The 72,089-nt window shown below is 45.9% G+C and overlaps 1 protein-coding gene across 1 annotated transcript; it reads right to left on the reverse strand.

Moving 5' to 3' along the window:
- Positions 1-4,693: 4,693 nt before the first annotated feature.
- LOC136967453 (multiple PDZ domain protein-like) lies at positions 4,694-47,651 on the reverse strand. The gene is given in 48 exon segments (XM_067261233.1): positions 4,694-5,801; positions 6,252-6,375; positions 6,776-6,885; positions 7,210-7,314; positions 8,217-8,339; positions 8,430-8,470; positions 8,564-8,657; positions 8,927-9,013; positions 9,255-9,402; positions 10,838-11,031; positions 11,847-11,930; positions 13,587-13,732; positions 14,090-14,279; positions 14,428-14,502; positions 14,619-14,711; positions 15,620-15,700; positions 16,372-16,447; positions 17,287-17,378; positions 17,611-17,652; positions 17,654-17,808; positions 19,296-19,467; positions 20,642-20,704; positions 22,670-22,780; positions 23,583-23,760; positions 24,021-24,113; positions 24,373-24,468; positions 26,061-26,102; positions 26,744-26,942; positions 27,335-27,446; positions 27,854-28,195; positions 29,157-29,318; positions 30,938-31,147; positions 32,497-32,688; positions 33,242-33,412; positions 33,712-33,858; positions 34,077-34,156; positions 34,632-34,709; positions 35,336-35,630; positions 36,107-36,195; positions 37,125-37,227; positions 37,832-38,017; positions 38,937-39,065; positions 39,673-39,886; positions 40,321-40,460; positions 41,101-41,259; positions 43,368-43,534; positions 45,045-45,127; positions 47,593-47,651. Coding segments are annotated over 47 exon segments (6,153 nt in total). The 5' UTR covers positions 45,061-45,127; positions 47,593-47,651; the 3' UTR covers positions 4,694-5,654.
- Between the last annotated feature and the right edge of the window lie 24,438 nt (positions 47,652-72,089).

Here is a 72,089-nt window from a genome sequence, read left to right on the forward strand (position 1 = left end):
ATTTCCTACAGAAAGCAACCCTTCTTCCTCCCACCATTAGTAACCCATTTTCTACTCAATCTCCCCACTTCAATAAGGTCATTGTTGTACTAGACATTCCCAACCACCTCCGTATAGGGACATTTTATTAAGTAGCTAGTTTGTGTATGCATACATTTGAATGAACCCACGCTCAAGTCGAATGACCTTTAACCTTATGTTTTCCAAACGCGCAAGGTTGAAACCCGATCAACCTGTTTTCTAGACAGTCTAAGACAGTCTCCCTCGACCCACACTGAAGGGCCTTTCATGTAAACTAGAAGGCTGATCCATGCAAAGATAAAAGCCACGTTTTGCATGAGCGAATCGCTTTTGGAATTCCACAAGGGGGATTGTATGCTCTCGAGACCCGATGTTGAGACATTAGTTCACGCGTCTGTGCCCACTGTTAGCCCCCCAATGTACAAATATGTTCTGTTTGACAGTCTGGCGTGTCAGGGCTAGCCTAAGATCACACAGAACGACTTAGGCATGCTATTGGAATGTGAATACAAGTTATATACACTGGTGAGATTAGAGTGACATTTATTTACCATACATACTGCAAGGTTTGAGGAAAATGTGTTGTGTCTGAAGCAACCTTACTGACTAAAATATCATGGAGCAGATTTTCAGTTTGCAGTGGTAATGTCTGCCTTTTCAAGCCATCATGGTTAACCAGAGCAGGCTGTTATATGTTAGCATGGTACATTGCAGCAAAACAAGCATTAATCTTCCGTGAATGTCTTGACACATGCCTCTGATCCGGAATTAACATTGTTTCTCAGATAAACATTATGTTTAGTCTCTGTGATATGGTGATTTAGTGGAGGAGCCTAATGTACAACATAGAAGATCAAAACGCATTCATAACTGCAGAGCATATGAACAATTCCAAGTAGAATGAATAAACATTTCCAGCATTTACACTACCAAGGATTCTGTGTGTTGTTGTTCCACTCATTTGGCAGGACATTATGAATTAGAAACCCTTTGCCTTTTGGAAACTAACTCTAAAATGGAAAATATAGCTGCAAGCAGCAATGGCAGATTTCTCATCAAAATGGCAAAATATTGTAAAATTGACCTGTTAGAGTTAGATTTAACTGGCGGCAAACAAACCGTAAAAGTACATTTTAACCCGCAGAATTCTAAATCTCTAATGTAGGTACTGAGATTTGAACCGTATGCCTCAGGGTTACGGATGCTACACTCTAGCAAACTGAGCCACAGGCACTGTCATGTTGTAAAGTGTGCTTGCTTGACTGCTCTACGTGACTGATGTGAATGAGACTTTTAACAGTGTCCAACACAGTCTCACATTATCCTTCAAAATACAAGTACGAAATCCAATACGTTGGCTAGATGATCTTATCTACAAAACACAATAGTTCTGGCTCTTTTTGTGTAGTAATCCCCTCAGAGTGAAACATTAGCTACAGTTATGACGACAGTACAGCTAGACTACAGCAAGGTAGCTAGCTACTGTGGTGTACCTGACTTGCTTTGTAGCGGCTTACAGTCTCGCTAAAAAGACAAATAAAAAAGAATGGCCAGTGTCCAGAAGGATGACATTTTGTCCAGATATAGTATCAAATAAATGGCCAGTGTCCAGAAGGCTGACATTTTGTCCAGATGTAATATCAAATGAATGGCTAGTGTCCAAAAGGCTGACATTTTGTCCAGATTTAGTATCAAATGAATGCCCGTGTCCGGATATAGTATCAAATGAATGGCCGTGTCCAGAAGGCTGACATGTTGTCCAGATATGGTATCAAATGAACGTCCAGTGTCCAGAAGGCTGACATTTTGTCCAGATGTAATATCAAATGAATGGCCAGTGTCCAGAAGGCTGACATTTTGCCCAGATATAGTATCAAATAAATAGCCGTGTCCAGAAGGCTGACATTTTGTCCAGATATAGTATCAAATGAATGGCCAGTGTCCAGAACGCTGAAATGTTGTCCAGATATAGTATCAAATTAATGGCCAGTGTCCAGAAGGCTGACATTTTGTCCAGATATAACATCAAATTAATATCAATAGTCAAGATAGCTGACTTTTCTTGTCTAGATATAGCGTTATTGTATCTACAAAACACAATAGTTCTGGCGCTTTTTGAGTAGGCCTAGTATTCACCTAAAGTGAGCGTTTTACCACGGAGATCTTGACTTATTGGGCTATAGATTATTAGAAGAATAAGAATACCAACAAACATGCCTTAACTGAACTGAAGAATTATGTAGCTAAAAAAGTACCGCAGTTCCGCATTAAAATACACTGCAACAGTTTTTCTTCTACCATGCGGTGTCAAGCCTATGCAATAAAACCCACATTAACAGTCAACAGACTCAGGTGTCAATCCAAGGTGGTGTGACGCATCTCATCAGGCATGTACGCTGACTCACCGCGGCAAGCTCCACAGAACGCCTGGTTTCTGTTAGCTTAACCTCTCGATGGCCAACGTGTAGCCAAGCCGTGCTGTGATATCGGGATGTTTGAACAGCTTGGGACTACTACTCGCTTTTCTGTACAGACTAAAGCCACAGGGGTCTCCGCCATTAGTCACGGGTTGAGAATTGTGTCAAGAGGGATCTTTTTTCTTAGCAGGGCCTAGCATGTTTTATTTGTTAGTCATAACTTTTTGAACACAACTCCCAAATTAGGAGGAGAGGAAACTGAGTGAATTATTCATTTCCAAATCTACGTTAATTGGAAATTAACCCCTCTACACCCCTCTTTCTTTTTAGTTTAACATTATCACCTTTGAAATATGATACTTACCGCCCCTGTCAAGCAAAGCATGACCCGTTACATCCGATCTCACTTCTAAAAGAAATTTGTCCAACCCAGTCTTCCACAGTCAATCTGCAGGGCGGTTAGGTAACCCAAAATCCTTCGGGGCGATTAAAACAACAGGTGTTGGGGATATCTCAGCTGTGGCGCATGTGTCAGGGTGCTAGGATGTTGTCTAGTGTTAGCAGTTGCAGGCTAACAATGTTAGCAGCACCCTGAGTCATGAACTGTCCTAATTAGGATACATTTCCAGGTTGTAAATTCTCACATTGACACCATCATTGTTGCCAGGCAGACTTCTGTATGGTTTGATTAGTGTTTAATAACACTGTATTCAATGCAGTGTTGCTAGTTTGAGCCCTTTTTGGTCTACTGTAGTGGATATAAGCATCACCTGCAAAACAAGGCTCAGTTCATTGATGTCAGGACCTATGGCCTCTCACTAGTCATCTTTGAAATGGGTCTTAGAGGATTTCTCTAATGTTGAATGGGGTGAATGAACCTTTAGATTACACTTTGGTCTAAAGCACTGGTCATCAATCCTGGTCTTCAGGGCCCACTGTCCTGTATGTTCTAGATGTTTACCTGCGCCAACACTCCTGATTCAAATGAGTGGTCATTATCAACCTCAGCAGAAGCCTATCTTTCATTTGGGTCAGGTCCAGTTGGTGGGCAGTTTGGCCAATGAGGATGGAGGCTGGAACTAAGGAGAGACACCAGAAGAGGTTAGGGATAGGATTAGAGTTGGCCTGTGATCCTGACAAAACCCAAAGGAATTCCATTGGTCTACAGCCAAATCATTTATTCTCAAGCACAAAAAAAAGATGAGGATGTCTTCCTCTCCCTGGAACATCCTCACCTTCACACCCAGTGTCTCTGCTTGCTGTCAACCTGCTCCGTGCGTGGGACCTCACAAGCACCATGCAATAGGGCGAGAGACAGCTGGACCTGTCGGCATGGGAACAGCAGAGATCCCTCACGTTAACAGAGACCTCTTTATCTCTCTCTCTCTCTCTCTCTCTCTCTCTCTCTCTCTCTCTCTCTCTCTCTGCACCTAGTGGCATGAACACTTCATATTAAAAAGCACCCTTTGCCCTTGTAAAGGAGTTATGACTGCACAGACAAATTCATAAAGTATTACTTATCTATTAATGAACTGGCATGGCACCAGCATTCTCTCCATTGAGCGAGACTGAGTCATAGGCCATCTATAATATTACTTTTTATTCATTTAGAATATGCTTTAACCTAATGACAAAAAGTCAGATCTTGTGAACCACCCTAACCGTAACCCTGCAGTTCAAAGAAGACCTTTACGTGACTGCAGTCCAACAAGACTATACCCCACAGCTGTCTTCAACAATAGAACACAACAGCATGTACATTTTGTATCTCTCAAACCTATTATTTAAACTGCTGTTCACACGCTACGCCTTTCATCTACATCTGGCCTGCAGCAGAATACATCTGATTCATACTCTACTGTCAATCCATGTTACCTCATAAATCATCTATCAAGAGGATGTGTGGTACAGATGTGGAGAGTGTTGTGATGCCCTGGGCATTCTCACCTGTTTCCTAACCATCACAAGCAACCAATAAGATGGTTGTGGAGAAGAAATAAAATCAATAGATGTCTTTGGGGTAAACAACAAATCCATAATGTGCAGATAGTTCAGTGTTGAGGTGAATAATAATAATAGTTATAGAATAGATAAGCTCTTTGTGTGTTCTTCTGTGGCATTAGAGCAAGGTTTTTATTTATCCAGACCAGACCTTTCATGTTGTGAATGCTGAATCTATCACAACCAATACACACAGTGAAAAGGAATATATAACTCACGTTGAACAAAGACCAAGTCAATAGCTTTGAGTTTGAAGGTCACTTTTAATAATTCAGACAGTGAGCACCTCAATACCGTGTTGAACGCACTAGGTCCAGTACAATACTAAGCATGGTGTCTTTCCATTTTTGTGCAACTAGAAAGTATCTGCCTTTAACACATTATACAGTGGAGGGCTAGGTTTTCTTCCTGAACCAGTGACCAGATAAGGAAGTCCTCTAAACTGAAGTTAATGGCTTTTTACCATGGTCGGGAAGAATTCCCTGTCCTGTGAGAGACAGCTGGTGGGCTTTCTACGCCTCGACTGATAGACTACATTTTAAAGACAGGAAATCAAGACAAAAATAGGTAATACTTTTTTAGAATCCAAATACTGTTACATAATACCTCACGTCATCTGCCGCAGCAGCACTATATGTCAGTGGGCATCTCGTGCACACGTTCTCCTTTTATCTCTCAGTGAGCTCGAGCTCACAAACAGACTCACACAAGTCTCGCTCTCACATTCCTCAGACCAAGATATCGGTAATATCCAATGTTTTCCCTTCAGACGAGGTGTTCTGCATCACGGAATCGCATCGTTCCATACAAGAAAGGTCTACACTTCTACATTTACAAACGTCCATTGTATCTTGGCTTCTTTGTGTGTTTGTTAAAACAGCAGTTGCTTCACTATCCAAGTGATGTGACAGTAGTAACAGTAGCGTCAGGCTTAAAGATCGTATTTTATCTAGCGAGATTCTCTGGTGTTGCGCAAGAGGGCCGTTGAACCCCTTTCTTTTATAGTAGCAATAATACAGCTTGTACACCCGAGCATTTTGGCGTTCTGATGTGTTTGTGTGAACGTGTTTGTGTGTATGGTAACAGTCTACCTTCGATGTGTTTGCGCGAATATGTCTTTGTGTGTGTGCCAACAGTCTGCATTTTGTCATGTATGTGTGCGTAGATGCAAGGTGAGAATAGTGGAATGGTTTTATGGCTCGTGTGTGTGTGTGTCTACGAGAGCACAGTGAGGGTGACGGATCCTTTCGTCCTCTTCAGAATGCCCACGGCTTCCTCGTGGGTGACCCCGTCCAGACTCTGACCGTTGACAGCCATGATTTGATCTCCTCTCTTCAGACGGCCGTCCTCTGATGCTGCCCCCTGCACAGAACACACACGCCGCGCGCACACACACACACACACACTGCAGGTTACCTTCACGGCACAGAAAACACACAGCAAGCTACCTTTATAATAGACTACCTTCATCCTCAAAAGGAATAAGAAAAGATTAAAAGATGTGAAATACTGTCATTTTTTGGATGGGTAAAAGTATATACAATGAACATTTCCAGGAAATATGCAGTACTGTGCAAAAGTCTTAGGCACAATTAAATGTTTTTAAAAAGTAAAGCAACAAGGCTTCACAACTAAATGAAATGCAAAGACAAACATTGTCTTTTCGCTAAATTGCACTTTTATACTGGCTAAAAAACATAGGAGACAAACGATTTGACATATAAGACACTATTCATGTAACAAATCTTGGGTGCCTAAGACTGTACTGTATTTTCTTGGCCTTTGATGGTTTTTATTGTGTGTTCGACCAACCTTTCCAAACACGGTTTTCACATATATGGGCAGGTCTCCGTGAGGGCTTCCAAACCCTCCCACGATGCTGAACCCCAGACCATCTGGACCTCGCTCCAGGGTGATGCTCTTGTACTGGGGGGGACTGGGGGACACAGGAACAGAACTGTTACTAGAACCGTGGGGGTGTGTGGGTGTGTGTGAACCATTGTGGAAAATGACACTTTAGACAGAGGAAGAGAAACAGAGAATGTTTTGGTGTGCGTGTTTGCCATAGTGGAACATAGTACTATTGAGAGAGAGAGAGACAGAGAGAGAGAGAGAGATAGAGATAGAGAGAGATAATATGTGTGTGTGTGTGCCATTGTGGAACATGGTACTATAGAGAGTGAGAGAATGTGTATAATTGTCCCATTGTGAAACATGGTACTATAGGGAGAGTGAGAGAGAGAGAGAGTGTGTGTGTGTGCTATAGTGGAACATGGCACCATATAGAGAAAGACGCCACAGAGAGAAAGAGAGAGAATGTGTGTGTGCGTACATACCCTAAGTCATCCTGGAAGATGGTGCTTGGAGTGAGGCCAGGGACAGAGAGACCAGCAGCTGCATGCTCCTGTGGAGGTCCTGTCACGGAGGTATCCCCCCCTGCTACCACCTGGACACACACACACACACACAGACACACACACACAGACACACACACACACACACACACACACACACACACACAGGGGCACACTCACACAGGGACACACACACACACACACACACACAGACGCACACACACATACACAGGGGCACACTCACACAGACACACACAGACGCACACACACATACACAGGGGCACTATTAGGGACAGCTGAGCAGGGCTACTGAGACCTCTGCTGAAAGGAGGAAGTGTATGTTGGTGGACTGCGGTTGGTCTTTCTAATTGGATGTGTTGTTAAGGGCTCAAACGTGTGTATGTGTGTGTGCTGACCTGCAGCTCGATGGTTCCTGTGGCGTTCTTCAGCAGGGTCACTGCCTGCGTATGGCTGATGCCCTCAGCCGGAGTTCCACAGATACTCACGATCCTGTCCCCTATCTGGAAAGGGCAAAGGTCACAACGAGCTGATGGCTACGGTTCGTGTTGCGCAAACCAGTATCGTCTCGTTAGTTTTAGGTTAAAAAAGTCACTCAGGACAAAAACAAACAAAATACTGTCCATTGCGTCTTGTGAGAAAGTGAGCTATTCAGAGTATCCCACTTCTGACAACTGAGCTCTCCTTGCAGACAGCAGAAGGTTTTTTGACCCTTCTACAACATTTGTATGTCGCTTTGGATAAAAGCGTCTGCCACATGAAAATAAATGTAAACGTGAAATGTATGTTTTTGGTCGAAAAGCAAGAAATAACCAACCAACTCAAGATGGAGGACAGGACCAAACACAACTCAGGGGAAAAACTGCCTTGAATCTCTGTTCCATTGTTGTTTCCCACTCTATCACGAACCTGTTGTAAGACTTCTCTATGGTCTGGATGGTCCCGGGCTACCAACAGTACTTTACCATTCTCAACAGGGCTTTTGTCCCACCGGACTTTTATGTCGCCAGGGTAATAGAGGTTGATTTATTGTCACGGATGGCCTCTGCTCCTCTTTTGTCTGCCCCCGAGGGCCACAATGGTCAGCCTGTGTGTCCCCAGACAGTGGAACTATGCCTGGAGGAGGCTTGGCCTTCACGCACTCAGCCGAGAGCCCAGTCTCCAGTCTCACCGCTCCGCCGACGACTGCCACCTTGGAAAGGTCGCAGACGGTGGGATGGCACAGGAAGTGGAGCTTTTCTCTCCAAGTCAACTGGGGGTTTATTCGGGGGCTTTTCCGCGCCATTTCTGAGGTCTGACTGCACTTATTGTTATTTCTTTCTTTTTTTTAAGGAGTTTCTCAAGTAGAGGACAGGATGGCGACTCTGGACTGGAGAGGTGGTCGGGGGAAGGTCTCTGAGGGTACCTTGAGCTTCTGTGTCTGCGCGGCCAGGCCGGTGGGGTTCATCATGGCGATGAAGATGGGCACGTCGCCCAGAGGGCTGCCCACGCCGCCCGCTATACTGATGCCCAGAGAGTCAGTGGGGCCCTGGGGAGAGACACGCTGCGTTACCCCCGACACACACCCCCATCAACAGCGCTTCGGCCGATGTTCCTTCGAACACGCACACACACACACCTTGGTAAACTCCACCGCCCTGACGTCCTGACGATCCAGTGCTGCGGGACGTAACACACACACACCGTTTTAGAAAACAATCACACGTCGACGTTCAGTCATGACAACGTTCTTGCTGTCGCTGCATATCTTACAGTCCTGGCTCCTGCTACGGTTATCCAGATCTCCATGGAGGTTTCCGGAACCTGACAGGGAGGCATGGCTCGCCTTGTAGCTGCCTTCACTCATCTGGAACAAAATACAGCAAAATATCCACGCATTAAAGTAGTTCTCCTGTTTACAGTAGAGGACCACTTTATTTATATCCAGGACAGGGCAGGGGGGTATTTTGCACTGTTAAAGCAGTCACAATGTCCAGACAGATCAGTAAAGATACAAACAAAAAATCCTAAATACTGAAAAATATATCAATATCTAATATCCAAACTATCATTTGGAAGCTCCACACTTCCAGTACCAGGCAGGAAGAGAAGAGGGGAGTGAGGACGCATGCTCACCTGACTGCTCTGAGACATCCTCCTTTCAGAGTGGAAGGGCCCGGCTTTGAAGCGGCCCACATCCAGCTTTATGGGCCCCGCGCAGCACTGCAGGCACACACAACACGTCAACACGCAGAAAAACACACCACACACCTCATATCTCACCCCCTTTCCCAGTGAGGTTCGATGGCAACATTCGGCAAATATCCCGACAAAAAATTCTGCAACAATTATACATAGTGACCACCTCCCTCAGGTAAATAGTTTATAAATCAGCTCCTTAGTCCAATTTTGATGATATCTCCACACTAACAAAGTGTCTTTAGACGTTTGACCGCGCGCCGACCTTGAGCAGCGCGGCCACAGCCTCCTGGGTGGCGGAGCGGACGTCCTTGCCGTTGACCGCCAGGATCTGGTCTCCCTGCATCAGCCTGCCGTCCCTGTCCACCGCACCCCCCTTCACGATATCCGACACAAACACCCCCGTGTCGCTCCTGGGAGGCGATCAGAGGGATAGAATAAGCTGGGTTTTCTTACATGAAATTCACTTTGGTTACCGTACGCGCGCGCATGTGTGTGTGTGTATGTGTGTGAGAGGCAGAGAGTTTTGTCGTTTGTCTTAGACCATGTCGTTGAATTTTGCGTTCATGCAGACTTTTATGGGTTCAGAAATGAATCCTGCTCTAGCACTAAGCAGTGGTATTTTCCACTGTTGGGGGCTCTGTGAGGCCTCAGTGTCGGCTCCCAGTCTCTACAGTCAGACGAAGATGAGCACAAACTGTGATTATGCAACCTGATCACTCATTTCACGCGCCAAAGGAATCTTTGGCTGTCACGATTGCTAACCACTAAGTGGTAGCTTATAGGTTTTGTTTTCCATGATATGTACACAAGGACACACACACACACACACAAGGAAACTCACATAAAAATAGTATCCAAACTCTCCTATAGATGTTTCTCTGTTGTCTGTGTGACTCCAACCTTAGTTTGTGTGTGGCAGTTTGAGTTATTCTTTCTCTAGTAAGCAAGATAATCGACACTGTCAAAAAGACTGCGGGGAAGGTCAAATACTGCCCTTATCCTTTGTCAACCACGCACCCCACACCACACCACCCCACACCACACCCACCAACCACACTCAAACACACTTTAAACCCTAAAACCAACAAGCTGGAATCAGAAACAACTCTAAGGGAAAGCAGTACACACACACACACACACAGAGGGATACCAAAACACCACACATAGCACAGTCACGCATGGATACATGAACACTCGGAAAAACCCAGACACAAACAGCACACACACACACACACTCAGAAAGACAGTGTGGTGTGTGCCTGGGGCGTCCTAACTGAGGCTGACTCCAAGTCTGGCTGGTCAGGGGTAAGGTCAGGCTTGTCCTCTTGACACCAGAGGTGATTATGTCCTCAAGGCCCTGACAGTGACACAACAAACAGTGACTGATCTAACTGGCCAAACAATGTGGAGGGGAGAGGGCGCTCGTTCCGTATGACTGGGCAGCTCAGTGTGGCTCTGGGTGGACGTATCATCTTTACGAGTCACTGCACACACTGAAGAACACTAAAGTAGGGGAGTCAGGTGGCTGAGCGGTGAGGGAATCGGGCTAGTAATCTGAAGGTTGCCAGTTCAATTCCTGGCCGTGCCAAATGATGTTGTGTCCTTGGGCAAGGCACTTCACCCTACTTGCCTCGGGGAGAATGTCCCTGTACTTACTGTAAGTTGCTCTGGATAAGAGCGTCTGCTAAATGACTAAATGTAAATGTAAAGCAAGCCAGAGGCATCCATACCTGCATACTCTGAAAACCGAACTGCACTCCAAAAGTTTTGTGGTACAAATACCTGTGACCGCATGTGTGTGTACGTGTGTGATGTACGCGCGCGTGTGTGTGTGTGTTCCAGTACCTCCTCCCCACGATGCTGAGGCCCAGCCCCTGGCCAGGCTTCTTGTGGAGCTCCAGGGAAAAGGAGTCCCACATGTCCTCCTCCTTGTACTGCGCCTCGTCCCGGTACACAGACAGGCGCACCCGCGGGGGCGTCTGACGGAGCACGTTGATGGCCTCATCGTGGGTCGCCACGCGGAGGTCGATGCCGTTCACCTGGGGGGGGGGGGGGGGGGGGGGGGGTGGGGGGGGGGGGGGGTGAAAAGGTTTATGCGGGGGGGGGGGGGGTTCAACTGGTTAGAAGCTAGAATGGCTTTGATGTCTGGCCCCTGTGCGCTCTGGCGCTGCTGAACGTTGTGCTGCAGAACATTCTGGATTGGCTTCTCCCTCTAAACTGAGGTTTTCAGAGCTCCTAACAGTTGGTCTGAAGGGAAATAGCCCACATAGCTTTAGCGTAGACACGTAGCATAGGCCTGATCTCACAGCAGAGAGTTTTATCTTGCTCACGACGAATGGTTAGCAGGGACATTGAGGGACCCCCCACCCCTTCACCTCCCTGACCCTCCTGCTGAAGGCAACAGCTTGGCTAGGAGCCACAAGTCAATTACAGGGTACGATTAAGTCCCAGGCTGTGCGTGTGTGTGTGTGTGTGTGTGTGTCAGGGAGGCCTATTGACTGGGTTACTGTGACTAACCAGCCCTGTCCTTCCCCCAGTCCACCTCCTGCAGAAAAGCCAGGGTTCAGAGAGGGGTCAGCAAGCAGCCAGGCTGACTTCTTGAGAAGTCCCTTGGCATAAATCTGTCCCTACCACACACACACATCCCACCACACACACACACAAATACACACACGCCAGTTCCAGGCCAGTACGGTAGCTCTACGATCAAACCAGTCATACACACACACACACACACAAACACACACACACCAGTTCCATTCCAGCACGGTGCCTCTAGGATCAGACCAGTCACAAACGCACACACACATACACACACAAACACACACACGCCAGTTCCAGTCCGGTCCGGTACCTCCAGGATCTGATCTCCAGCCCATAGACGTCCATCCTTGGAGGCGGCTCCCTCCTCATACACCTCATGGATGATGATGGCACCCTGGAGAGACGAGCAGAGAGAGGGAAGCAACGACCGAGTGTGAGTCAGACTACAGAAGAGAGAGGGAGGGGTGGGGGTGGGGTGGCTAGGGAAAAAATGGAGGCCCCCCAAAAAACATAAATTGGTCATGACAGGAGTTGTAGACTGGTAGACCAGGAAGACAGGGCTACCAGGATGAGAGGAGAGGAAAAGAAAGTTGACACAGTGCTTTCTCTCTGTATGTGTGTGTGTGTCATTGCAGAATGTGTGTGTGTGTATATGTGTGTATGCCGTTTGAGTGTGCATTTTCTGTGCATAGCAGTGTGCGGTTTTTTTCAGGCGCTCGTCCCAGAAAGTGTGTACATTCACTGCGTGTGTGTGTGTGTCATCTAGAGGTCAGGGGTGACATTCCAGCCTGGCTATTGTCTCCTGCAGCCCCGACAGACAAAGAATAGCTCCTCAGGCCTCACTGAGCACACAGAATGGAGAGGAGGAGAGGAGGAGGAGAGAACAGAGCAGGAAGAGGAGAAGAGGAGGAAGGAGTGGAGAGGAGGAGAGGAGAGGAGGACGAGGAGGAGAGCAGAGGAGGGAGAGCAGAGGAGGAGAGGAGATGAGAGGAAGAGGAGGAGAGGGAGGAGGACGAGAGCAGAGGAGAGGAGGAGAAGAGGAGAAGACAGAAGAAGAGGAGGAGGAGAGGAGAAGAGGAGAGGAGGAGGAGAGGAGAAGAGGACAGGAGGAGAGGAGAATAGGAGGAGAGGAGAAGGAGAGCAGAGGAGAGGAGGAAGAGGAGGAGAGGATAGGAGGAGGGGAGAAGAGGAGGAGAGGAGAAAGAGGAGGAGAGGAGGAGAGGAAGGGGACGAGGAGAAGGAGATAAGGGGGTCCTGACAACATCATATCCTACATTCCTGTGTGTCTGGCTTTATTTCAGACCTCGTACACCACCTCTACTGCTGTGATGAACAGATCGACCACCAAGTGACTCAGTGGGTGGAACTGCATTCCAGCATCTCACATCCAGCTTATGTATGAGGTGGTATTCCAGGGCAAATATTCCCTTCCACATACTGTGTCATTCTTCCTGAAATATACTCTGGTACCAGACACTGCACAAGAACACTGTTGACAGTACAGCCTGTTCTTCAGAGAGGGAAGTGTTTACAGCAAGCGTCTGTTTGGAATCTTTTTGACATTGTAATGTGTACTTACTTGGCGGGTCCACACTTGAGCAAATCTCTTGGGAACTATCTAAGAAAACATTTGCATCTCTGTTCCTCCCGTGATTCCTCCTGACAGGAGAGGCTTTCAAAAGGCGACCAAAGCGACACCACAGTTTAACCAGGCGTCAACATTTCAGGCGTCAACATTTAATATAGGCTTTAGAAATCTGTTTTAGGTCCCTATGGTATCTCTCATATACTGGTTGACTTGTTTATGGTTTACATAGGATAAATATTGATTTATTTTATAAATGAAGATCCACAACCACCACATAGGGTTTCGGTCGGACCGCCATAAAACAACACTGGACAGACCAAGGAGCAAGACCAAGATTTCCAATGTTCTGGCAAATGGCCAAAATTTCAAACATGAAATCAAAACAGCATTTTTTTTTTATTGTGTTAAGTTATCCCCCCTACCCCCCCCCCCCCCCCCCCCCCCCCCCCCCCCCTTCCGTACCAGCAGAGTGTCACAGCCGCCCACGATGCTGAGCCCCAGGCCAGTGCGGCCCTTGGAGATGTCGATGGTGGTCTCGCAGCCGGGTATGATGGGACAGGTGACCGGGTCTGAGTCCAGTGTGTCGGGGGTGGATGGGCGGCTGGAGCCTGAGAGAGAGAGAGAGAGAGGGGGGGGGGGGGGGGGTTACCACCTCGTCCATGGAAGCCTACTTTGCTGAGGGTGCAACCACACCCACGCCTGCTGAACATTAAGTCACTGCTACTACCACAAATACAATTGTATACCGCAATAAAATCAGATGCGGCCTGAGCAATTATGTTCTTGGACTTTCAACGTGATAGTACATGAACTTAACAACCGAGTGACAGCTTGTGGGAGGTAAGGCAGTCATGTTTTAAGTAAAGGTTTGTGCTTGTTCACTGCGTGTTGTGAACAAGCTTCAATGTTCGCCGACATTGAAGCTGACACCCAACCACCTTAATGACACCGCACCGCTGACTCACTGCCGATTGGCTCTTCCTCAGGCTGCTCCGTCGCTGGGACCATGGCGATGCTAGGCATGATGGGTAGGCCGGCGGCGGGTATGTCTGAGGCGTGGCCGCCGGACATCGAGGGAGGGAGGGGGAGCGACAAGTCGTCCTCGCAGACTGTCAGCTTCACCCGGCCTTGGCTCTTCCTCAACAGGTAGTGGACCTAGCACGTCCACAAACATACGAGATGTTATGTTTTGGCATTTAGGGTCACCTGTTTTAGCCTTCACCAAACGACGTTTCCTTTTCTTCAGTAAACAAACTACGAATGGCATCGTGTCCAAAGAGATTTCCAGATTTTCAGATAGTACCATGTCTGTGGAGTAGCCCAGTATAGGTTCGTCGTCCACCGCAAGGAGTTTATCCCCTGCCTTTAAGCTGCCATCCTAAACAGAGTTACACAGCAGTTTGAATAAACGGCATGTTAGGTGACATGGAACAAACCGCCCCAAACACCAAAACCTTAAGAAGTCTGGAAAGGGTGTTTTGAAAAGGGCTTTACCTTCCCGACTGGTCCACTTTGAGAGATGCTCTGAATCACCAGTCCTCTACTAGAATCTTCCACACTGAAGGTGATGCCAAGTTCACCCTCCACCTATGGAAAACAGAAATGATTTGTGACGTTGATTTAAGCCGACGTCGTGGCTGGCTCTAAATACACCGCAGGTGAAGCTTTTTGGATGTTTAACATCCAGGCAGGAGTGAGAATCTTGCCTTTTCACAAATTTGGATCTTTCCTTGATCTTTTTTTTTGTCATAAATTCACTTTAAAAAGGGAAGTGGGGGGGGGGGGGGGTGTAGGGCAGATGTGTGTTTCAGCTGGTGGCTGGACCATATGCTGCCCTGTCATCATATATACTACATAATAAACCATGCAGGCAGGCAGGCAGACAGACAGACAGACAGACAGACAGACAGACAGACAGACAGACAGACGCCAGCATTCCCATCCAGGTGTTTTGGCTTTTCAACCACCTGTTCAAATAGGATGTGTTGCTGTCCTCCTCACGGTCTCTTCCTCAGTATTTATAACCGTCCCCTCTGCCTTTCCCTCTCTCCGTATCTATCACTCACATGCCTGGGAAGTTTGTCTCTCTCGTCACTTCCTTAGCGGTCTATCAGTGTCATTCTCTCTCTCTCTCTCTCTCTCTCTCTCTCTCTCTCTCTCTCTCTCTCTCTCTCTCTCTCTCTCTCTCTCTCTCTCTCTCTCTCTCTCTCTCTCTCTCTCGTTCACTGAAACCATAACACTAGAAGCAGTTCCTATCCTCCGCCTCTTCAACCCCTACATAATTAATAACAAATCCCTCTTTACAAAGTCACACACTCAGAGCTGCCAATCAGCTCTGACAGCCGTCGCCCTGTCTCGGTGGCTAATGAGCTCTCCTTTGTTCTCCGGGGCCCGGCGTCTCTGTTGTGGCGTCTCCTGGACGACGGAGCGCGTTCCCGGAGTGGGCGGGGCGTTACCTGGCGCGCTGAGGAGCCGCGCTGCGTGGCGTGCCTCACCTCGGACAGGACGACGTGCTGAACGTTTCTGAACGCGTCCGGGTCAAGTGCGGCGGGGGGATTGGAAGCACATGTTTCCAGCTGGGAGAAAACAAAGGGGGGGGGGGGGGGGGGGGGGGGGGTAGACACAGAGGACTGGTCTCACTTGTTGGGAAGCTTCTAGCATGACCAGCGACACAAACGAGACACAGGACAGTATGTGAGCAGTGCCATGTCACACATCCATCCAGTCTGGGTATGTGATCGCATGGTACATTAAGGGTCCGTGTGTGCATGTGGATTGACCTGCCACTGTAAACAAGGGTCCCTTATTTTGGATAGTGTGTGTGTGTGCAAGACAAGATCAATGTGTATGTGCATGTGGATTTTCACGTCAAACTGTGTTTGTGTGTGTCCTTATCGGTGTGTGTGTGTCTGTGTGCCTGTATCTGCATGTGTATCTGTCTGTGTATCTGTGTGTGTATCTGTGTGTGCATCTGTGGGGGGATTTACCTCTGTGTGTGTATGTGGGGGGTCAGATGGCTTAGCGGTTAGGGACTTGGGCTAGTAATCCAAAGGTTACCGGTTCGATTCCTGGCTGTGCCAAATGACGTTGTGTCCTTGGGCAAGGCACTTTCCCCTACTTGCCTCGGGGAATGTCCCTGTACTTACTGTAAGTCGCTCTGGATAAGAGCGTCTGCTAAATGACTAAATGTAAATGTGTGTGTGTGTGTATCTGTGTGTATCTGTGTGTGTGTGGGGGCGGGGTTTACCTCGGCGTGGGGCTCCTGCATGTCTCCATACTCCCTCATGGGTCCCACGGCCATCTGCTCCAGAGCATCCGTGTTCCTGCCAGGGGAGGGGAGGTCATAACTCAGGATGTAAATCACCTCCTGACACGCAGGGTCCCTGCTCAGAACCTCCAGCCTCTGGGGTCCACCACACTCTCACTCAGACCCTCACTTCAGAGGTCAGGAGAAGGGGAGGGTTTGGTTTGTTCCGGTACGGGCGTTCCAGGGTTCAAGGCAAAGTTCATGAGCTCGGGACTTGACCTCACAGATAAATCTATAGGGAATGAATAGGATTGCGTGACTAGAGTTTGATTTGTGTGTTTGTGTAGCTGGCTCCCTGGTTTTTTAAAGAGGGGATTCTTGTGAATCGCTGGGCTTGGTAGGTTGGAGAAGTGTTGTGAAGGGGAGGAGGAGGGGCCTAAGTGAACCACACAGATCTTCAGTAGATACGAGGTAATATGGTGTACAGAGCACTCGTTAAAGCCATGAGTTTTCCTGTTTGCATGTCTTCTGACATGCAACAGCCCCCTCTACTGGGCTTGGAGGGTAATGTAGTTTGGTCTCACTCATTCTCCTGAGATCATGAAGGTGTCCTCAGTACGGTGTTCATTTTAGGACATCGTCAGATCTCAGACTCAATTCTCAGACAGCGTTTTGTCTGAGAATGACAGGTTTTTCTGACGCTGTTTGGTTTGACGGCGTTTTGACTGAGAATGACATGTTTTTCTGAGACTGAAGCCGTTTCGCCTGAGTCTGACGACTTTTGGTCTGAGACCTGACGCCTTTTCGTTTGAGAATGAGAATTGAGTATGAGATCTGAGGATGTCCTAAAATAAACACCGTACCTCAGGGCATGCCGGGGGTGAGGAACTTATTGAGCTAGGTGGGGAACTGTACCTGATAAAGATGATTTTGACCTTCGACGGAACGCTTTTAATGATGGACGAGGCGTTTTGGTGGCTCCGCCCGTACAGGATCTGTCCATTGATCTGACGACGCACACAATGCACAAATACTCCATGTGAACAATTTGAATACAAAAACGTCCCTGGCAGTTTTCAACAGACGGCAAAACGAAACATTTTGCCGACATCTAAGCAGAACAGAACAGGCCAAGTGTCATTCACAACTCCCAACAGGGTGAACCTTCCGGTGGCGCCGTCGTCACGACGATACACCGTGGACCCCCACCCCCCCCCACCCCACCCCCCTCCCACTCACCTCCAGCAGCTCGTCACCGACCATCATGCGCCCGTCCCTCCCCCGCGGCCCCGCCCGGGTCGATCCCCACCACGAACACGCTCATGCGGGCGCGGTCGCGGTTGCCCGCCAGGCTGAGCCCCAGGCCGGCCCTGCCCTTCTCCAGCTCCATCACCTGGAGGGAGCCTGGGAGGCCTCCGTAGCGCTGGTGGATCTTCTCTGCAGCAGAGACAGGGAGACAGGGTGAGGATCAACACGGAGCTGGAGACACGTCGGTGTATGAGACACACTGGATGTCTAAACACCTCGCCTGGGCGCCACTGATGTTCGTCGTTTATTCTGCGACGCTAGTTGCTATTGTACTTTTGTTGTTTTTTATCGCCGGTGTTACTTTTATCGTTGTTTTTGCCCGTACTTTCAATCAACATTCGCTTGCATTTCCTTCTTATTTGCATTTTTATACCTACTGCGTGGCTGTTGCCTTGCCGTGTTCTAAGAATTAATTACCCAGAAGGACCTGCGTTCCATTGTGCATATGACAAACACATCACTTTGACGCAGATGATAATAATACTGCACCCGTACTCCCACACGGTGCTGTCACACAATCCTACCATATGCATGCCTCCTCTGAGGGCACAAATTAAGGACAAACGCAGTCAATGATGAAGTCTAAGCGCGTCTGTCTGACTCTCTCTCCCCTCTCTCCCGGGTGAGTCAGATGGCTGGTTTCGGTGCCAGTCCCTGGTGTTCTGGGCCTCCTGCCACCAGCGTGCCATCAGTCCTCTACTAATCTCCTCCGTACACCTCTCCGGTCCCCGCCTCATCAATCTTATCCCTGCAGGACACACACGCGCACGCGCGCGCACACACGCGAAAAGCAGCTCGCACGCATATGCGCGCAAGCACGCGCAAAGCAGCTCGCACACACAGACATGTACACACGCACCTACACAAAACAGTTGGCATTCACGCACACGCACACACGAGCAGACGTCCAACTTTCACACGGCACCTGGGGCCTTGACGGAACACTAATCCTGTCTAATTCAGAAGAGGATGGAGAATGTGTCCTTCCGTGCTAACCTGGGGCTAGGTGAATGTGACGTCCTCCTCTGGTTCAGCTTTCAGACAATGAAAGTGGAGTCTGTTTTTGCGCTAGTCCTAGAAGCAGGATTACTCATTTAACTGACCGAGCTTTGATCTGTTGACCCGAGGCAAGGTAACCTTTCTCATACAGTCAGTCAACTTTGGATCAAGGGTGTTTCTCTGACCCGCACTAGGTACATTGAAGACCAAGACTGCTTTGACCATTTCAAACACATTAAGAATGTGACATGGGCGCCCTCTGGTGGTGGTTTGGTGATAACACACTAAAGTGGGAAAGATTGAAACCACGCTCATGGCTTCCACGCATCATCTCATCATCACACTGAACACTTGAAGTGAATCTCAACTTGGCCCAGGGTGTCGATCGATCGGGTTTCTTTGGACGTTCGCATTTTCTAGCGTTCCATTCATTTGCACTAAATCTCCCCGTCACTAAATCTCCATGGAGCTCCATGGAGCTTATTCACTGTAAGTCGCTCTGGATAAGAGCGTCTACTAAATGTAAATGTAAGCTTATGAAGGTGACCCCGCAGGTGCCTCCAGACACTAGCTAATTGCTAACCTCAGACATCGATCGATTTTGACACGGTACTTACTCCAGCTGTAGCCAAACTCGTCCTCGTCCTCCTCCTCTTCCTCCTCCTCCCGGGGGACTCTGTCTGGGATCTCTGTCAGCGTGTCGGTGTCGGTCTCTCCCACGTGAGGAACCACAGGGAGGGAGAGGACAGGGGTGGGGGGGGACACCTTCCCATGCTCTCTGTTGGGGATCTGGCGGGCCGCGGACCAATCAAAGAGGCAGATCGAGACGAGGAAGTGAGGGGGGAAAGGCAATTTGGTTTCCCATAAAGTTAGATAAATAAAGTTAATAGAGTTGAATGAATGGCTGTTGCGGATGCACTCCTGAGCAGTTCAAACACTTAGTTTGGGCTGGGTACTATCTTATTTTAATATGGTACAACACTCTTTAGTAACACTCCTTTATAAGACATAGAAACAGCATGTCAATAATAAATAAAATAATAAAAACAAATTAACAACAAGTAAAGCACTACATTCAGGCTTTAGTTTAAGTCAAACAATTGTCCATCTGATAACATTCAAATGGACACTTACCTTTCATAACAAATGATCAAATAATAAATCAGGTATCATTAATTTGAACTGGCATCCTTTTAAACTGATTAAACTGCCTGTTGCATTCAACCCATTCACAGAAATCTGTCGCAAAACATTTGATGCGAGCGATTCTTGCAAAACATCGATTTCCATGCCGATCTCATTCGCATCTGCGATCGGAAAACAACATGACACAGAAAAGGAATTGGACACAGAGGGGGGGTTAGCATGAATCCGTGTACAGCATGTGAAATATACAGCACGTGTGTATATCGTGAGAACATACTGCGTGCATGGACCTACACGCTGTTCTCTTGGGCCAAGCCATACTGTACACGCAGACATGGGAACAAGAAAGGCTGGGAATAGAGCACGACACAAAGACCCACAAACCTTAAACGGAGTAGGGGTGAAGGGATTAGTTGGGGATTAGTTGGGGAGAGACGGAGGAAAAGTCTACTGTGACTCTCAACCTCCTACAGAGAACAGAGACAAAGTCAGCGGTCATGAAGGAGACACTGAGGACTCTACATCACACGAGGACATGACGACATGGAGACTAGACACGTCCAGCCATCTTGTCTGGAAGGCTGAGACACAAATGGGACCTCAATCAGGTTCTCTAAGTGTATTCACATTTACAACGTGTGGGGCAAACTCTATTCTTGAAGGGACACCTGCTTTTAGTCATTGGGGCAGCCCCGGAAACTGACCCGCAAACATGAATGCACCTTTCTATTTGCTACAGGTGTGCCCTCCAAGAATTCGGCTTGAATTGACTACCATGGCAAAAACGTGCAGATGTTGGAGAGTAGAACGTACAAACCTTTTCGCTATTGGCTTTGGCTGCTGCAGCAGCTCTCTCCTCATTGGTGTTCGTTGCTGATGACTGTCGTGGGAGAGAGGGGCGGAAACTTACAGGAGGAAGTTAAGGCAGAGTCTTTCGGGGTGAGTCATCAACATCAATACTCAACACTCCCAAGCTTCATCACTGGCTGCATATGAATTAGTTAACTGTTATTCTGCCTAACGGCTTGTAGCCACCTTGGCAGTAAACAGTGTGGTTTGTGGTTTATGGTGCCGGACGAAATTGCTTTTGTTTTTACTGTTTCTCTTCCTCTTTAGCTCTCTAGGAGATTAATTCGGTTGAGAGAGAGAGGCTTGAAGCCGTGTAGCGCTGTTCGGCACAAAAGGAAAACCTTGAGCGCTGAGGCGGGGATGAGCGAGAGCGGCAGGCACTACATAAAGCATCAGAGGTGAAGAGAGACAGGCACAGATACACACACACACACACACACACACCACACCACACGCACGCATACATACTGTATATATACATATATAAACAGACAAGACAGACACACAGCTATACAGACAGTACGTTCACACACCACACACGCACATATGTATATGTACAGTATATATGTATGCATGACTGACACAGCGCATACACAAACACACAGACGCGCAGACGCAGGGTGGAGGCAAGGGTCTAACCTGGGGCAGGGCAGGTAAGAGGCAGGCTGGGGAGTGATAAGGGGAATGAGGGCCGGACCCCAGCAGGGGCGCTGGTAGCGGGAAGGGCAGGGGCGGCTTCTAAACAGCAACACAGAGTATCAGCAGTAGACAACGGCGAAGGGTACTTAATGAGAGATGGGCGCCTGAGACAAAATTGAATCGGGGAGAGTGCGCCTGGGAAAGAAAAACTAAACAGGATGGAAAACGCCTCCGGAATCATTTAAAACGGCGACCGACAGTTAATTAAAGTCCTGGAGGAAGCCATCTTTTTTGAGGAATCAAAGAAAGAGCTCCGATTCTGAAGAAGTCCAACTAAATGTTTCAAAAGTGTCCTCCAGGCTAATTCTGGATTATTCCGAACACGCCAGAGAAGAGAGGGAAGTCATGAACAGCGAGGGCGTATCATTAGTCAGCAGGTAGGCCCCAGAGACTCCATATTAAAAGGCATTACAGATGCGCCCCAGGCACTTAACCTCTATAACAATAAGGGACTGTGACTGACTGTGAGGGGTGTCACAAAGAAACTACAGGCGGTGTCAAGAGGGACACAGACCGACACGGAGTCTGAGGAAATGTGTGAAGAGAGAGAGAAAAAGAGACAGAAAAAGAGAGTGAGGGAAAGAGAAAGAGAGAGGGATAGGGAAAGGGATGAAGAGGGTAAGAGAGAGAGAGAGAGAGAGAGAGAGAGAGAGAGAGAGAGAGAGAGAGAGAGAGAGAGAGAGAGAGAGGGGGTATAGAGAGATTACCTGGTGTGTGCGGGGTGACAAGCGTGTTAAAGCGGTGCTGTGCTTCTCTATGACTGGAGATGGAGCAGGGCTATAGAGCGAGTCAGGCTGCGAGGCAGAGGGAGGCAGATAGAGGCTGAGGAAGTTAGTGGAGGCCGGTGTGGGAAGGGTTAGGATGAAGATGACACAGCCATGCATGAAGATCGATCTGATGTGAGAATTTAAGAAGGTATTACGTGGCCAGAAGCTATTTCTCAAGGAAACTGGTTAGTCATGGTTCCTGGAAAGCAGAAGGGGCTTTCAAACATTTAAAAGCACAACCGATGCAATGCTTTTCAATGAGAGTTCTGCAGACAAATTCTTTGCTATGGACCATAACACACCTGAGAACCTTTGTTTGCTCTATATGAGGTGCGTGCAATTGGATTTGAAAGCTAACTCCAATCAAGCACTTGCTGGTGGGCATGCACTGGGTTTAGAAACAAGACACTCACAGACACACAAACCCAGTCTGGATATCCTACTTTACGGGAATCCTGAAGCTAAGTGTAATGCTACCACAGACAATTTCAGAGGAAGGATGAGTGTTAGTCTTCTCCTGGAGGTCTTACTCTGGCCCGGTGGATGATGCTCTGGACCAGGAACTCCACGGGGTTGGCCGCCCTGCGGATGGCCTCCACCGCCTGCTCGTGGCTGGCGTCCCTCAGGTCCACCCCGTCCACCTGACAGAACACCGCGTCCAAATCAGACATTTTCACATCTCACCTACTCCTGTTTGTGCGTCGCTTTGGATGAAAGTGAACCCGTTAATGAATTCAATGTCGTGTCGTGTCAAATGTTATAGGGTTGAAATGTGGCCTTTGGTTCGCTGCTGACTTTGTCCTTTCAGATGCATGGCATGTCTGCATTTGGGACTTGTGGCGGTCGGTGTCTACTGAATATTGTATGTGGTATCAGTTGAGCTATCAGACCTGTGGTGGCTCGCTGACAGTTACATGACCTGGTGCCGCAATGCTGTTCGTCAAATATTGTCTGCTCTCTGTGCTACAGCTGGGCCTCATTAAACAGGCTGTTTTGGATTCGCCTGATTAAAGTCGAGCTTAAACTGAATTTCGGGAGTATCTTAACTTCTGTATTGTGAAACTTCTGGGTGAAACAGGATAGATAGGCTAAACATAAAGTTGGGAGGAATACGAAAGAAAAAAAAACAGACCGCCGTATCATAGTGTTGCTAGCTAATTGCAGAATCTTAGCTGTATGCTGCTAGAAGTTGAAGATTGATTGATGGGGAGATGTCATGATAGTATTGGTTGAAATTGGTTGGTTCATAGTTACTTATGCACCCATCATATTCCGTATTTTAGAGTTTTTTTTAAGTTGGGGGGGAAATACAGCCAGAGGGTAATATGATGTTAAATAAGTGTACATTAAGACTGGGGATTTGATCTTAAATGATTTTCAGTTTGACTGCAAGAGGCTTCAACATGGCGGCATAATTTCTAGAACAGCTCGATGGCGCCGCACCTCCAAGATCCGGTCGCCGGTCTTCAGGGTTCCGTTCTGCCCGGCGGGGCTGTCCTCCAGGATGTGCTTGATGAAGATGCCCCTCATCACCTCTCCGTTGCTCAGGCGGCTGCCCATTCCCCGGCCGCCCACGATGCTGATGCCCAGAGACTTGCCCACCTCTCGCAGGAGCTCCACTCTGAGGAGGGCCAGAGAGAGGACACTTAGTACAAGTAGTCGGATGGTCTTCTAAGCTGTGCTATGCTTTACAATACAATAATCCAAATCAAATAATGTGCCTTTTTTTTTATCCAATATCGATGACTATCCAGGATATAGATAATACACTATTCAGATATTTTAACTAGAAGTGTAAAGACCAAGGGACAGTGAGTGAGTGTGCACTTCCTGTAAATGGATCACCAATTTCCTGTTTCCTGTTTCCTACTTCCTACTCACTTCCTGGGCTGGTTCCAGTTGGTGTAGGAGCTCTGGAGCTCACTCTCCTCTCCCTCTCCATCCTCTCTCTCTGGGAGCTCAGAGGCAGCTCTCCTGGAGATATCACAGCATGATTAAGCACCTCAACCTCAGTGAAACTAGTCATTTCATCTTATTTATCTTACTGTTATTACTATGATTCTGTTGTTTTAGCAATGGAAATGGGACACAAAAGATTACAGAAAGGAAACACGTCAAATTCAACTTGAATAACCATTGTTGTTCTTCCTTATTGACAATGGGGTTTGTGCACCACTTGACCTAAACCCAGCAGGTGTGTAACAGGAGAGGTTTATTCTCAGTGTAGACAGACCTTGAGGCCCGGGATGGGTCCAAAAACATATCCTCTTTAGGCTGCTCCAGGCTCGCTTTGTACTCCTCCAGATACTCAGCAGGAACGTAGGTAATGCTGGGAGATACACACACACACACGCAACTAATGAGTCAGAATGGCTTGCCTTTCCTGACAATTCTTTTCACCATGAACTGTGTCATCATCACTGCAAATATATTACCCCCCAAAAAATATCCTCTCACCAGCAATACGTGACATGAGAGTTCACCTTGAGTGCACGACCATGTCAGTGTTCATCATTAGGAATGACACTATTATTTACCAGAGCATTAGGCTTGAGGAGCGGAATTCACACGCAACCACATATGACAGCAACGGGCCTTTTTACAAAAGAGCGCTTTATTTATTCATGACTGTCTAGTTTGCATTCAGTACCTCTCCCGTTATCTTCCTCCCTGTCCAATTTAAATGTGCGTATAAGATTGCAGGAACTGCGTGTGTATTTCTCAGGGAATGCATTCTGTCTATCAAGAGCCCAAGGTGAGCTGTCAATGAATAATGGAGAGCCCTTTCTGGGTAAGGATTCAAAAACAGATGTTTGCCTCGTTTATAAACGTCTGGCCCAATAAAGTTTTCGTGAATCGAATGAGGGTTGAATAGCCCTGCTCCCAAAAGTACGTGTCATTGAATCTTGGAAAGGACACAGATTTGAGTAGAGTGTGTGGAGAAAATTAAGAATGTATTAAAAAAATATATGACAACAGCCAGGGTCACTTTTGTAGGAGGTCTCGTTTAGAGCAGTTATTCATTGGTAGTTGATTCTGCAGAGCACACCAAGTACTGCACATTTGAGTAAGGATGACAGATTTCAAGGTGATGAATTCATTCTCGTTGTACTGTAACACTGACATGCAAACAAAGGAGAAAGCTGGACTCAAAATGAACAGATTCAAATGATTGAAAACAGACAGGAGAGAAAAGGAGGGTTAGTAAGTGATGGAGATCATACAGGATAGACAAATTAATTGGTTAAGTCAGCCGTGATCAACATACATATGAACCTGCAAGCCTTCAAGCCACAGGAAAGAATGTTATGTAAAGCAATGTTAGAGGAGTGTCACCATAGGTTAGAGATAGCATCCAGTGGTAGGTTTATCCAGATTTGTTGAATGTTCATGAGGACTGAATTATACTGTAATACATATGACACATCTATGCACATGAAACCTAATGCGAGTTTTGCTGATGTAACAAATAAAACCTTATAAACATAAAAAACCATGAAGTATCTAGGCGCCCTGGTTTGAAGATGTTTTGAAAAAAAGCAGCAAGCTTTATTGCTGGGGTTTGAACTAACTGTATTTATCTGGATAAATCTTCCAACAGGAGACCGCTGATATGACGTTGTTGAATGAGAGTTAGTCGGAGAGACAGAGAAAGAGAGACACAAAGATGGGATGAGAGACAGAAAAGGAGAGGGAGAGAGAGAAATGGTGAGAGAGAGGATGAGAGAGAGACATAGGATGAGAAAGAGAGAGAGAGAGAGGTTGAGCGAGTCGGGGTCAGAGAGAAAGAGAGAGAGAGGATCAGAAAGAGAGCGAGAGGATGAGAGAGGGAATGAGAGAGAATGAGGGAGAGAAAGAGGGGAAATCATGGCTGGTTTTGGCTGCACACCTCCAGCGTGTGAGTTAGACCAGCATACTCACACATAAAACGGGCACAGATCGTCCTCGGGTGCACAGGTCGATCTAGAACGTGAAGAGTTTTTTTTATGGGCCATCGCTAACACACGAACACAAATAGCGTAGCAAGCAGTTCTCATATTGAAAGATTGGATTAAATTATGCCACAACCAGCCTGATAGGCTACCTCAGATTTACAAAGAGAAAGAAACAAAGGAAGTTAGAGGAATCGATGTCCATTGTTAGTTACTTAATTTTGTTTATACCCAGTTCGATGTAGCTAATGAATACAGCCTAAACTGTAAATAAACCCATTCTGCCTTTTTTTGATTTATCTCCTCCTTTCTTCTGTGACGATGAACGTGTTCAATAGGTGCTAAGTTACATCTAGCATGCAATTGAGGGCAAAACGCTGATTAAACATCATTAAAACGACACTCTACAATTAAAGATGGAAGGATGTTGTATTCACTCAGACAAACTGAGTGAATACAGTGCTCTGCAATATCATTCAAAAAATATTCGACTCTCAAGTATTCTTTGGAGGTCCAGGCTCATGAATTAACAATCCCCCTTAAAATGAACTCATTACATATAGAATCGCATGTGGCAAGGCATGTGTGCATGTGTGGGCGTGCACGTGTTTTTGCAGTGTCTCATTGCACGGACAGTAGACGAGATCACAGGGCGTTCTCCAGCAGCCTTACCCCAGGTCTGGCCCGATGAGGGAGTGTCTTCGCAGCATGGCGCGAGCCTGGGCATTGGTCATGTGAGCAGTGGGCTCCCCGTTGATGGCCAGGATGAGGTCTCCCACCCCCAGGCGGCCATCGCGGCTGATGGAGCCCCCGTGGATGATGCTTCGGATGAGCATCCCCATACCGTCCTTCAAGGCACTTACCGTCATCCCTGAAGAAGACCAAATATCAAGACCCTTATTCCCGTTAAGGACTGATTCGATATTCTCATTTTGTGAAGAGAATCAAACTTTGCTTAAAATTGGGATAATCATTAGTGGGATACGCATTGGGATACTAAAAGTTAAATTAAATTGTAAATTACTTGACATGGTACATTTAAAATAGCAGTGGTCGTGATAAGTAAGATCACCAATAAAGTCTGAAGGTTCTGAGAAATAAATCTTCAAATAAAACATCTAATCAGTTTTTAAATTACATTACTTTCCTCATGGTCCATTAGGATAAGAGCATGAATCAAGGCCAATTCTTTCTGTGAAAACTTTTCCCATGAAGGATGAGTTGGAATTGGTAAAAAAGATTGCAAATCAAAATGATACAAACCAAGACTGGAGTTGCCCTTGACAACAGTGATAGTCCTTTCAAAATTGCTCCCAGAGGTTGGCTCTTCTTTGTCAGCATCCTCCGTAGACTCTTTAGCACAAGGCCCTTCTCCCTTAAAGGGTTATTAAATTATAAATGATTAAAGATAGCAAAATAATAACATTAATTAGAAAATTCTAAAGTATGACAGGAAGTTGGAGGGTTTCTAAAAGCAAGTTGGGCTCAGAGGAGAGGGGAGGGACAGGAACTAAAAACGATAACAAATTAATTTGTAAGAGTGTTGCCATTACTTTAGTGGGGGATTTTGATTAAGCATTTATCAATGTGTTGAATGGTTCAGATTGATTAACCGATTTGTTTGCAATTCAATCTGGATGATTGTTCCTGTATGCATTTGGATGTCGGGCTTGTTTTGCCATCTTCGCCACTAAACCTTGATTGAATTAGACCTGCTATTTTTAAACACACTTCTCCAAAGCAGAGAGACAGTACACTTTCATTTTGATGAAGGCTCTTTACCTTCATTAAAACGCGTATCTCTCCAATATCCCCGATAGAAATGGTGGTCTCCATCTGAAAATGGAGAGACGCCGTTGGCTCCGGAATAAGATTAGAACTGGGCCTGGAATCTGGACTGCACAAGATTGACAAATCCGCGGGTGCCAGTCGTCCTGAAAGAATCCCCGGGCAGAGATCTGATTCGGCGAGCGGCGCGGCGCCGGCGTGACCTCCCGTGCAGCTGGGCGGCGAAGGAAAGGCGATCGGCTTCTCCTCGAGGGAGAAGGCCTCGGTGTCGTCGCCGACCTCGGACACGGTCGCAAAGGAAGGACGCTCGTCCGACAAACCCAGACGAGTCGTTCGCTAAGTAGAACAAAACACAGCAGCCGAATGGAGGTTAGGCTCCATTAGTCTGACAATCACCCAACTGTGGATGGTAGCAGTGGGGGGTGGGGGTGGCGTGGGGGTGGGGGGGATGGATTTCATCTGCCTCCGTCGCCATAATGCACCTCTTGCAATGAGCCATGGAAAAGCCATCACCAGTCAAAAAGGGAATAGCAATAATTACAGATGATCCTGTTTTAGAAAGCTCAATGCGAGGAGGAGAAGAAGAAAAAAACGCTGCTCCATTTATCGCCTGAGATCTAATTCAGCGGGCCTAGACTGCGCCGGCAATTATTTTCCGGAGTGATTCCCCCGCCCAGTGAGATGGGAACTATAAACAACCCAAAAAAATGGCAAGCGTGGCAGTGGGAACCCAAGACTGAGGATGTGAGACGGGCAGAACTGCTGAGAGGTGAAGTAAAGCAGCCAATGGGCCGTTTCATTCCTGTAGGGTGAAACTAGAACTGTAAGTGTGCTGAATTACCTGAAGCTAGGAGAGGGATCTCATCTAAAGAACACTAAAAGTTCACGTAAGAGCGTTGGGGGATTGGCTCAGGGATGCGACACTGGGCTACAGGGAGGCACCGAGGTAGAGCAAAACCTGACATCAACACCATTACACCATCCATCAAAACTCACACAAAACATCAGCTGAACAACTGGTGATCAACATAAGCAGTACATCATTTAAACACGAACACATGGTCATAGTACAGCTGTTCAGCTAAAAGCTAAGCTGTAGTGCCAGTAAGCAGTTGTAATGGGGGTCAATGATTCAGCACATTTTTGACATGAGGTCTCTCCAGGATGGAAAGGAACAGCTGTTCTGGTGACTTTCCAAAGACTGGAGCTAGACATCAAGGTGAGATAGTTCTTAAAGGGGGATGATTTGGGTGTTCCTCTACTGGGGTACGGGGATAGGGCTGTCATTGTGTCCTACCTTGGGCGTGGAGGAGTGCAGGGTGATCTGGTAGTCTGGGTCAGAGCTGCAGGTGCTTCCATGGAGGGCAATCATGGACGCCTGGTATGTGTCGTCTTCCTCTCCCGAGAAGCGATGCTCAAACACTCTGTCTTCGGACAAGTCCACATCGTTGGAGTCAATCTGCGTCACATGGTGAAATGATGATTAATTCTATGGTTAGGTCCAGTGCTGTTAATGGCGGTAAGCTCTCCAATCAAGGATGGCTGTTTAAGTGCCGATGAGTGACAATTGTCAATGTCGTTCTGACCTCCACCAAAAAATCAGGGTTGGAACATTTCAGATAATACTTCATTGCTCTGATTGGTTATGATGTTCCCAGATAACCGATTCGCCCAATCAACACAATTTCCGTACATAGTACGGTTTTGTTCTTTATCGTCCCTAATTTGTGATTGGTTTCTGCCACTTTTCTTTGAGGATTGACTAACCAATGCCGGCTCTGCTCGGAAGAGGAAGCTGTCAGCTGACTCCTCCCTCTCTTTCACTAGCAAAGTGGCAAAGATAAGAGCACGCATGGCCGAGGATGACGATGAACTGTCCTCTTCATCGTAGGACTGTGGAGACAGGGCCGTGAGTAGAAAATATGCAGAAATTCCCTGGATGAATAAAGGGATTCAGATTGTCTCCTGGTCGACATTGTGCAAAATGTGATTGGGTTTTAATGGTAGTGAATCAGGTCAGTTTGTTAGTAGCAAAAGGGGTATTACGTTTAGCCATTTTTACAGTCCTATGACCACTAATCATGAAATCGTCCGTCTAAGAAACCTTGCTCAATTGCCAGGAAATTGTTTTTTCTCGGTTGCTTGAATTTAAATGGACTGTGGAAAGAAAATATCTGGCAATGTTGCCATATACTGCCATATACTTTCGATGAATCTTTTGATGTTGATTACATCTTACTGTCCGCTGAGAGATAAAGAGAAATACAGTGGGTGAGTGAGAGCGGACAGAGAGAGAGAGAGAGAGAGAGAGAGAGAGAGAGAGAGAGAGAGAGAGAGAGAGAGAGAGAGAGAGAGAGAGAGAGAGAGAGAGAGAGAGAGAGAGAGAGAGAAAGAAAGAAAGAAAGAAAGAGAGAGGGAGAGAGAGATTTTGAAAGTATTGAAGGATTACGCCTGTTGGACTCAATTTTGAGAAGCAATACGAACGAAATACCCCCAAAAACACATTCTGAAGCCTGCATGATAGCTCCTCAGAGGATTCCGGAAACCATGTAATCCACCCGACCTGCATCAACCTCGACATCTCAGAGGCCTTCCCAGAGCATAATCCAATGGCCAAGTCCAATACATGAGAAATGTACCACTAAACCTGAAAGAATGCTTCCAATTTTCACAGATAACACACACAAACACACAGACACACACGCACAACCCAGGTGCCTGGGGGTCATAAATATTTTGTTGAACTAACCAATATTTTGACAGGTGCCCTCAGTGCCTTTAAGTATAAGGAGTCCAAGTGCGTTCAGAATTCAATAAGAAAGCTATATCAAAGCAAAAGGGGCCTGATGGTTTTGGTGCTTGCAGGCAGCTGGGAGCTGTGTGTGTGTCAGCACGTAGCTAACTCCACGGTCTTCTCAGCATGAAAAATGCAGGCCATCAGTAAGGTGAGCCCTCATTATCGGACAGCAGGCACACACACGTGAGTAAAGGCACTCCTAGATATGCTTCCATGAATGAATACACCAACACACACACACAAGTCTCATCACGAGACAATATCATGATAGTTTTCCTTACTGGCAACGGCTTGGACACTCCTATTCGGACCTTGCCGATGTCGGCCCCTTTCAGTGCCTGGACGGCGTCCTCCAGACTTGCGTTCTCCAGGTTGGTGCTGTTGACGAACATGAGCCGGTCTCCCGGCAACAGCCTGCCGTCAATCTCCGCCACCCCCACTGGCACCAACGAGCGAATCACGATCACCGTCTTAGCCGGATCCGTCGGGTCCTATGACAGTGTCAGTCAGGTCGACGCACATGAGAACTTAATTCTGAGACACTCTCAGATTGCCATATCTTTGTTTATAAAGTCTCCTGCATTGTAAATTATGCAGGTAAAGCAATCTCTTGTCGATGGAAAGTGCGTATATCTCACACTCCCAACTACATTTCCCAGAGGGCTACCCTCTGTAACCCTTAGCCTCTGTAACTCATCCCTACTGTATATTCATGGCCCATAAGTTCAGCATGAAGTCTTTTTCAAAATAGAAAAGCACACTGATCATCTCTCTGTGTGTCTTTTTGCCCTCCAACAAACATACCACACATGCGCACACACACAGACAAGCAATCAGAAATACACACACACACACACAAACTTGGCAGTGGTGTGGCAGAACACCAGTTGTGTCCCAAATATAAATTTAGTAGTAAGGTGTTAGACATTATGTACAATATAATCAACCAATCATTTTACTACCCCTTTTACTTGCATTTTGTTGTTTATATTCAATGACTTTTACTGTTAAAATCGGTATCAAACTTAGGTAAATATGTTATGAAGGATGTTCTGAATGATACATCAACATTCATAAAGTTGTCATGGATGTTCATGAACACACCCTTCCAGTAGCTCCATAAGCTCAGATGACAACATCCTTCCCCAAGAACGAAAACAGTAGGTGCGTTCGACATGGACTGACTTCATGCAGCGCCGCAGCCGGCTGCAGGCGGCTGACTTGAAACAGTGAATTCTGGTTAGACTTTTTGTCCGACTTGAGACGGCGCCGAGGCTAGGTCACTGTGACGTAGCCATCAAAGTACCGTGAGATCGATTCGAGAACTGCCGGCTGTGTAGCCGAGCGCATTTTCTCAAGAGCAACTGCACGGGTTCTAATGACGACACAGCTATTTCATGATTGGCCAGACTCACACACAACAACTTTGACGCGTGTTTTGTAATTATTCTGACACTTTCAGTTTCGCCAATGCTCAAATACGGACCAAACTGTTTAATTGAATAAAAAAAATTGTTGAAGAAAGGGTTTTAGTCTGCCTCTTCACTAATGGAAATACTAAGTTTAATTATAAATAAAGTAAAGTAAGAAAACAGCGCTTGATCGGCCATGACTGACGTCAACGCAGCAAACCACGAGAAGCAGGAATGTCCGACTTTAAGGAGGCGTTTTTAACTCTTCCCCGACTGCAAGCGGCAACTCTCGCCGGTAGCTTCATGCAGCCGCAGTCAATGTCGAACACACCTATTAACATTGAACAAAATGCAATCATGCAAGGGCACATTCGACACCCCCGCCAAGATCCACTCCCTCACCCCTCAACCCCTCTCAGAATCCCCACCTGGTAGTCCAGGATGCTGAATCCCAGTCCGTCCTCGCCCTTCTCCAGCTCAATGTCCTGTATCTCTGTCTCCCACATGGCCAGAGGAGATCCCAGCGGCTCCTCCGTCGTCACATGTCTGTCCCCTGCCTCCGCCGCCTCCAACCCCTCGGAATCTCCGGGAACCAGAAAGCCGACGGGGTCTCCTTGCATCTGCGGAGCCCACAAACCAGCGTCCTCAGCGCTGCGCACGCATACCTCTGTTTCCTTACCCGAGAGCCCATAGGCTGCTGCGAACGCCAGGTCTGTTCTCATTGGCAGGAGATGAAAGGGAATCTCGAGGTTGCTCGATGCACTGCATGTAGGGTTTTTCCTTCTCTCCCCCAAGCCTAAAGCAGGGCTTGGGTGCCCTTTTGAAGGCTAATTCTGTGGACTTCCTAGCAAGTACTGTGTGACCTGTACCTGAGGGGTAGCTTCAGATGCATGGACGTTAATAAAGATGTCAGCGTGCCCAGAGTAAGAGGTGGAGGAGGGGGAGGAGGAGAGGGAGGACGAGGAAATAGTCCTTCAATCATATTCAGCAGTATATATCAAGAACTGGGGAAAAGCTGTTTACACTGCACTTTGTCAGGTAAAGCTGGCAAATTCCAATCTTGATAGAGTGCAAAAAGAGTGCCGTTGCAATTTATTTGTGAGAATATCTATGCATACATTAGACAGCAATTTAACAGAACCCGTAACATTCCTAGGACAGCAAATTAAATACCTCTATGCTAGGTTCCGTGGGCAGGGCCTCCAGTCCCGATTGGCCAGAGTCCATGTCACTCTGCAAGATAGGGGCTGGCCTGCAGCAGGCCATGTACACACGAACAGGAAGCTCCTTCAGAATGCTGATCACTTCCTTGTGGGTCTCGCCAATCAGAGAGATCCCGTTGACCTGGGCGGAGAGAGGTGGCGATGTACGCTAATTACAGCTCTGCAGAAGCACATCCGTGCTCAAATACGGCTCTCACAGCACAAGGAAAATATAGGCGATTATGGAGAGGATAATTATACTAATGTTGTTGATGAACGCAATCCCAGTGACCCCTCCCCCCCCCCCAAAAAAAAAACAAAAGAAGAAGTTCAAAAGTGACCTGTGAATCCTTGGTGAAACTTCATTCTCACTTTCTATGCGCCCACATCATTGACATTTCTTCTGTGCTGTCCGAGAGTGAGGTGAAGTGAGCCTCTCACCTCGAGCAGTTCGTCCCCGCTGAAGAGCTTCCCACAGCGGCCTACGGGGCCCTCGGGCAGCACGGAGCGAATGTAGTGGTGTCCAGCGCTGGCCTCCAGGCTCACGCCCAGCCCACTGCTCTCACTGAACTTCTCCACCTGGGCCACCTGGAGCAGGGAAGACCAGTTGGCAAGGAAACGAGAACTCCGTCCAGCTTTTGGACGTTTGACAGGAGGAAAGCTTCCGGAACAATGCCTACGACCTCTCTTTGAGTGATTCGATGTAGAATAGTGCAGATTCGATTATGGGAATGTGGTTCTACTGGGAGGTTTACAACCGCACAGATGTATGCCCGTTCTGTCGTTTCACGCTTTTGTTTACTTACAACTACTTCATTGCTGGGGCCCAGAATGTTCTGCCATTTGTTCATCAGCTCCTCCTCTTCCTCCGCTGTGAGCTTGACTCCTTCAAAACATTCCGTAAACGTACATTCTTTCTATGACAACAACCAAACATCTCACCTAGTGCCTAGGTAAACATGTACCTAGGTAAGAACCCCCCAAAAACATTTGATTGCACTGTTTCACACACTGGGAAGAGGTCCCGGGGAAGACCCAGGACACGCTGGAGGGACTATGTCTCTCGGCTGGCCTGGGAACGCCTCGGGGTCCCCCAGGAAGAGCTGGTGGAAGTGGCCGGGGAGAGGAAAGTCTGGGCCTCCCTGCTTAGGTTGCTGCCCCCGCGACCCGACCCCCGGACAAGCGGAAGATGATGGATGGATGGATGTTTCACACACTTTTACGCTTTTTTTTTTTTTGTAGCAAGGAACACAGTTCAACCGGTCTAGCCAGCCATGCGCCACATGGACTGGATTCTCATCCACTATCTCCAGTGGTGCAGTTAGTAACAGATCCCAGGTCACTAGGGTTAAGTCTCCTACCGTCTCTGTCTTCTATCAGCTGATCCTTGGGCAGGACAGCATGAGATCCTCCACTGCTCGCCTGGAACTGCTTCTCCTCTGCACTCGCGGAAACAGACAATAGACCCCAGCTTCAGAACACACACTGAGAACACGCGCACTCTCTTTCTCTCTCTCACACACACGCATACATGTCGAGATCCGTCTCTGAGCTGTGAACATGTTCTCTGTTCTCAGGGTCTGTGTGTTGTGTGTTTACTGTGCTTGTGTTTACTTCTCATGGGGCAGGACTCTGTTACAGGCTGCAGGAGGTTCAAGCGCCTGAGGCAGGGCGGAGGGTTGGGCTCTAAATATAAATTCAGCGGTGGTTGTGGGAAGGGGCTAAGTAGAAGGGAGCCGCCACTGTCTCTGACCCAGCCCAGTCATAGTCCCTGTCTCAATCCAGTCCAAGTCTCTGAACTAGACCCCTTCCCCAGCAGTGGTCTAGTCCCAGGTCTGCTCTTGGCTCAGTCCAGTCCCAGGTCCAGACCTCTGGTACTGTTGGGGCACCTATGTGTGTGTAGTGGTACAGTATACAGTACTGCCAGCTTTCAATTCATGTATTACAATACAGTTGGGACATAATTAAACACAATCACACAAAGTTTTAATCACCTAATGTTCACAAAATAGTTCTTCACCGATATACCAAACTCCGTGAGATGTGTTTCTCATCTCCCAGGTACCTTGAGCGATCTCCGCGTTCACCCTCTCCAGAGTGAGGTCCCTGGCCTCGGGGGCGGGGGGAAGGACCAGGGTGCTGGGGGCCATGGCTGGGGGTAGGACCAGGGCGCTGGGGGCCACGGCGGATAGGAGGGCCACGGCGGATGGGAGGATCATGGCGCTGGGGGCCATGGCGGGGGGGATCTCCTCCGGCCGGAAGCCCCGCCTCACCAGCTTCAGGAGCACGGTCTGGCCCGTGTGACGCAGCACCTCCACGGCCTGCTGGTTGGTGAAGCCCTGGATGTTCATCCCGTCCACCTGCAGGGGGAGATCATCCACATGGAAGTCATCCAATCTTGGGGACTAGGATGGGATTGGATAACTTCCATTTCTCCAACTGAATAGAATGCTCAAAATACTCGCCCTTTATTGTAATAATTTTAATTTATGCAGTTGTTAGGCATTATATTATTATTTATTGTTGTATTATTAATCTAATTTACCCCTAAAATCATTTATAAAAAATGTATTTAAAAAATACTTTTTTAAAGAATTTTAGAACATACACACATAATTAAGAGATTACATTAACTTATTCTGTAAGGTAATTCTGATTAATGTAGATAAACTTACAGTAATTAAAAGCCTTTTTTTCTTCCCAATAATGGCTAAATTATTCAAATATGCAATTTGCATTGTTCCCCAACATTATCTAAATGTATTATGCTAAAACAATTCAGCCTCTAAAATGATTTGATAGATTCAAATAATTTCTGGGTTTTGGAATCACTTACAGCTATGATCTGGTCTCCAACATGAATCCTTCCATCCTGCTCTACGGCACTGTCTTTAGTTATGCTCTTCACAAAGATACCAGACGGCTCTGCAAAGTAATAACACACAATGGCAACAGGTGTGAAACCCATAAATCAGCATCACATCTACAGGTTTATAAAAGGAAATAACATGTTATTCCTTTATATAAAGGAATAACACAAATTAACTGCTATTGGATAAAATGGCAATGTGTCTATTAATCACAAGTACACATATAATCTAATACATTTACTGTCATTCTAAAAGTATGCTTTGAATACTCCCATAGTTTTTGCAAGGATTAAAGTGTCTGATGAATGCAAGCTTACATTTTTCCAATCTATGTCCTCTGATGTGTGGTGATGTGTTAATAATTAGTACTAAATTATTCACTTGAATACTTGTGCAAATGAGCTGTGTCGTTTATTGTACATGATTGGTTAATATTTCTGTGGAATACATTGAACTTAGTGGCTTTTCGATGGTTTCAAGAAACAAAATGAGTCTGAACATGAGTAGCAGCAGGCCACCATGTCATAAGGGAAGACAGGAATCTGTCACATCAGTCCAAAGACATTGTGACAGGACGAGGGAGTGGAGGTCTTAAATGAGTTTCCCTTGGTCGAGACAGCATTTGCAAAGCTCTGTTAATGCACTGACATCCAAATGGTTTTAGACTAACCTTTGAAGTTGTCCAGAAAGTTCTAACAGAATTTTAAAACAACTACATATCCGCAAAGGTTCATACTTTTATTTCCAAACTATGGTACGTAAACAGGAATCTGTCATTATTGATCAAATGTCATTAACAGGCATTCTACCGGAAAGAAGATACCAAATGATAACACTTAAATAAATTATTCATATTGAGTCAACCTAATAATACTTGAACCAACCAACTTGAACCAATACCTGAACATTATCACCTCATTCAGGCTACTTAAAAATATCAAATGTCATAAACCGTCAGGTATAAATATCAACATGTTTTCTCACCAGAGTTCTTATCCCCCACATAGCCAGCGATGGTAATCCCCAAGCCCTGGGCGTTCTTGGTCAGCTCCACATCAAAAGCATCGTCCTCCTCTTCCTCATAGCCCTGCGGGGACACAAGTGAGTCGGTCACCAAGATGGCCGACGCTGACGAGACAAAAAGGAGTGCGAGTCTTTGGGGCCTCGTTCCCCTCCTTCTACACACTGCTCCCAACACCTCGCCACATTCCACACCTACATTTCCTCCCCGTCAACCAAAGGTTCAGATGAGTAATGCGCGCATTAAATGCAAAGATATCACATGGGGGAGGTGTCAGCAGAGAAAGGAACACTAAGAGTTAGAGTCCTGGGGGTGATTCATATGTACATAGGGCTGGGGGGTTGATAACGAGAGGGAAAACACAGTTGTAAGCACTTAATGGATGCAGTCAGCAGAAAACAACGGCTCTCATGGGGGGCTGAGTCACAGAGTCTTCAGACTCGGAACTCAAGAACAAAGTCTGAGAGAAACCTCCTGGCTTCGGGAGCGAGGCAAAAACCACAGAAGAAGACGTCCGACATCTACGCCAGTCCAAACGCGTCCTCTAAAATGCAGAACGCCCTCTTATCTGCCCCCCGCCCCCCCCCCCCCGAAAAGTCCTCTCAAACATCTCCCGCTGGGCCCCTCGTAAGCTGTCCTCGGGACCGTCAGCGCCAAACCGTCGTCTCACCTGTTGCTCGGCGAGCGTGGGCAGCGCCACAGGCGCCGCCGGGTCGTCGGAGGGCCCCCTGGTGATGACCAGCTTCACCCGGTTGCCACACAGCCGCAGGACCTGGGCCACCTGCTCGCTGCCCATCCCCAGCAGCTCCGTGTCCCCGATCTTCAGGATGTGGTCCCCGCTGCGCAGGCGGCCGTCCTGGAGGTCGGGGGAGGGGGAACGTTACAGGAGGCGGACACGAGCATCACCAGAGGGCGATAGCCGTCAACGTCGAGGCTGTCGTGAGAGTCAGTGGTGGACTACGGTGATGCCAAGGAGATTTTAATCGAGGCCTTCCCACTAATCAGGCTAGGTTGTTCACTTGGTCACAAGCAACACACTTGCCTAAGGGCTGAATGGGATCTAATAGGGGTTTTAAAACCAATGCCAAAGTCAGTCATTTATCTGGCATTTTGAAAAAAGAAATAGCTGTGAAAATATAAAGTGTTTAAGCTCGCTATATATAGCTATAGAGACCATATTTATATGACTATAATTATTGTTTTTTATTCCAGTAAGCCACTCCACCCCCACTGGGACTGCATTACTGGGATACTGCATTACCAATGTCTTTACCTGATGAAAATCCTTCCTAGCGCTAACATACACATACTACAGATGTACGCTTCTTATAGCTATGCATTATTTAGGCTCTCGCAGGTCTCTGTACAGCACCACATCTCTTTGACCAGATGCTGAGGTGAGCGGAGTATGGTGTTGGCCTGAGGTAAACAAAACTCTGTATCCACACACACACACACACACAGAGAGGCAAGAGGTACTGCTCTGATGAATATGTGGTTGACTTGAGCGCTGACTAGGCCCACCTAATTATTGGGTGCCGGCATCTCTAAGTGGCATCCTTTCTATTCTGAAAACCGACCAACCAGTGAGGAGGTAGATTCCTGTCACTCACGCACAACCATCTTGTTACTGCTTGTTAGGCTGTAATTTCACACCTACTGTGCAGACTCAACCAGAATAAAACAACAATTGAAAGAGAAAATAGAATGAAGAAAAAAGAAATAATAATAAACTCCTGATCTTCCCGATTACAGCGGCGAGCCCGGCAGCTTACCTGGTCAGCGATTCCTCCGGGCAGGATGGTTTTGACGATGACCCCGGTGGTCTTTCCTCCCACGATGCCGAACCCCAGGCCTGTGCCGTCGTTGACCAGTTCGATGGTCTCCACGTGTTGCCAGAAGGCCTGGGGGACACCATACAGGGATAGGTGGCAGACAGGCACCGCTTAGGATGGGCACCCGGACTAATGGTGCATCAAAGGTGATTCGAGAGCACAGCGATAGCTAATGGATGTCATGCTGTGTGGAAAGGGGGTTTTGAGCAGTGTGGTGTGGATCTGGGTGGGTGTTCTTTGCGCGTGAGATAGGCAACCTGCTGGATTGGCCCTGTGTGTGTGTGTGTGTGTGTGTGACAGAGAGAGAGAGAGAGAGAGAGAGAGAGAGAGAGAGAGAGAGAGAGAGAGAGAGAGAGAGAGAGAGTGCTCTGTCAGACCAACCATGCGTGATACTGCATCCCATGGGACAGAGAGACACCATCACGATGGGGTAGCGAATCAGTGTGCGTCTGTATGATAGTGTTATTTGTTTGTGTGACAGTGTGTGTCTGTGTGTGTGTGTGTGTGCATGCAAGCGTGTGTGTACTCTCCCCACACTACAGTGAGCACACACAGGGAGCTCAACTTCAGACACCAGAAATACACAATTCCACACAAAGATAACTGGATTGGAATTGAATAACCACCTGCGTGTCTACACGTGTGTATGTATGTGTGTGTGTGTGGGGTTCCTCACGGCGCTAGAGTGAGCCGACAGGGTGCTGGCGGCCGAGGGGGTCCTGGACACCACGGGGCTGGCCAGCTGGGGGATGGGGCCCCTGGCCACGGTCAGCTGGACGCTGGCCGAGGCCCGCTGCAGGATGCCTATAGCCTGCTGGTGGGTCACCGTCAGGTCTAGGGGCTGGCCGTTGATGGCCAAGATCTGGTCCGCCTCCTTCAGCTTCCCGTCGCTGGGGAGGGGGGCAGGGGGAGGTGGGGGTTGGATAGGGGGTGGATGAAATGGAGGGGGAGGTGGTGGAAAAGGATGAAGAAGAGGTTTCTGTGGTTTGTTTAAATCCAAGAATGGCAGCTCTGAGTCAGTAAGAATGCCATCATCTAATGTTTGGCTGTGGTTTGAATTCCGTAATCACAAATACGCCCTGTAATCTACGACCATTACATGACTACACATTATACAGTTTACAGATGTGTTCTTGCTAAACTGTTAGATAGTTACCAGATAGATATAGCTACATTATGATATGGTTACACTTTGCTCAGATACGTATATAGGTTAAATACCTTGGATCCCAAATTCAATTCAAGTTAGTTCAGTTCGAGATCCAAGGTATTTCAAACCCCTTCTTGAGGACATTTTCCCCTCCTTTTCTCCACGCGTCCCTACCAGTGAGCCACGCTGCCAGTCTGGATCTCCTGGACAAAGATCCCCAGCTCTCCCCGGTTCTCACTCCTCAGGCCCACCACACTGAAACCCAGCCCCCCTGACACCGGCTTCAACAGCTCCATGTGGGTCACGTAGCGGCCCTGTCAGACACACACACACACACGCAGACACACACGCAGACACACACACACACGCAGACACACACACACACGCAGACACACATGCAGACACACACAGACACGCAGACACACACACACGCAGACACACACGCAGACACACACACACACGCAGACACACACACACGCAGACACACATGCAGACACACACAGACACATACAAGCATATATGCAAGCACAAACATGTACATAGTCATCCACGCATACACGCATACATCCGCACACACACACATCGACACACACACACAGTCAGTTTTCAGCCCCTCAAGGCAGCATCAAAGACATACTGCTTCAGAAGTCTATTTGAAGTCAGTCAAGTGAGTGGAGTGCGCAGAGTGTAGAGTACAACTTGTCTCTGAGTGTCTTCAGATATATAGTTTGTGTCAAACAAGACTTGCTAAGGCTAAATCCAGGGCTGATAGGGAAGATTCAGAATCTATAGTCTGGACATTCAGAAAAGAGTGCTTTGAAACATAATGTAACAATAAACAAAAAACTAGTAACTTATTTTACTGTTGGCTCTGCAAGTGATGCTCAGACTGTGGTGGTTCTCAGACTATGTGTATGGCTCGCAGACATTTCCAGATCTCGGATTGGTTGATACCTGAGCCATGGAGCGAATGATGTGCTCAAACTCCTCGGGGGAAGGTTTTCCATTGATCTGCAGGACAGTGGAGACTTCTGGGTAAGCAAGATGGCCGCCGTTGGGTTTGATTGTGTAGGGCTCGCTGAGCTCATTTCCAAGAGAGGATGGGACACCTCCCTGTTGTCACAAAGAGAATATAATCAATAAATGAAGTCCTTCACCAAATCATGAAGGACTATATTTCTAATTTGGATCCAAAATGACAAAGGTTATTTCATTCAATTCTGAAGACAGTTGACATTGAGGAAGCAAAGCATATTTGCTTCAAACATCACTTTTCAAATATCTATCAACTCTATAAACACGAACAAAGGGGCTAATTCATCTAATTCCTGAAATCTTGCATAAGTCGCAGACTAAAAGCGTTGAAGCAGGATAGCTCGTTATCCAACAGCGATTAGTTGGATCTATAGCAGTCTAATCCTGGAGAGATAATGGCTTCTAGCTGATGTTCCAACAATGATTGTGCTTCCAATGCAATATTTCCATCATGGCGGAACGCATCGCCCGCCATCTGGATGCATTGATATGATACCAGTTTAATTGCAGCACTGACTCGGTTTGTGTGACTAATGAATTACATGAATTAGGCACTGTATAAAATTGTGGTTGGGGATCATATTTGCTGGGGGTGTTATGTTTATGATTAGTTTGAATGCGATCCAGGAGAATAGGCAATGCATTACAAACATTTAATAAACACTTCATTTAAAAATCTGGCCACTTTCAGATTGTCCTTTTGAACTTGCATTGAGATATAATCAGTAAGGCACACAAGTTCAGGGATTTGTGTTCCAAATTGTAACAAACACTTTCCAGTGAGCCATAAGTGGTTATGTTTAGCTTTTGTCAACAAAACCCAGTGGGTCCAGACTAGGTTAGCATAGCGCTCAAGAAGCTGTCCTGTTCATAAGCTTTGTTAGCCTCAATGGCTAAGAGGATTAGAGTTCCAGTTTGGTTCTTGAACATTTGAGAAATTGTTTCTGCCCCACTTCACATAGCGGCGGCCTCCCCCTCTTCACAAAAAAGGCCCCGTCGCCATAGCGACGTGAGCCCTGCTAGGCCCTGGCACAGGGGCTACAGACAGAAGACTGACTACAGTCTGCCTCTGGTCTCCCAAAAACAAAAACAGCACAAACTGCATCTTTTCAATAGATTTGTTCCACCTTCGGTGGCAAGCAAATTTCCTGACATTGGAAAAACTCTGTTCTGAACTTTGTTGCACACATTTTAAATGCTGTGACCTAATAAATGTAGGTCTTTGTGAGCTAATACTTGGTTATATCAAAATAGTTCTGACTCTTGAAAGATCTTCTTTGAACAAAGGAAAGTATACTCCCCATCCACACACACACACAACTACACACACAAACGATATAACTGACACAAACAAACTATCACACCAACACACACACACATACTTCTCAATCACAAACTCCAGACGTCACCATGTCACATAGGAATGTGACGCTACTGAAATAAGGATAAGCACAGAAGATTCCAGCTGGTATTTTATCATCTGAAATTCCACCCGGCCCACCCCCCCAAAAAAAAGGTTCCATCATCCTTGCCTCCCACTGCATAGCTAACATACCTTCCTTCTGTGTCTCAAGCACTCCCCAGCCCCTTCACACACATCCACTCTGACCCAAACGGCTCTGCTCGGGCTGAAGAATGCAACATTTTGCCGTGGGCCAGCATAAACCGAGAAGAATATCTGTTTCTAGCTGCCCGTGTCTGCTTAGATAACCTTATTAAGTCTGCTGATATGAACCCTGACTGCAATATGATCATAACCATTCATGGTCTAGGAGAGGAGAGGGATAATCTAGGTTTGTCTGGACGGCAGCCCAAGTAGAGAATAATTCAATAAGATTCTACTAGAGACTACAGTAAGATGCAATTTCCTTGAAGGTCAAGGAGCAGAACTATCCTATGAGATTATTACAATTTCTGAAGGGGCACGGTCAGTGTTAAATATATGTACATGTACATTTATATCAAGCCAATTTTATCGAAGAAAGAAAGAATCTGAGATTTAGCTTTGAAAATAATCATTTCTGTATTCACATAACAAAAACTTACAAAACTACGATCACCGCTTAGAACCAAAAAACAAAAACCGGGCTAGGTCAGGTTGGTATGATTGACACTTGTATTACAGAGACAGTATGCAGGCAAGGAGAGAAGGTGTAACCGACACGAGCAGAGAGGAGCTGTCCCACCTGGTCCTTGAGGTGCTGGACAGACTTCTGCAGGGCCAGGATCTGGTGGAACAGCGGGCTCTGGAGAACAGACTTGAGCAGGCTGAGTTTCTCCTCGGTGGGTACCTCCCCACGCTCCCTTAGCTTCGCCTGGAGCCGCTCCACCGCCTGCAAGGCACGCTGGGTATCTGCAAATCGTTGCATATTTCAGTGACAGCGTGGGCCGGCCAGTGGGGGGAGAGAGAGAGGGAGAGAGGGTGAAAGAGAGGTTGAGACAGAGAGACAGAGAGAGGGTGAAAGAGCGAGAGCAAGAGAGAGAGAGACAGAGACAGAGAGAAAGAAAGGATGAGACAGCGAGAGAAAGAAAGAGAGACAAAGATAAATTATAGTAGTACCACAGGATTTTTGGTAGGGATGGTGAGAAATAGGATTCTTATCACAATACATTCAATGACCAAGGTTGTTGTGATGCTCATTTATGCTTCCAGATAGGCTGACTTTGTTTATTTTGTTTGTTTTACTGTTTTTGATTTTGGAATGAAGTGATTTTTGAATATATTTTGTGGGCTAGGTTATAGACTGTTTTTGATCGATATTATCTTGGTATTATATGCCAAATCAACACCCACAAGACTTAACATGCTTGCTAATTGTAAAAGTAGTATTGTAACAGATTTATGGATAGGTAGAGGGAGAAAGATAGACAGTTAAAGAAAAAAAGAAAGAGAGAGAGAGAGAGAGAGAGAGAGAGAGAGAGAGAGAGAGAGAGAGAGAGAGAGAGAGAGAGAGAGAGAGAGAGAGAGAGAGAGAGAGAGAGAGAGAGGAAAAAAGCTGAGGTAAACCGTGCGTTGCATTGCAATGAGGTTTAGCTAAGGTCGACCGCTGCTTAACAGAGCCTGGAATATCAGAATCATGCCGCTCTGGGCTTTTCAGCCAATGAGCAAAAATATCAAATCAAGGTGATGTTCTCTCTCAGAATAACAATGGTTCCACTTTAGCCTTTTAGCTCCATCAAGGAAACCGAAATAGGAAGACCCCCCCCTGCCCAACTGTGTTTGCTTGCTAGACCTTACCTAAGCTCCACAGTCAAGCAACACAATCCTGCTTGCCTCTTCAGAGTGGCTTGTTAGTGAGGATGGGCTTGCTTCATCTGGATAAGGACGAGGCCATTTCTGAAGCTTGCAGACTGTGACTAACACCTAATAGGGCGGGCACAAGGTCCGAACATCTTTTTTTTGGGATGCTCCAAGAAGCCCACTCTTTTTGAACAGAGGCTGTAAACAAGTCAACAGGAGTGTCCCTAAAGAGAACGGGGGTCTTTCAGGGTGACTCTTGAGCTGTTTGTCGATGAGACACGAAGAATGAGGAATCTCATCAGAGTGTGTTTGCTTGACTGATAGGCTGTCTCCGGAAGAAGCCTGTTTGTGATAGCTTCTTGCCCTTTTGTTATTGCTATAGGAAGGGGGGTAGGGCATTGAACTGGTACACTTTCAAATTGACCATCAGCTAGATTCAGTATTCATAGTAATGTTTGTATAATTTTAGGGGAAATGTATCACTTTTGCCATATATTTTAGATCTATGAGACTTAGGCATAGTTTTCAAATGTGAATGAAAATGTCAACAACAACAAAATATCTGCAAAAGGCAAAAGTCTTTATATATTTGAAATCTAAATGTAACTGACTGATGACTTACCCATTGACTCAATCATCTTGTATCCTTCAGGCAAATGCAACGTGCCAGCTAATTGCGAGTGTTCGGATTCCCTTAGTCACAGCCTGTGAAATAGAAATACTGTATGTGTCACTTCCTTCAATGAACAAGGAAGCTAATGTTCAACCATGCTATGCAGAACCTTTGCGTAAATCATTGTATACTAACTTTTCCACAGTTTCCCCTCTAGTTCACTTTGACTTAAAAAAAAGTGCTCTTAGCATATTTTGTAGCTTGCCATCTCTATTTACACAAAACAGTTGCCAGTGTCAAAGTCAGCAGACAAACCATACAACATTCCTTTATCTGAAACCCTTCCATCTCTAAATCACTTGTGAATAAATATAACAACAAGACTTGCTACTGTGTGTTTACATTTACATTGCATTTAGTCATTTAGCAGACGCTCTTATCCAGAGCGACTTACAGTAAGTACAGGGACATTCCCCCCGAGGCAAGTAGGGTGAAGTGCCTTGCCCAAGGACACAACGTCATTTGGCACGGCTGAGAATCGAACTGGCAACCTTCAGATTACTAGCCCGACTCCATTTAGTCATTTAGCAGACGCTCTTATCCAGAGCGACTTACAGTAAGTACAGGGACATTCCCCCGAGGCAAGTAGGGTGAAGTGCCTTGCCCAAGGACACAACGTCAGTTGGCATGACCGGGAATCGAACTGGCAACCTTCAGATTACTAGCCCGATTCTCTCACCGCTCAGCCACCTGACTCCCTCACCACTCAGCCATCTGACTCCCACCGTTGCACCGTAACATCTATGCACCCTCCGGTCTGCAACCATATACACACCCTTAAAGCCCCCAGAAGTAAGCTCTGCATCATGAGTGGTAGGGCCTTTTCGTCTGCTGCGCCTAGGCTGTGGAACGCCCTCCCCGACCATCTTAGGGCCCCCCAGACAACAGAGGTTTTTAAAGTAAACCTAAAAGCATATCTTGAAAAAAAAGTTTTTGACTAAATGTGTATTATAGGTTTTGCTTTTAATTATTTATTGACCTTGATCTTTTTTTTATTTTAATAATTAAACTTTGATTATATATGTGTATTACTATATGCTTTGTAGCACTCTGAGATTGTTTTAAATATAAAGTGCAATACAAATACAATTTTTTATTATTATTATTATTAAGCTATTACTGGTCACATTCACATCAAGGTTGTTGGGTGCTTTTGTATTTGACTAATGCTCTTATTGAAGGATTAACATCTGTCCATAGCCATTCCTGGGACTCTTAATTGACTTTGGCACTGGCTATGTGATATGTTTGGCAGGCAATGGCATATTGTGCGTCGAGTAAAGACTGTGGTTGATATCTCCAGGTTTAATTGGAAAGCTTCCATTGTTTGACACAGCACGTTTCAGTAACAACTTCATGATGGATTCACAATTGAGAACATAGTTTCATGTATTGCTGATGGGGGTATATTTGTTGTTTCGAATTAGTCTGTATTGGAAACACAGATCAATATGGGCTCATTAGTCTTCTAATCTTATATTAAGCACATAACATATGTGTTGTTAGTGGCTGTGGATAAAATGTTAGTTTATTAATAAACACTGAGTTATAATTTTGTTGGCTTGGCACAATCATATCCAGTCCAAAACATTGAGCAAGTCCCATAGGTTACAATAATTACCAGCACACTGTGCCTCACAAACACACTAGACTGCTGCCTTTGAAGGCTTGTTGCAAGGCAGAAGTGCAAACTTCATTACTCTCGTTCATTAGTTACAAATATATTTGGCAGAGACGTTTCTTGATAATTAGGGTAGCCTATTGTTAAATATCCAGTACCAGGCAAACAACTAGCCATTGTCTCATTTATTATTATTATTATTTTGAATATCATATATAATTTATATCTAACATGGCAAAACAAAACTATATGAGGTCTCGATTTTTGTTGAATAAGTAGGCTATAGACAGGCTATAGGCTACAGTCAACAGTGAGTTTGGCCATAACGGAGGTTAGGGACGGCTTTCCAGATAAACAATAGGATCCAGCGACCACATAACACAGAACTGTGATCAATTAACCATTATTGATCGCAGATTTGAAACATATAGAGTACCCATATAAGACGGCTTTCACGTTTATAAAAAAAAAGCTATCCTAAAGCTAGCTTTCAGAAAGGCACAGCTACAATCCGCTTTTCTCAACTCCTCCTACTCCATCTCATCCATGGGACGCTGAAGCAACAGGCTTCCGATGCTTTTAGAGAGGGGACGTTAAGTTTTATCATGTTTGAACAGGCTATGAGATTAACCACCGAAAAATGCATGTTCATGCTGAAATGTAGAATATTTAAATACAGAATGAATGATAAAGCACAAACAAGCCTGATTTACAAACACTTGCACGGGCCGACGTGACAGGCGCCTAGATGTAGCCAATTAGCAACATTGTAGCTTGGAAAACCGCACTCGGTGTTACATTTGTATCCGAAATAGTAAACTGCACTCCAACTATGAAGTGTATTACAAAGATAATTTGAAACATGTATAAACTCACATATGCGTTGACCCTTATATCCTGCGGACACGGGACATATCCTTTCTCGTTCTTCTCCAGCTAACGGCGCACAGACTCTGGCTTAAAGATGGGGCGTCACGTAACCTGATCTTCTATAGACATTTTCAGCACTAGCGGCACCGAGTTGAACTGGGACCGCCTATATAGTGGACTGCCGGGGTTTATAGCGAGGTCACAAGCGCCGCTTGGTGGATACCATGACAATTAGGCCTGTAGTGCAGTCTGCTGGCTGTAAACTACAACTGAATCATCTCAAGTGTTGCTCTCTCCCTCTCAGTAGGCTACCAAGTGATTAAAGGACTTCAGTCATTCCCATAGCTTAATGATATTCAGAGAGAATTCAAGGGATGATCATTGACTTTCCTGTGACATTATGGCTACTGTTCGTGCCTTCTTGAGACGTAGGCTATTTGATCACATTGTTTGTTACATTGTTATGCCTGTGTAAGAGTTTGTAACGACGGTATCAATAAACTAAATGTATTTAGGTTTGCTAATCAGGGAAAAAAATTGCAAGCCAATTTAAATAACTACAAAATAACACTGCTTAACGTGTAAGCTAACCAAACAGGGCCGATATAATTCTTTGTGCAAAACCCTTACTATGTGAAAATATCTCATTCATGAGAGGGGAGTTGCTTTGCTAAAGTACATCAATATTCACCTCTCCTAGTTACACACAACACACACATGCACGCAGACACACACACACACACACACACATCAGATCCAGGGAGAAGCCAAGTACCGCAGCCAGCGTGCATCAAGCGTCTGATGTTGAGCATGCAAATAGGAGGCTGTATCATGTGCTCATGGATTTTGACTGAAGAAAACACCTTGAAAAAGGACACACTGTACTGATAAAATGAAGATCTTTTGTCTGCGTCCTGTTTATAGGATTATGTGCTCAATTCCAGGTCCCAATGTGCCAAGCTTATCAAATTGGATATGAGCGAGAGCTGTTACTCAAAGTTAAATGTATCAAATGCCCGCAGGGACAAAGTCTCTTTTTACCTTGCACATAGCCTTGTGATTCAGTAGCATATCTGACTTGGGTTGTGCATCTGTATCCTTGAAATAATAGGCTACTGGTGGCAGTTTCCTTTGACATCAATTTATGAATTAATAAAAAAATTACTTTTACAAATTGGCCTAGGAACGTCAAGGATTCACACACTAAAGACGGTCGTCGTCGGAGACTTGTGGACAGGGCTCTTAAGTTTTATCAAAAGTTTGGCCAGAGATTACCATATGTCAACGTTTGGGTACTTTATGCTATCCTGCAGACCGGGTGTGAAACACCTGGTGGTGTTTCTGATTGGCTGGTAGGTGGCATAAGGGAGTCAGGTGGCTGAGCGGTGAGGGAATCGGGCTAGTAATCCGAAGGTTGCCAGTTCGATTCCCAGTCATGCCAACTGACGCTGTGTCCTTGGGCAAGACACTTCACCCTACTTGCCTCGGGGGAATGTCCCTGTACTTACTGTAAATCGCTCTGGATAAGAGCGTCTGCTAAATGACTAAATACCATGATGTAAATACCATGATGTAAATACCATGATGTAAATACCATTTACCTCTATAACTCGAGACAGCTATCAACTCGGCAGAAAACTTACCTATGCCTGCGCCTCGTCCATTAATTGTATTAATTAGTGTTAAATTATAGCGAGAGCAGTTATCCCTCAGCGTAAGAAATACAGCGTAAGAAATACAAGGTGTTGCGTGAGAGCGTGTGTATTGGTTAAAATGCGTGAGTCTCACGCGGAAAATGCGTGAGACTTGAGAGCCCTGCTAATGGAAAAGGTTTGCATCGTTTCACATGGTAGCCACATTTGACAATACGTCTTTTCTGTACAGTAGATTGTATTTTCTGTTGGACGTGTTTGAAAGTTAAACATTTCGTGTTGGTGCTTGAGTTGCGTTGATACCAGACAGCTTGTTGACACTTGTCAGTTCATCCGGTGATCCTCCACATTTTCCTGGTTAGTGAAATAAACTGTCCGAGAACCTGCAACTCAAAAGTAGTAAACTACTGTGTAACTGTTCATGTCCAGAAATAATATGAAACAAGTTAATTGACCCTGAGTATCATGATGTGTAAAATATATGGAAAAGATACACCTCTTCATCGATAGTTATTAGTACTATGGAATGAGGCCCTCATAAAATTACTTTCCAGACCAATTGTATTTGGACCTCTGAAATATGCTACATTTATACACATGCATAATCTGTCCTGGTTTAACTGCACGTGACATTATGGTGCCCCGGCGTCAGCTAAACAAATATCAGCAGAACATTCAAGGTGGAGTTCGACAAAATAGGCTTATTGGCGTGTGGCAACTAAACTGGCGATGGTCTGGTAGCATACAACAATTGGTTAACAAAGGTAATCAATTGAGTCGCTAGAACAGTTACAGATTTAAATCGAACTCATGTATGAATCATGACATTGGTCTAATGAAGTTGTAACGTAGTTAAACAACTAGCTAGACTGTCTGTAAAAACAGTTAGTGATAGCTTGTTAGGCTGGCTATCTTAAAACGGATCATAAAACTCCCAAATTTAGTTTCAGTGATAGTACCTACAGTATTGGCATTATCAAACTAATCATGAAAAAACTCAAATTAAAGCGTTTTTGTTGTGTAATTATTCATTCATAAATAGTATGCTAACTAATGTGCTCATCTTAATTCATAATTTGACATTTTCATTAGATCCATGATTGAAGATGATTATGACTGAACACAAAGTTAAAATAAATTAATAATAGTTTGGTGTCTGTATGTCACTGACATCCTTCCCGTTTTCTTATTTTCCATCTTTGGACAATGGACAGTCAACTCCAGGACGGTTTACAGTTTTCATGGTCATCTGGTGGCAAGGCATGGCAGCAAAAACAAGGTAAACCAATCACTATTCCAACTTTTTAGAGGCAGCAGACTATCTCTTGACGGTTCTCACCAGTCAGCATGGGTTTACTAGTCATAATTGTTTTCATATCTATAAACGGTGTCTTTTTAAATAGTATTACTAAAATGTTTTGTAAGCTTTCAATCACAACCGAACATGTTCCAGTGTAAGGCATGTGCAAAAACGAAGAACATGAAAACATTTGCATTATGTTGAACATAAGACAAGCTTATTGAGGCACAAAGGCTCTCTCAACAGTACTGCATATTAAAGTGTCAACACTTTGGTGATGTAATAATTCCCCATCTTGCTTGCAAGAATAACTGGGACCTTCTCAGATTTTATTGGATTCACTTCACATAAAAACTTTCCCCCATAATCCTTAATTTTCCTAAACAGCTTTACACTTGGCAAGTAGGCTTTCAGAGCAGCATGTTGAATTTGTGCACAGCAGTTTAATGGTCTCATGTATTACTTTATGATGTTCAATTACTATGTCTCAGGTGCTTAACTGTCTGTGTTGAGTAAATCCATTGTTGGCAGCCGGATTTGGCAGTGACACACACAACATTATATATGTTGTCCAGAAACTCAATGACCATGTTTGCAAGTGACTGAAAATTGGATTGCACCTCTTCAATAGCATTTACAAAACTGAAGACAGACAGCCTGCTGTTTTCTGTTTTTTTCTTCTTCTGAAATACAGAATGTGAAGTGGAAACGCTTTTAGAGTCCATTCAAGAATGGAATTGAACAGCAAGCCTTCTGAATAGGAATTAAAGTCCATTCAGTAATTCCCTGAAGTCTGGTGCCACATGCAAGCTTCTTGTTCACCGAAGGTCCTAATAATCACAAAAAGCAATGAATTGAAAAGCAATGAAAAACACAAACATTTCAAATCCAGGATTCTGGGGTATAGGAGCATAACAATAACACCTCATGGCCTGTCATCATTTTGACATTTTAGATGGTGCGTTAATCCCAGTGAAAACTCTGGAATGAGAGTAATAAAGTTCCTATCACAGGTGTTGATATTTTGGCATTCCAGTCATTACTCTTGGAGTTTGGGCGGGAGGTAGTCATCACGCCATGTTGTCAACATTCTAGTCACGGCAGCAGGATATTACAAAGGATATAGGTTATCCATACAGATGCTCGCTAAGCTTGGCAGGCAGTGTGTACAGTAATGACATGAAGCTTTGGTCAGTGCTGTACCTGCAGAAATCCATTTACATTCGGGCAGTATGGCAAGCAGTGCCGCAGAGAGATAACACTTCATCTTGCTTCCCAAAAGCACCGATTGGAAAAAACCCTGATCTGCTTCAGGTTCAAGGTGTCCCTGAATGATTATGAGGAAAGTACTTCCTCAACAAAGTCAATGTATGCAAAGGTTTAACGTAATGTTCAAAGCGATTCATTGATTGGTTGTCAGGCTAATAAAATGGAGAATTGATTTGATTTGAGAGAACCTAGATTACAGATTTGTTTTATTGAATTGTCTGTGTATTATGATGATTCACGTAGGTTTGTTGACTTTGGTTGGTTGGTAGGTAAACTTTTATTTGTTCATCACCTCTTCCATTGTGAATTATGTTGAGTTTAAGATTCAAAGCCACTTTGAAGATTAGTATTATCATCCCACTGTTGAAAACTCATTATTGGTGGGTGTGACATGTCCCATTCCCATTTCTGCCAACCCCCCCCCCCCCTCTTTTTAATATGATATGTAATGTATGTAATCCTTAGTTATTAAAAAAGCTGTCCCACCCATATTTGAAAACAAGATGTCCTTGCCCTGTGGCATCCATGAATTTGTGGAATGACATCACAAAAATAACATTATTTTCTTGTATTGGGAGGCTAGATAGTTCTTGGCCAGCAAAGTGTTATTCTACAGCACTTTTAAATAAATAAATACATTTTAAATAATTGTTACTCATGTCATGTAGGCTACACTACCATGCAATATAATAATATTATTGTATATAACACATCACATATCAACTCATAACACACAACCAGTATAAATAGTAAAACAGAATATACATAAAACATGAGAATAGGGATAAAATGCACTACACGGACACAAAGCACAATCATAAAAGCAAACACATTCCTTAGTATAAAGTCATCATTCTGAATTGCCCTAGAGGAACCAAAACATCAGGCTTCAGTTTTGGGATTTATTCCAGTATGCTGTGCAGTAAAACTTAACGCTTTACCTCTCTCTAGACACCAAACTAATTTCCAGATCTAGCCATCCTTGAACCTGTGTTGTCTGTTCCTCTTGAGCTTACTGGAGTTGTTAGTTACTGTTTTTTTAAAATAGCTTTTTAAATAATTAAACAATTAGTGTTAAACCTACATTCTCCCCATGCACCAAAATAAATAGTCATGCAGTCATGCCCTTGATAATTGCTGTGGTCTCTGACACATGAAAACATTAAGTTAATCATCTCACTTCTGCTATTAAACATGTTTATTTGTATATGAAGGAATTGTGCTGTCATGTGTCTTTTAGAAACACTGTGTTGGCTTTTTCAGTCACAATCAATATCTTGACATTTTCCTTTTTGTATTTACATTTCAATGTAAAGGGGTAACAAAGCTGCCAGTTCTTATTTAGGAAAATGTGACTTTCAATGAGAACTGAATACAGCCACCGCATTTTCAGCCATACTACCTGCAGAGAAGTTGCCTGACTTTGACTTAACAGTCACACACTGTAAGCATGCATTACAGCAGTTAGCCAATCGAGGGCGATGATGTTGGTGGCCCTTTGTCTCATGTTTACTGGTAGGGGGAGCCCGAGTATACGGTGTGAGAAGCAATCCAGATCCGAGTTTTTCTTCTCTCCAGTCTCTCGCCTTCTACCTTGACTGGCCGTACCCGCATTTCTCCCAGGCAGTGCTGGAAATTGGTTTGTCATATTTGCAGAGCGGTCTGTAAGAAAAGCAAATACTTTTTTTGTGATTTTTTGACTTTGGAGTTTCCCCAAACTTTCCTAAATATCCTGGATACTCAACTGCGTTTTGCCTCTGGGCTCTTTGGACGTGATGTAGCAACTGCACAAGGAGACGCGTTGTGCCTGTGTAAAGGGACAGTCATCTGGATACCAAACACGGAGCCTGTTCTTTTCTCCTGCGATATCGTTAGAATACACGGATTCTAGCCATTCACGGCTCAACAACCGAGCGACTTTTCAAAAGAACATTTTAATTGGAGTTATGCGGAAACATTATTATGGTTCACGTTTCTTTCTCATCTGACTCTTTGAGGAGATAGGCAAATGCATGTCGCTCTGTGCGTAAGGACAAAATCAAGTGGATAAAGACAATTGTGCGAATTTTTTAACGACTTACACTTTCAATGGCAGGACTTGAAGGGTATCATCGCGTTTTTATTATCATCTAAGGCACGGTAAGAGCATATTGTCAAGGAAATGCACAGACATGCACTTCATCTATCCTTAATTTGTTTTTATATGCACTTCAATTCCCAATTTGCGACAGGGGTTGTGCCCAATTGAAGGTTGTGATAATAAGCTTTATGTAGACTTTCTCTTCCTATATTTAACCTATTTTTACACATTTGTAATCGAACTGTCTTTGATATCGAAACTCATGGTGTCTGTTGAGGTGATTAATGAGAGACCTTTCATTAAAGGTTGGTTTATAAGACAAGCTCATCTCTTTTCAACAACCAACGCAGTTGAGGCAGAGCAGTATGGAATGCATGGATGTTAATCCATGGATTTATGGAAAATATGTCCGCAATCGTTTTTCCATTCATTCTTTCGAGCGTGTTGAAATGATGCGCATCGGAAAAAAATGTGGTTTATGCGCAATGAGAAGTTTAATGGATAAATGCGTTGCGGTGAATGAAGTTGCGCTTGCCTTTCACAATCACAATCCCCTAATAATTTACGTATGCTAATGTTTTAATGAACGGATTCACCCCCCCCCTCCACACACACACACACACACACACACACAGACCTGAACATCATCTTAGGTGGTATAACTGAAATCTCTGTAGGGATGTGGCTTTCCTGAGTGCCATCAGTGAGGTTGAAACGGAAAAGTGACGCAGTAACGTCGGTCGATGTGCTTCGGACAGGACGGAACGGATGGACTGATTAGCAGCACGTATTATGTTGTGGTGGGACACTGAACTGATAACAAATCACAAATGTATGATTTAGGATTTTGTTATACGACACTGTCGTGACTACTACACCCCCTCGTAAGATGACACACTTTGTGTGCAATTGTGCGCTGTCTTTATGTAGGGCTGTCTACATACAACTTTATATTACTGTAGAATCTGTCTACAAATATATATTTGTCTAGCAACTTAAATATAATATATATCAGCTTGTTTAATGGAATGGTGTACTATGAAATTCACTGACATACCAAGACACGTAGGTGGTTCTTTGTACACGCGGAGGCAGTAGGTAAGCCATTATCTGGGGGTTAGCAGGTACGATTTAGAGTAAATCAGAGTGGAAGAGATAAGAATATGAATTAGAATAAAGGTGTTCTCGTGTGTGCACCCACAAGCATTGACATTTCTTCTGTTTTTATGGGTATCATTATTTGTATTTTCTCTATGCCAGAGACCGTTAGAGAGGGATTTAACCATGTATCTGTTTTTACTCTTTGGTAGGCTACACATGTATAGCCTTTACTTGATCCCACATACCAGGAAAAGACAGCACAGACAGATTACTCTTTTTAATTGATGTTTTTATGTAAGAGTTAGAAATATATTATGTTTGTAAAAATGTACCGTTTGTCAGGTGTTTATGTAACACTTATTTGATCAAGGACACTTAGTCACAGTATCTGACATAATATGATGTGTTGTCAAGCAGAAGACAGCTGATTAAAACAGTCTGGCCAGTGCACATGAACAAAAACACACACACAAAACACACACACCTTGACTGTAGAGGGAAGATGAGAAGACATGGTTTGCTCTAATTGGTTGTCAATCTGTAGTTTGTTAACAATGTACCCTGTCCATCCTGGTCCGATTACAGCTTCTCTATATCTGTTGTACTATTTATTAGCTGTCTCTTGGAGGAGAAAAATATATTTAGTCTGTTTCCAGAAATACTAACCCCCCATACCTTACTGGTAGGATAGTTGTGCATTGTGCTTCAGCTGTAAAACGCAGTCAATTGATTGAAGGTAGATCAATTCTGGCAGTAGATAGAGCTGTTTTAATTATGAACCGAAAAGCGGAAGCCCATGAAATGGAGAGGGATGGAGAATGCATGGCTGGGTAGCGGGTGCCTCTCAGCGTGTGTGAACAGGCCTACCTGAACCATCTGCCGTGTGAAACCCTAAGGTCACCGCTGCTGTCATCCACTCCGTTGATGGTCAGCCTGTATCCGAAAAGCATGTCTGGCCTCTCAATGCAGCTGAACGCGGCGTTAGGACACATTTTCGAACATTTCCTTTCTTTACACTCAGAAAAAACGACAGGTTAGAGCACTACAGTTTCTTTCGGCATTCTGCGTTGTCATGAACAAAAACTGCACTGAAATCATACCAGTTGACAATTCTTTTGGTGCAGCAATGCAAAAGAGAAACGGTGAAGAAAGAGCTGGTATAGCAATGTGGTCCCGCCCGGTCCACTTAACAGGAAGAGCTCCAACTGAGAAGGAAAGACTATTGAACAGTTGCTGTGCACAGGGCGTACTCCAGACTGCCTCTCTGCTCCCTCTCCTCCTGTTTCCCTCGGTGAAGCACAGACAAGCTGAACAACTTTATCTCCCTGCTCCTTTTCATCCGTGTTGCGTTGTCAATCTCGAAAATGAATTCGCATTGTGTTGTTGTCACTTCAGTTTCTCCTCTTCTCTTCGCTTTAGAAGCTAGCGCCTATCTCTGAGGAAGCCTTACCAAAAGAAAACAAAAAAACATCTTAAAGATATATTTTTTTCCCCTCTTCAGAGGGGATAGAGAGAAGAGTCAACTAGGTTAACCCTTTTGACATGTATGGATTCCAACAGCTTGCTACACTCTTGAGACTGATGAATATATGTTTATTCTTCAGTGTTTCTCTCGAGGGTCCCTGTCTGTGTTTATATTACTCTCATGATTTAAGGCATATTCTATACAGCGGCCCACATTTCCCACTAATGGCGTCGATTTATAATAATATGGGTTAATTTGGTGCCCTTGATGAAAGCCATAGTTTCGCTGTAAGCAATCCTGACTGCTTCCATATGGGCCATTGTGTTGCGTGTCAAAAACTATACTTCTGTGTGTGTGTGTCAGTCAGTTTTCAATTCAACCAATTCCATTTGCTTGATTTGATTTTAGATTTATACATCACTGCATGGCTTTTGAAATGAAGTTGTGCTTCATGGTAGAGGACCAGACGTGAGGTCTTCAGTTCTCTATCATGTTACGTTCATGGAATAGGACTCGATGGATCTTCTGATATACAGTAGGTTAAGTAAAAGACAGTGTATACGTTTTGTACGTCGCTTTGGATTAAATCATCTTCTAAATGAATACAATTTTAAATGTCAGAGTGATAGTTAACCTACTACATATATGTTTAGTCTCTCTCTCACATACACTCATATATATATATACACACACACACACGCACAAACACACTAAGCTCTCTGTTGTCTCGCTTCTTAGAAGTAGTTTGTGGCCTGAAGGTGCAAGGTTGACGTGAGCAGACGTCTATAAACAGTATTAATAGAGGCTTTCGACACATGACATGTCACACGGTCAGTGAATGTAGCTAATGGACAACAGTGAGTGGGTTGACTGGAATACAACGTGACCAGACGAATACCTCCACAATCCCTTTATCCTGTACTCTGCATGCTTAATGGATTTACATTTACATTTAGTCATTTAGCAGACGCTCTTATCCAGAGCGACTTACAGTAAGTACAGGGACATTCTCCCCGAGGCAAGTAGGGTGAAGTGCCTTGCCCAAGGACACAACGTCAGTTGGCATGACCGGGAATCGAACTGGCAACCTTCGGATTACTAGCCCGATTCCCTCACCGCTCAGCCACCTGACTCCCTAATGGATAGGTATGTAGTGTGGTGTAGGATCTGGACTCAACACTAATTGTTCAGGTGCACACTGCCGGCAAATAATTGTGTTCGTCGGTGAAATTCATATTCATTTAACGCGTGTGTGTACCGTCATCTGCTCTGGCATCAGAAGTCATTTGTTCAGTGTGGCTGTGCACCCTCTGCCTCCTGCCTCTGTGTTTTTTCGCTTTAATGAGGGGAATTAATTTCTTTATGGAAGCTCGGGAAACAATTACAGGAAGGGAGGCGAAGCCAGGAGCGCCTGGCGAGGGAGGTCTCTTTTTCCCGCACTCCTTTCCAGTGCTGTGCTGACAGCACAGAATAACCGTCGGGTTACGCCAAATACCATGCCCTTTTTCCTGTTTTTTTCTCTCTCTCTCGCCAATTTGGTCCCATCTGAAGTCACTGTTGAGACTGATTTGCTGGTTTTCCGGTGGCTTTAAGGGATCTATTTTTGTGATTGATGGTTGTGGCTTGTCAAAGGTTTGGATTGTGGGTTGGTTGCTGCTGGTTTGTAGCCTTGTGCTATTCATCTTTCAATGCGCGTGGAGCTAGGCTTTCTTAACACGGAAACTGTGCAGACAATGTACAGGACGTAGGGAATGACTCATAAATCTAGGACAGGTATGGCTCATCAAGGTGCCATTGACTGTACAGATAACTGCTTTGACAACAGTCACATGGACATAGACACACACACACACACACACACAGAACCACGTGAGGCAGAAAACCGCTTTCTGCTCCCCCTGGCCTTGCTCTCTGAGGGTTCCTCAGGACAGGACCGATCATGCTGTGGAGGGCAGACGGGTCGGCTTGTGGAGCCCTCGCTCTCTCTGGCAGCAACGTGTCAGAAGAAGAAAAGAAAACGGAAAGATGATAAGCCGGGACCTGTCCGAGAGAAAGGTCCTCAAGGTGCAGACCTCTCAACGCCTCCGGTGGCCTGTTACACAAAGAGCCACGGTCAGAGAGGCTGTGGCGCGGGGCTTTCACATACCCGTCAACACAGCGGCCCAGCAGAAAATGGGTTTGTGTTGAAGTGTCAAGAGCGCGGGTGGGGGCTGGGATAGAGGGAGGCTGGTGTGGATTCATCCCCGATTGACATGTTTAAAAGGGGGAGGGGGTAGGTTAGGGGGCGCAGACAATTGGTTGCTCAACACTATGGCTTTGAATAGGGCGACCTCGAAATGTTCAAGGGCTACGAGGCCTAAAGCAAAATGTTGGACCCAACGCAATAAAACCCACAGAGCCATTAAGGCTGAAGTGTGCTTTTAGAAAATGACACAAGTCTTGTTTGACTGCCGTAACCAAAGCTCTGTATCAAAAGCTCGCAATTAGGCGACGAGTCTTCTCTGCCTTGTGGCAGAGAAGACTTGTCGGAGTGGGGCATACCGTATTGTGGTGCCAGCTAAGTGCTTGTGCATTAGTGTTTTCCATGCACACAGGGCAAGACAACACAAGAAAAATACTTCCAAGGTTTATGGGAGTGAAAGACCCAAGTCCACGCTATTTACCCCTTCGACTTGTGTGCGTTTTCTTCAACGTCTCGCGCCGTCGCGCCACAATGGAGGTGAACGGTGTGGCGTGTGGCTATGACAAGAATGCGGGTCGAGGGCCATTGGGAGGAGGAGAGAGGACGACACGGTCTCCCTGCAGCCTCTCTCATTTGCCATCCCTCCCTTTTGTCTCCTCTAACAACCCCATTCTTTATCCCTGTAATGACGGGGATTATCACATTAATTCCAGCTCCTTTATTCCTCACCCGGTTTGCCCCCCCCGAATGAGGTTGTCGGGGAGGCTAGCAGCCATGGTGGGACCACTAGTCAGATGGGGCGCGGAATCATTGGCCGATTCTGTGCACGTCGGAAGAGTCAGATGTGGTGTTTTCACCAAAAAGAGGAGTGAGGTCATGGAAACTTCTCCGTCTCTCTCTCTCTCTCTCTCTCTCTCTCTCTCTCTCTCTCTCTCTCTCTCTCTCTCTCTCTCTCTCTCTCTCTCTTCTCTCTCATAGACTTGTCAAGCTTAGAATGTGCTGAAATAGTATGAAGGGTCGGAGACGCCCCACTCCTCCCCTTCCTGTCTCCCCACCCCTTCCACTCTGGAAAAGTAGGGTGTGTGACCATTGCTGACCATAAAATAACCTTAAATCAGCTTGGGGCCTCATTGATTAGATGGCTCCAATGAGACGACTACCGTTGCAGTTGGGCAAGACGGGAAACAATACACATAAAAAAAGCTTTGGCGTCCATGTTTCCGGAGTTCTGCCACGTCACATTAATTCTAGTAATTTATGCATTCAATTTGAATAAGAGCCTGCGATGGCGCCGTGTTGGAGGGGCTGGAGAGCTCAACGGTGTGCACCGGGATGACCAATGACACTTTTCCCTCACAGTCCAAATTCTTTGGGACTTGTAGACTTTCTTTTAGTGGGCACTTTTGATAATCTGCCACCTTCCTAGCACCCTCAATTTGCCATTTAGTTAACTTGTCCCTAGGGGGTCAGAACACTTAGACACAGAACACTGGTACAATTTACTGCTCAATATGCAGGCAGATAGCTCAGAAAGGCCTGTGAGTTGAATGTGTTATTTGCCTTATTATTCTATTAGAGAGTGTAGGGATGGGCATGAATTCTCAAAGATGAAAAAATAAATGGAATTAAGAAGTACTCTTTTCTCCAATACAAAAGCCACATTTGGAAATCTCTGTCTCAGTCATTATCAACTAACACAAATGTTTAAAAGGTATTCAATGATTTATCTATTGTTATAGCCAGGTCCTAAAATGGCTTTTGTATTAATGGAATTGAGTGACCTTTGTTAAACTTGCATTGATTTGTATGGAAATAATTGTAATCAATCACACTTGTTTCATGCATTCAGCATAGTTGGATCCAAGTTAATTGCTTCTAAAATGTGAACACACATTGCTAAGAGGCACACTCATATATGGTTATGTTTCTCAACCTAACTGAACCTGCATCATTGGTTACCTGCAGTCAAATGTCTCCTTGTTGAGAGATAGCTGTTTAGTTATACCTCCCATAGCAAACAGAAGTTTAAAAAGTACTATTTTGTAACTATATGAAACGTGACCAATGCATGTGTGAGCCAGACACATGTTAAATCATTTAAATGTCGGCATCAGTGCAGATATTGCATGAAATGCCGATTTAGCGTTTCGAGCGGCCCAAGCTACTCTTATGACCCTCCTGGTGTTGTTAAAAGGCGTCCACAAGCTATCAAACTGACACAGAGAGAGTGAGCCCTAGTACATCAACCTCCTTTTACAACTCTGTAAAGTGTGATGCATTTGTCTACATGCATTTTACAGCAAGGTTTTTTTTAATTTATTTTTTTATTTTAACCAAGGGAAGATTGATATCTGTGTTTTGAGGGGTTTCTGAAAAGGCCAAGCAGGAGCCCCTGAAACAAAAGACGCAGTGCTTCACTGCAGCGGATGCCTGGAAGAAGTTCATTTATGGCCTGTTAGGGAGGAAGGTTTGGGATTGAATCGTTAATGAGCACAAGCCACCACAGTCCGCATACCGATGACTTGGAACTGACGATTCATGTTCACATTCGCCCAAACCGTTTAGACACCCCCATCTGGCCACCAATTGTCCGCCAAAGACCTGAAAGATGATTTATTTTTCAGAAACTGCGCTTTAAATGTTTTTACCATTTCTGTCCCAAGTCCCAATCCCAAGGGACTAACTCTTGCTGAAGAAACAACAGTGTTGTCCATCATTGTTATGGTGCTCAAAAGATAAATGCCATTGACTGCGAAAGACCAAATGGTTAAATGGTCAAAGTTTATAGACAGTGAATTCACCCTTCAATACATTTAGTACATTAAATTCGATTTAGAGGACTGATGTAATCTACAGTCTTTTATTATGTTTAATTTTGATGTTGAATTTAGGTCAAGCAGAAGCTAAACTGTGTTTTTGGGAGTTCATTTTAAATGTTTGTCTAGGGCAAGGCAAGGCTTGGACATCTTGAAAAGCAATTCAGCCTTGTTTGCTTTTAGGCCAACCAGCTCCTGAAATTTCCTGAAAGATACAAAACAAACCAAATTCAAATAAATATACATTTTGAGCGTGAAGGACATGAGTATGTTCTCATGCTGTAGAAAGTCCCGGGAAGTCACTGATTTGAAAGTTCCTAATGATAATTGATGTTTGGATCCAGCCCACTCTTACTGAAATTTGAAAACACTATGTTTTCCAACCTCTTGCCAAGGCCTCCTTTTGAATATGCTGATTACATTTTTTTGGTGATATCTCCTTGGCTACAATACTCGATTCAGACTTGATCTTGATCATGTCCTCAGAATGTATTGCAGCTCTCTAGCACCTCCCTCTGTACCTCTGACTTAGTCCAAATTGATTTACCCTTGATCGATAGGAATAGGATTGGATTTAAACTGGGAGAGAACTTGACTGCCTTGCCCAGGAGGGCTCAGAGTCCTCGCGGGCTTTCATGGATGTGGGTTGTTGCCTGGGGAAAGACGTACTTGAATCCCAGGTATGTTTCTGCAGATCACACTCAGGATCGCGATTCTCGAATCCTACGGAGAAAAAAAGGCTGTGAAACTACAGGCAGAGGATAATCTTGCCTGGCGGGCCCCTATGTCACCTTCAACGTGGAGGAGGCCAGGATTGACGCCCGGCCCAGTGGAGCAAAACGATTTAAACGATGACACATTTTTTTGGGGGGGGGTCTCACCTTGAGCTTAATTGACTGCCTAAAAGGCGACGTTTCGAAAGTGCTGACAGAGCGACTTCTTCTCCTGCTCCTGCTGTCTTTTGGAAAGGTGCAACGGTTGACAACAGTCCCTTGGACCCCGCTCTCTTGTCAGGGGACAGTGACACATTATACTCGTACATGTCAAACTCCTAATGCCAAGCAGTATCTTAAAAGGCAATGAGGGATAGATGGTATATTCATGAACATCACCTGACACCCATTGAACTCCTCTGCTTGATTAGTATGTATCACTTCTCCCCAGGAAGGAGTGGTCGTAAAAACCAGTAACAGATGAGCAGCGAGGAAGACATGCAGTCTGGACCCCTTCCCACACTCGTATTTGCCGATTATCATGGCGCCTATAGTAGTTCGGCAGCCTCACGACCACCTCGCGGTCACGTCGTGAGGAGGTAACCGCCCGGTAACGAGGCGCGCGGCGGGACCGGCTAACTCCGACCGCGGGCGTCCAACCTAGCGTGTGTGTGTCCCCCCCCCACAGTCTGTCAGACGTGACAGGTAGAGGAGGAGGCCCTGTTAGGCCTGTCAGCCCCCCCCCTCCACAACCCCCTACCCCCCAACGTGGTCTTTCCCGCTGCGCCGAGCTGCCGCACGCGTTGTTCGGTGGCAGAAGAGGGATTTCTTGGTGGGGGGGGAGGGGGGGGAGGGGGGGGGGGGGAGAGGGGGGGGGGGGGGGGTTTGGAGCCGCAAGACTGTAATCAGTCATTATGTCAGAAGCGGACCAGGGGAGCCTGGCTCCAGCTCGTTCAGCCAAATAATAAGCAGCAGATAACTGTGTTGGCGGCACGGCTGGGAGCCCCGCGGGGCGAGGAGCTGGCAAATGGGGGGCCTTTTCCTCTCGCCCGCCCAGCGCACACACCGAATCATCACCTCCATTCAAGGGCTGGAGTTAGGGCTTCCGGTTTTCATATATATCCCGGCCCACGTTTTTTTTCTCTCTCTCTCTCTCTCTCTCTCTCTCTCTCTCTCTCTCTCTCTCTCTCTCTCTCTCTCTCTCTCTCTCTCTCTCTCTCTCTCTCTCTCTCTCTCTCTCTCTGTTTCTTTATCTGTCTCTCTCTCTCTTTGGCTCTATCGGTCTCTCTTTCTCTCTCTCTCTCTCTCTCTCTCTCTCTCTCTCTCTCTCTCTCTCTCTCTCTCTCCCCCTCTTACTCACTCCCATTCATTTGGACTTACTTCATGATCAGCTGTCAACACATGCTGAGAACAGATGAGTTTAACCCTGAAATGTATGTGGATGAGAGCTCAGTCTCAGTGTATCTGCTGTTCTCTGTATGCATCTGCAGAACAATCCCAGATCGCTTTGGATGGTGAACGAAAACTATATACACCTTTCGTTTTCATAGCCGTCAAGCACAGAAGCCAGCTTTGCAACCAATTAGACCTCAAAATCCAGTCACAGAAGCTGAAGCAGAATGCTCAGAGTGTCGAAACCGACCATGTTTTCACTCGATTGAAGGCGCGGAGCAGAATCTCCCCATCGGTGCAGCTGCTCTATATATAATTTGAAAATACCAAATAAAAATGCTTACTGCTGAGAATTGTATTCGGTGGTGGAGTGCGGGGGGTGAGGGTGGGGGTGAGTGGATTCTTTCACCCCTGTATAACCCCCCCCCCTCCCTTCCATTCCCAGTGTGCCCCCCCCCCCCCCCCCACCCCCCCCCCCCCCCCCCCGTAGATTTTTGTCATTCCGTAACAAGGGGTCACAGTCTCCCATTGTCTCCCTAGCATTCCTCCGCCTGGTCGTATTGACTGGTACTGTGGGGTGACTGGTGCCATATTACATCCATTTATCATCAGGGGGACAGAAGAGTAGATGTCAGATCCTCTTCTCTGCTGACAGCTCCGCTCCATTCTGGAAGATTCTAGACTGTGTCGCCTGCCTCAGAGAGGGTCTGGTCTGTGGACTACAATGGTAGGCTTGTCGTCTATGATGCACCTTGCAGTGGCACTTGTAAGCAGAATAGATTGGTGTTCTTGCATGAGGTTGAAAATAGCTTTTGAACCCTCGCATTACGTAATGCTTGGTCAAACAGTTGCTCGTGGTCACTTTTTAATTCTGTGAAACAGTGTCTAGACTCATGATCTCATGTAGTTAACTCCTGACATCGGATAATGATTAATTAGGCCGGTGCAGTCATTTTGTCATTAGTCATCCGACGGGTACCGAAGTTCAAGTAGCTCTTTGTGAAACAGGCATACTGGCTTCCTATGCTATCCTTTTTTACCTGAGAGGCCGGCGGTAGCTCTTCCAATCCAATGGCTTCAAACGTCCCTAATGAACAGCCAACGTATGTAATTGAAGGAGATGAGTATCAGAGATGTCTTTGTTCCTCTCATTCTCTCCTCAGCCGCTGAGCTAGCGATAACGGAACACCGCGCAGGGGCGACGTACCGTTTTCTTTCTTTCCGGCCCCGGAAAACCAAAGGTCCATTTAACGTCACCGTTGTCACAGACGAGTGCCACAGAAAGGTTAGCCCCCCCCTAATCTTGTTGATGTTTTTGGTCGGCGGTAAGCCTCGGTAAGCCAGCTTTGTGTCAAGCACAGCTGGGTGACCCTGTATAATTGCAGCTGGGCTGTAATAATTGGGGCAGCAGCTTGTATGCAACCACTACACCCAGGTAATTTACTGATTTCTATCTATTGGCTGGACAGCAATGGTTCGGGGTTCCAAACCAAATGTGTGAAATGAGTAATGTTCACATTTTGCCGCTTTCATTAAGATAGGAAATGGCAGTGTGCATGTGCCAGTGATGTGCTAGGACAGAGATAATTTGGTGTGTGGGAGCAATTTTCAAGCAATGGCACCATGGTTGTGTTTTTATGTCAAAATAACCATTTGAAGTTGTGCAGCAGCGGAAATTAGTGAAATTGAGAAATGAAGATTCACTATTCGTAAAAGCATGTTTCCAATTTGTCGACGTGACATTCACATGGTTAGATGGAAATATTTATTTCGATTATTTCGTTGAAAAGTAATTTTGTGAAATACTGTCAGCCAGCTATATTCATCACTGGATCCAATGCTCCATCCAGTGACTCCTCACGCTGAATTGGTCAATAACCTGACTGTCCATGTAATCAGTGCATGCAAAGGATACGGAAGGTCAAAGTCACCCCGGTAAGAAAGACTTTCGTCCCCCAAACGTCATGCTGATGACTTTGAACAGCCATTCTGTCTAAAGGGGTATTTGGTTAAGAGAATGGGTGGAGAGCAGTTTTAATTGTACTGGCAGCAAAGGATGAAATTGAGCGGGAATTGAAGTGCTTTTTTGGGACATCGATCTTTCTGTCTGCCTCCACAGAGGTAGACAACGGGGTGAGCGAGACAATTGGGACTCTCCATGGTAGGGGTGCATGCAAATGGCCAATCCACAATCTCTTCTCCCCCCTTTTAATAAAAAGCAGAGCGCAAGAGTCCCCTTTCAGACATCACGTCCAATTAGGAAATGTCTCGGAATCGGGCTGGAACGGATAGGTAACCCTGGACTCTGGCCATACAACCACTTTATACAGGTACTCCATTTGCTACATTGTTTTGACAGATGACAACTGGCTGCCAAACCTTGGTCCAGTACTGTTGTACTTGGTTGACAGGGGGTGTCCAACCTTGTGCTTGTGGGGGCCTCGCAGTGTCTGCTGGTTTTCCCTCAGGCTCAGTGCCCATATCAGAATCAGTGTCCGATGAACTGAAGCCTTTATTTTGGCACCGTGTCACCTCACCTGGGTGCCTAGAGAATTCCTGGCTCCTTGGATTCAGCATTGTGCTCTTCCATTTCTGCAAGACTGCGAAACCGCGCAGGCTCAAAAACAAACACGTTTCTCCCAAAACAGCCACCATCCTCGGTCTTTGTGAGCTTGTTTTTCGACGAGGGAAATGTACTGCTGGTTTCTTGAGAACTTCCCCTCGCCGCGAGCCACGTCGCACAGTCACACCAGCGGCAGATGCGAGAGTTCCTCATGCATAAGAAACCCCACTCCGACAGCCATCTGTCCCCCTCCGCCTGCAACCAGCGAGCCCACAGTTTGTTTTCCTAGCGCCGTATACAATTTTAATGGCGCGCGAAACATGCCAAACCAAGCTCATAGTCCCTGCACCTCATTTTTACAAACTCATTCCCCAATCCCGACCTGTAACTGACCCAAGTAACTGAAACCAGGAACATGTCTACTGTTGGCATGTCTATGGTGGTAGTGAGACTTGAACAAAGTCTGCCATTGCTTACCACGCTATACAGTTACCCACCAGACGGCTGGAATGAATTATACTCACCGTCTGAAATATAAGTTGAACCCCCGTCGACCCATGAGCAAGAATATCTAACAACATCAACACGCCAAACTATAACGGTACAACCAGTAGATACCTCAGAGGTCAGACGGATCAGTTTGACCACCAAACTAGTAACAACCGAGCTGAAGTTCTTCTCCTCTGCGCTTCGCAGAGACACTGACAATAGGAAAAGTTGAGTGCATGCTGACAAGAACGTATACCGACACGGTAACGATGTGTAGAATTAGCCAATTGTTGCGGCTTGTTGTGCTCTCTACATGGCCAATTAGACGGCTCCAACAGTGAGATAGAGAGAGGAACACGGGCCGCTTCAAAGAGCCCCAGCATCATTAGTATTCTGCTCCCCGCTCCTCAGTCAAGCATGGAGAACTGCTATCCACAACACACACAGCTCGCCATTATGATTGCTTGTGCCCTTTTGTTGCCACTAGCAGAGTCGTCACACACTGTATTGCTCCGCGACGGAAACGACACAAATTCCTTATTTTTGGTGACAGAATTTCCCATTTTTTTGGTTAAGAAAGAAAACAACTTTATCCAGAGTATTGGTAGGTGCTGGGAATGTGAACTATTCTTAAGCCATTTAAATGCACACATCTTCCCCTCCCTGCATTTTATGGACAGGAGGATGTATTGCCACATATTCATATTACTGTTTCTAATATCTAATATCCCACACTCTTCCACTGTGTTTTCCTTTCATCTGACTCACAATTGCTGACATTCGACAGCACTGTTTACGACCTCGCCCCAGTTAGCTCTTTCTGTTTTGACCTGTGGCCAAACGCTAGCAAGGGCAGCTAGCCCTTTTTTCCCCAACCATTCATTGCAGATGACCCGATGAGGATGTGGCCCTTATCTCTCCCTGCCCCTGAGAAGAATTGAACACATTGCAGAGCAACAATGTCACTCTACAGCCATCGTCTGCCACATCTTATCGCATCAGCCACCAGCACAGCACAATGCAATGTGAGCTTTCACCTCCAAAAAGTATCTCTATCACTCCATCCTTGGACTTGTTCAAGAGTACATGTTTAAGATGTTGACACAATGACAGATGTCATTTCTCTGGCTTGATAACCATCAGGATTCAAAGGCTTTCATGTTTAGTGACCCAGGAATATCTTGGTTTTAGTGGTTTTGTAAACTTGTCCTGAGTTTCTGTGATATTACAGCAGGAGACCTAGGGTTTGTGTTAAAGCTTTTACTGTTTATCTACTAAGGTAGATTAACAAGAACCCAAAAACATAACATAGCATAGCATTGACCCGCACTACACAATTTAAAACCAACCAATAGTTCTCTACATCTTTCTGAATATTAAATTGAGCATTTTGCCACACTCATCTTGGAGGGAGGCGATAGGTATGCAGTATTTACCTATCCAGAAGAGAGAGAGACTGCCTGGCCTGTATGCATCCCTGCAGAACATGGCCCCCTGCAGAGCATAGCAGGCCCATGGATGTGGTTCTGCTGACGTTCTCCAACTCTGTCTCTCTTAACCCCACATTCAATTACCTTTTTTTTTTTTGGGGGGGGGGGGGGGGTAGTTTCATCAGACGCATGCTATATGGTTCTCCATGTTTGCCACCCGCCCATAGATTTATGCCCGGGCTGAAGGATGGCTGTCCAATTTTACGCATGGACGCTTCCTAGCTCCGCCGATGCGGATGTTTTAAAAGCTCTGTCAGATCTGCGTTTAGGGCATACGGAGCACATCGGCGTAGTAATTTTTCCAGACAGTGACCATTTCTGTCACATCTGATTTTCCAACGTTCAACGTTCAACGGAAATAACTGTCTGTAGATATCAACTGGGGAGTTAGAATGGAACTAGATATTCTAAACTGTTATTCATATGAAGAAATTCATACCAGGGGGAAATGTGAAGTATAGCCTGTAACCAATGTCAGTTTGTTAACACAACAAAGTGTGATACTAAAAGAATACAGGTTGGCCTGAGGACTGCAGTGAAGAGAATATGAACACTGATTAACGGTTCAAGTCTGGAACAATGAGATGTCAGGGATGGGACATATGTTCTTGAAAATTACCCTCCTCTCTCTTTTTCACTCTTTCTTTCTCTGTCTCTCTCTCATTCTTTCTGTATCTCCTTTTCTTTCCTTTCTCTTTTTCTCCCCCCTCTCTCTTTCCCCCCCTGTCCCTCTCTCTTTCTATCTTTCTGTTTATATCTTTCATCTCACTGATGCATAATTGTACGTGCCAAACCTCACCAGTACAAGCCACGTTAATGACTGTTATCCACAAGTCCTGTATGCTGGACTTTTCCCCCTTGCATTTCTGACGGCAAGCCAAATGCAGTCAGGCAAAGCGTTAGAATCTGTTGATACAGGTACGGGCCAGGCTGTCTTTGTAGTAGCACTGAAAGGTTGACGTGTTCCCCTGCCCGTCTGAATATGAAGGAGTGGTGTACCCTCCGACCTCCTCGTTACAGGGGTCCTGGGATATCTCGGCTGTCTCGAGCGATGCCTGAATGGGGTCATTGTGCTTGCCCACCGGCCCCGGATCCAGCCTCTGTTCGGGGGTCCCACACACCTGTCAAGTCCTGTCCATGGCGCCTACAGCCGTGACAGACTCCAGAACCCCCCCCCCCCCTGCTACACACAGACCCATGCAAGGGCACGACCGCGCCCACACACACGCTCACTCACTTACTCACACACACACACAAATGTAGACACTTAGATTCCCACACACACACACACAGAAATGCCGACACACACATGCAAGGTCCTGGGTTTATTGGAAACACACCTCGCCCCCCTCACCTTTGTCAAGGTTGCATTCAGTTTGTGGGTCGCCCTCTTCTGAAAGGGTCAAGTTCCATATTGGTGGGGGAGGGGGTTGGGGCAGGCGCACTGAAGGTTGGGTCACAGCATACACATTCACATGGAAACAGGATTCAGAAGTACCATGCCGGTAACTCAATCCTTATTTTCAATCAGTTGCAGGTTTATTTTTTTTCCAAAACTTCTAACGGCCAAATTATGCTTTTTTGTACGTCTGAAGTACCTTTTTGTGGTGCAGCCATAACTGTCATTCACAATTCCCATTACTATATACAATAAAGTCACATTTTGTTAAAATCATTTTGTGTACCCCCCACCCCCAAAAAAAAAGAAAAGAAACAGTTGCTTGTATAATGGAGTTAAACGTACCCTTCAAATTGTGATACACCAGCACTTCCCATCAAAGATGATTACGGTATTTTAGCATGAGGTGCCGTCATAGGATTATCATCCACTCGAGCCATGGGTACCTCCATTCTCCTTGGCCTCACCACACCTCCCCCAGAACAAAGGTGTGCTCAGTACCGTAATCCTGACACAAAAATGCTAAGCGACTGATTGTACATGCACGCATCGTATACCCTCGCTGAAGGACCTCCAGTGTCAGGTCCCGCCAGCATCAGCCGCACAATTTTCTCCTCTGTTGACTTTTATGTGCCACCGCAAGGTTGGTCAGTCCGAAGAGACAATGTATGTATTCCAGATAGAGATGAGCGTAATTATCATAATGGTATTCTCTCCAGCAAAGATAAACAACGTTTGAATCACATTCGAGGGGTGGGGGGAGATTTCAGTCTTTCTCGGACGGGATTGGCGTGTGGAGAAGACGGCCATTTTTGAAAATGTGTCCGTTTCATCTCCTACTGTAGGCGTTCCACCCGGCCACTTGCGAGTGCCGGTGTGGGGGCGTGGGAGGGGTGGAGAGCCACTCTGCATGGCTGCTTTATCGATCAGCCATATCATAAGAACCGCTGGGAGGCAGGGTATGTGCTGGACCTGGGCAGGCATGTCTGGCTGCTCACACACACACACACACACACACACACACACACACACACACACACACACATGCAAACAGGCACAGTTGCACACAGACAAATATGCAGACATATTCGCACACACACGTATGCACGCACACACACTGTAGGAATACGCACCTTTTGTAATTTGCACACACGTCCACAGTCACTCACAGGTACGCACAGTAATACCCAGCACCCTTATTTTCCGTCTCCTCCTCTCCCTTTCTCTTATTGCCCCTATTCATCTCTCTCTCTCCATCTCTCTCACTCACTCACCCACAGACACACACATCCATTAGCGGATATCCGTTTGTGCGCACACACACACAGGCGCGCACGCGCGTCACAGGTGTGTGTATGAACACACAAAAACGCACGGGCCCACTCAGTAACGCGGAGAGACACACAGCTCACTCTAGGTTCCTCCGCTCTCTAATAAGGCCAATTAGGACGGGGGCATGAGGGAGCCTGCAGCCTGAGTGGCTCAAAGGTTGGAGGTGTTATGAGAGCAACTCCCTCCACCGGCTCCCCTCATCAGTATGCAGGCAGACCGAGAGGAGAAGTGGAGGGAAGGAGGGAGGATAAAGGAGAGCGGGTGAAAGAGAGATTTATAGAGGGGGGCGAGGGACACTAAGAGAGAGTGAGACAGAGAGAAAGAGACGGAGAGAGACAGAAAATGAGAGAGAGAGGGAGGAAAGATGCAGACTTGGTCAGGGAAGGCAGAGAGCGATGATAAGGAGGAGAGGAGAGAAAAACAAGAGAGTCAGAAAGCAGCAGGCACATTTGAATAGCATAATGTGCCTGCGCTTTCCCCGGCGCGGAGTCGCCACAACCTCAGTCAGTTGTTATCAGCACGCCAGAATTTAATTTGACCCACAGGCTCCAGACACCGGCCACGTATCACGCTTATGACCTCCATCCGTCCACTCCAAGCAGAAGCTAGCGCTAGCCCCCTAGGTACGACAGTGCAACCTGCACACAAATATTATAAACAATGTTTGAACACCAAAATATTTCTCTTGGTATTGTTATGCCAGGTAACGTCCAGAGGCCCGATAGTTGACCCTAGAGTACACAGTTCTTTGTTTTGTTATCTTTTTGCGACTGCTAACGTGACAGATGCTAATGCTCGCTTTTCTGCAATGGCACGGCATTTGTGCTCCCTGTACTTGGCAGCTATTTGCACGGCCGTGGTTTTCAAGCTGGTCTTACAGTTTGGACTCCATACATCACCCTGCCCTCCACATGAGACATGGCCTTAATTTGTCTTCATAATCCAGTCGCAGCAACTGTGTTGTGTATGTGGCGAGCATAATATTCATTCGAAAACCTGCTTCTGAGAGAGTGTATTCCTCGTCCATTAGCAGGATCCGAGTAGCCTTTGGCCTCAATACCCACAACGGCCGTGTCACTTGGAACCAGCGGGTTAGCAGTCTAGATTTCCCCGTCGGCCCATTGCGCCTTTTGTCTGTCGACGCCATCATTTGGGCGGGCGGAGGGCACAATGGACTTGACGGACTTCGTCATCCTAACATCTCACCCCTCTCAGCACATTTTCCACTCTGCTGATATAATAAGGCCGCTCGTCAACGAG

The sequence above is a fragment of the Osmerus mordax genome, chromosome 23, assembly GCF_038355195.1.
Source record: "Osmerus mordax isolate fOsmMor3 chromosome 23, fOsmMor3.pri, whole genome shotgun sequence".
In the NCBI taxonomy this organism is placed as follows: Eukaryota; Metazoa; Chordata; class Actinopteri; order Osmeriformes; family Osmeridae; genus Osmerus; species Osmerus mordax.